This window comes from Nicotiana tomentosiformis, chromosome 12 (genome assembly GCF_000390325.3).
Source record: "Nicotiana tomentosiformis chromosome 12, ASM39032v3, whole genome shotgun sequence".
NCBI classification, from domain to species: Eukaryota; Viridiplantae; Streptophyta; class Magnoliopsida; order Solanales; family Solanaceae; genus Nicotiana; species Nicotiana tomentosiformis.
In genome coordinates this window covers 13266477-13338565 of record NC_090823.1, presented here as the reverse complement: position 1 = coordinate 13338565, position 72089 = coordinate 13266477, and the positions used below count along the sequence as shown (strand labels likewise).

Below are 72089 nucleotides of genomic sequence, written 5' to 3'. Positions count from 1 at the left end.
GTGATTGTATCGAATTATTTTGGCTAGATTCGAGCCAGACAGAGTTGGATAATCGTGGAAAAGGCCTTATAGTGGATTAAATTAGAGCAAAACGAGAAAAGTTTGTTGTCTAATCTTGTGAGGGGGAAATTACCCCATAGGGATTAAATTGAATAATTGTTGCTAATTGCGGGGGCTACGTACGCACGAGGTGATGAGAGTCCGTGCGTAGCTACTATTAATGCTAAAGTCCGGGTAGTTTAGGACTCAAAGCATGAATTACTTGTATAAATTGTATTCTTTATTAATTAAAATATTTGATGTATATATTGTGAATTGTTATGAAAAGTAGAAAAATATGAAATTTTTATATGCTTAATTTTTGTTTAGATTAATTAATTGTTGAAATAAATTGTTATCCTTTCGAATAAATTTTACAATAAATACTCTTATTCCGGAGGTACATAAGAAAATGTCCTCCTTTCTTGTGGATCGGGCCGAACGCCTCAGCAGGATAGATGCATCTATGGATCGTGCCGCACGTCGCTCGACAGTGTACACGAAACTCTGGATCGGGCCGTACGACCTCGGCAGAAATCGTGCTTAATAATAATAATAATTACACGATACTTAGACAGTTTATTACAGCTTGTTAAGCTATTTGATAAATTGAAAATTTATTTAAATTGAATTGCAGCTTGTAAAGCTATTTGATAAATTGGAATTTTTATTGAAATTGAAGAAATTTAATTAATATGTTGAGAATTATTGGAATTGAAGGAATTTAATTACTTCTGTTGGTTCAATAAAATTATTGTTAACTCTGTGAATCACGTTGATGTAAATATTTATATTTTCATGATTATTTAATATTATTGACCTATAATGAGTGTCATAGTCGGCCATCTCGTCTCTACCTCTTCGAGATTAGACTTGATACTTACTGGGTACACGTTATTTTCGTACTCATACTGCACTTGCTGCACATTTTATTGTGTAGGTATATATATGTATAGCGGCCTTGTGGGCGCAGAGGTGTGGTTAATAATTGTGGGGACATAGGTGAGCTGCATTCTATATTACGATCCGCAGCTAACAGAGTCTCTTTCAGATTTGTTATATTTTCCTGTTTGATTGGTATTCTTGACAGATGCTGTAGTTTATTTTAATTCCCTAGTAAATGCTCATGCACTAGTGACACCGAGTTTTGGGAATGATTGTGAATTGTTTAGAAATTTAGCTGCAAAAATATTTATCATTTACTCTATGAGTTTTATCTCTATAATTTTATTAAATAAATTTTTATTTCAAAAAAACTAAAATGGGTATTAAGTTAATTGATTATGGTTGGCTTGCCTGACAGTGGTGTCTGGCGCCATCACGGCCTTTTTGGATTTTGGGTCGTGACAACATGGTATCAGAGCACTTGGTTCACTTAGGTCTCACGAGTCATGAGCAAGTCTAGTAGAGTCTTGCGGATAGGTACAGAGACGTCTGTGCTTATCTTCGAGAGCCTACATTACTGTTAGGAATACTTCCCTTTTTGATTCCTCATCATGCGATTTGATTTCTTTGAGGCTTATGCCTTCATTTTCTTCCTACTCAATCTTATACGACGTGAAGCGCTTGTTATAAATTGGGGATTGAGGAAATTGTTAATGGTACTACAGATGTAGTACATCATACTTCTCCTTGTGTAATTAGTTGGGCTATTGTCATCACCTTGCGAAAGGCCGCTCTATCATTTCAAATTAAGTATCAGTACTACCTAAAGTTTTGAGATTTGGCATTGATTGTTATGACGATTCGTGCGTTGTTATCGCACAGTGTTTATGAAATGGAAAAAAATGTCCGTCTATGTGCCAGGGCAGTAAACGACTTGAAAGAAGGTTTTCTCAGTACATGATTAAGAGGTTCCATGTTTTAATTCCAGCGGAGAAAAGGCAATCGGACTATGAATGTTCAGGTTTGGGGTTGATGAAGTAACAAAGCTTGATATTTTCGAGTGTGGTAGAGTTCTCAATTTTTATGTGGTGTCATCGCCTTGTCAAATGCGTTAAGGTTCGCCAATGTTATGGTTTTCTTCAACTCGCCTTCACGACGGGGTGTTAGGAATTGGAATAGGGGAAGCAGTCGTTAGAGATCGCGGTGTGCAGTAATTCAGGATTGAAGCAGCGTTTCTAGTATTGATGTCTCGAGAAGGATGATCGACATAAAGGTTTAAAGCTGGTAACGAACTATTGGTTCAAGTGCTACAGAGACGGATTTTGAGTTAAGGCAACAACTGGGCAACGAATGATGAGGAAGGACATGTGGAAGGTGCCTTGCGGTGGTTAGGTTCCGAAAAGGCCAAGTGTAAGAAAACATAAGCAGAGTAGTTGTTAACGGAGATTGTTGACCTAAGTGGGAGAGTGGCAATGTAGCACATGGGTTACGTGGTAGGATGATTACATGTCTTGAGGAATGTTTGGAGTGATTTGGGATGTAAAATGGACAGTGACTAGGTCTATGGACTTAAGTTGTAATATTAGCTGATATATTGAGGAAGATTGGATACAACAGGAGGGAGTTGCTTGATATAAAGAACGATACAACATGACTTTGGATTGTAATGTATTGTCGCACCTCTAGTTGATGTCCATGAGGAGTGAACGAACTGGTGCAGCTGGTGAATGAGCTCGGATTCAGGGTGATCTACTGATTTCCTAGTAATTGCACCCAATGCTGCGGCGTTGGAATATGTCGGCATGTAATTTTCACATGTGGTTTATCTCATATGAGTAGGTTAGCGGTCGCGTGGTGTTGGCGAAGCTTCTATGAAGAATTTTACTGGCTACCCGGTAAGAGATTTAATATGTAAATATGGCTAGTGGTTCAGAGTGTTTATTAAAAGTTAATAGAAGAATTTTGAGAAATTTGGCAAGTTGCGCGTGCAGGATCATGCCGACGATGAAGAAAGAAGCTCGGTGGATTCCAGAATTTTGTAATTTGTAGCTTCAAGCTAAGTGGGAGAGACCCACTGTCTATGGTTGGATTGTGTAGTGTCAACTTGTGCAGTTTCTGGTTATCAGTGTATTGGTGGGTCATTACGACTAAGGAAAGAAAACATCGGTGGTAATTTGAACAAAGGATTTGGGGAATGTGTGCCATATTTGGCCTTATCAATTCATATTCAGGTTTGTGGGAAGACTCAGAGTTTATGCTTCGTGTAGATGTAATGCACAAGGAGAGTGAGACAGTCGGGTGTTTCCTTGAGAAAGTGTCCATGTGCTAGAAAGGCCTTGGAGTTGATCATGTATGGGAACAAGTCAGAGCAAGTGACTCTCAATAACGGTCCTAGTGGATTTAAAAATTTAAAGTGTGGTGTCTAAGGATCTCAAGTCTATAGTATAGTTGGGTATCGAGCTTTTGTAGCAGATTATTAAACGGGGCTTGGAGTACTCTACGTTATCTTCAGGTTGTGGGGTAGCATTGGAAGATCGGAAGAAAATAACTTCGGATTCATAAAAGAAGTATTAGAATGGGTGTACCAGTTGAAGATGTAAAAAGTGCGCACAAGAAGGGATATGAAATAATTAGTGAGTTTTGAAATAAAGTGGTCTCGTGAAATAAGGTCACTTGGGATGAGTGCGGATTTGAGTTCGTGATGTAATGAATGAAGCTATTATTATTTCTAAGGCAAGTTGAGAGTAAATTGAGAAAAAAAAAGGATCGGCTAACAATGGTTGAATCGGCACGATGGTGGCAATGATCAGTTCCTTCATCGCATTGAATTATGCATGTGATTGTGGTGGTACGTGTGAGGCTTGATGACAGCCATAATTGATTTTATTTTAGAGAAATTCAGGTATTATGACATGTTATGTGTAGAGGGATCCCAGAAGAGTTATGGTAGTTTAGACCACTACCTGAGGCCGGTATTTTCTACGGATATGGAAATTCAGTCACGTGTTGCAATGGTTCTCTTGAAATGAGTTAAGAAGAAGGTTTCTATATGATGAAGTGTTTACCCTATTAGTGGTTCGGGAGTTATGATGGAATTCTTATACTCCTGCGCATTGGCGTGGTTAAGTGCACTAAGTAGCATGGGATTCGAAAGTTGAGGATTTAAGATTTCGGTTCGGTGTTGACAAGGAGGTCATGAGCTCGGATGAGCAGGAAAGGGATTTAAATGTTTAAAGTAAGATGGTATTGTTTTTGGCATCATCTAAGGTCGATGTCAGGTGTAAGAGACCTTGTGTATTGATTTGTGGATACTTGATATGCTTTACAACATTTGTGTAACATATAGCATGGATGTGCAGACTTGTTACCTGGTGCGGAAGGTCGTGGGAGCGTGTCTCACGGAAAGATTGTGTAAGAGTGACATGTAGTCACTTGATTGAGTGAATATTGAAACCAAGTATGAAGATTGTGGTAATATCGTTGATTCGAGAATTTATGCCTGGAGAGCACTTGGTTTATTTGGTTGTTGACTGTGGAAGTATTGTTCCGGTTATGATGGCTAATCTTGTATGTTATGGGAAAAATGGTTATTTTGGATACTTGAAATGTTATTAGCCTAGTATAATGCGATCAGAATCGGCTTGAGGTCTCTGGATGGATTTGAATATGAATATGGGCTCTATATTAGGCCGAATGTGTTCATTTCAGCATAACTGCTCCCTGTGGAGGAGTATTCAGACGTTGGATGTCGTTTCATCGTCGGTTATTTCATGTAATACTATATTGTGCCGTGTGAGTTGCGAAACGGCTTGATAATTTTCTTATGTGTTGAGGTTCCGCATAGCAATGGTGTTATGTGAGCAGGATGACTCTCGAGATTCAGTTGTGCTTGAGTTTTGTAGCGTATGGCGCTGTCGGTCCTTCCAGGGATGATATTATGCACTGAGCGTACTTGTGTCCGATATTCAGATATTTTTTAGTAATGAGCATTTTAGCTCGGTAAGTATTTTCTTATAGATTCTTTTTGTGTGGATCGGGTGGCACGCCGCCACGGGTATGTTGTTTGGATCAGGTTGCACGCCGCAACGGTATCATGTGTAGATCGGGTTGCACGCCGCAACAGTGTGATGTTGAGTAGAGTCCCCTATATTCTATTTTGTGTGTTTGTGTCCCATTTTCTGAGGAAGGTTCATGACACCTTTTCAGTTGTCTAATTAGTCACGTGGGTTGACAAATCCTTTCCAGAGTTTGTTTTTCTTATGTATCGCAATCGAGTCCGTAGCTTATTAGCTCATTGTGGCGTCATATGAGGCTTTTTGATCGTGTCTGAGGTGGTTTATTGCCTAAGAAGCTTATACTTGGTGAGACGAGATTATTGGATTCGGGATCAGTGCGATCGGATTATATGAAGTGTAATAAAGAGCAAATACCATTATTTGGTTATAATGAGGCAATGATTCTTGTTAGAAGGAGAAACTCAATAATTGTTGACTCGGCAGTTGGTTATGAATTTCTACACATTTCTTCCATCGTGGAAGCATTTCAAGAGTTGGAATAGGACTTATATGTATCATGAGGTGTGTTGTGAACATCAGATTCGTGGAATTTTGGCTATTGTTATAGGAGGATGTTATTATAGTCATGTGAATGATGCAGTGCATGGTCTAAATTCAACAAAGGTATACAAACCTGTATTGGTGCATCGTGTAGTGATTGATACGACATTCATAGGTTGGAAACAGGCATGGTGGAGAAGTCTGGATGTTAGAATTGGGCTCTAAGGCTTATTTGCCTATATAAAGAGGAGAATTTTCAGATTGGCTCGAGTTAATGTACTCAACTGGGTGTGGTAGCACGGGTAGGTGCACAGGGTGTTAAACAATGATTTTGGATAACTCCGGAACACTCCTAAGCACGTTCGAGGACGAACGTATATTTAAGTGGGAGAGAATGTAATGACCCAACCAGTCGTTTTGACTTTTAGAACCCCATTACCCTAAATAAAACTTCCCGTATGTGCTTTAAATGATTTATGACTTGTGGTATGGTTGGTTCGGGATTTGGAAGTGTTTGGGTTGAAATCGGAACACTTGGTTCCTTAAGTTGGCTTTAAAAGGCCAAGTTTGACTTTAGTCAACATTATGAGCAAATAGACTCGGATCAGTGTTTTGACAGTTTCGATAGGTCCGTATCGTGATTTGGGACTTAGGCGTATGCTCGGAATCAAATTCCGAGGTCCCTAGTCTAAGATATGGATTTTTGATGAAAAATTAAAATGTTTAAGTTCAAATAGTGTCCAGATGTCTAATTATGTGAAAACGACTCCGGAATAGAATTTTGATGATTCCAACAGCTCCGTATGGTGATTTTGGACTTAGGAGCGTGTTCGGAATTTAATTTGGAAGTTCGTAATTAAATTAGGCTTGAAATTGCTAAAAACAAGAATTTAAGTTTGGAAGTTTGACCGAGGAGTTGAATTTTTGATACCGGAGTCGGAATCCAGTTCCAAAAATTTTCATAGCTCCGTTATAACATTTATGACTTGTGTGTAAAATTTGAGGTCAATCGGAGTTGATTTGATAGGTTTCGACGTCGAATGTAGAAGTTAGAAATTTTAAGTTTCATTAAACTTGAATGGGAGCATAATTCGTGGTTTTAGCGTCGTTTTATGTGATTTGAGGTTTCAAATAAGTTCGTATGATGTTTTAGGACTTGTTGGTATATTTGGTTGAGGTCCCGAGGGCCTCGGGTGAGTTTCGGATAGTTAACGGATCAAAAGTTGGACTTAAAACAGTTGGTGCAATTTTTCCTTTAAGCTGGAAATTCTGGCCCAAAATCGAGGCCCAAGACTGAGGCCCAAAATCGAGCTCCCAAGATCGAGGCCGAGGATCGAGGGCTGCCTGGGCAGAATTATAAAAGAGGGCATTCGTTCCATTCGTCATATTTAACAAATTGGAGTTTGAAGAGAGGCGATTTTTGATAGATTTTCAAGGAAAAGACATTGGGGTAAGTGATTCTAACTTGAATTTGGTCTATAAACATAAATCATTGTTTTCACCATTTAATTAGTGTTTTGAGATTGAGATTTGAATTTTTTTAAAAATTTCATAGAAACAAATTTTTGAGATTTCGGTATAGATTCGGAGTCGGATTTGAGTGAAACTGGTATGGTTGGACTCGTAATTGAATGGGTTATCGAATTTTTAATTAATTTCGGGATTTTTTTAAATTAAAAATGTAGTATTTTCTTATAGAATTGATTCCTATAATTTTTAGTGATTGTATCGAATTATTTTGGCTAGATTCGAGCCAGACAGAGTTGGATAATCGTGGAAAAGGCCTTATAGTGGATTAAATATGAGCAAAACGAGGTAAGTCTCTTGTCTAATCTTGTGAGGGAAAAATTACCCCATAGGGATTAAATTGAATAATTGTTGCTAATTGCGGGGGCTACGTACGCACGAGGTGATGAGAGTCTGTGCGTAGCTACTATTAATGCTAAAGTCCCGGTAGTTTAGGACTCAAAGCATGAATTATTTGTGTAAATTGTATTCTTTATTAATTAAAATATTTGATGTATATATTGTGAATTGTTATGAAAAGTAGAAAAATATGAAATTTTCATATGCTTAATTTTTGTTTAGATTAATTAATTGTTGAAATAAATTGTTATTCTTTCGAATAAATTTTACAATAAATACTCTTATTCCGGAGGTACATAAGAAAATATCCTCCTTTCTTGTGGATCGGGCCAAACGCCTCGGCAGGATAGATGCATCTATGGATCGTGCTGCACGTCGCTCGGCAGTGTACACGAAACTCTGGATCGGGCCGTACGACCTCGGCAGAAATCGTGCTTAATAATAATAATAATTACACGATACTTGGACTGTTTATTACAGCTTGTAAAGCTATTTGATAAATTGAAAATTTATTTAAATTGAATTGCAACTTGTAAAGCTATTTGATAAATTAGAATTTTTATTGAAATTGAAGAAAATTAATTAATATATTGAGAATTATTGGAATTGAAGGAATTTAATTACTTCTGTTGGTTCAATAAAATTATTGTTAACTTTGTGAATCACGTTGATGTAAATATTTCTATTTTCATGATTAATTAATATTATTGACCCATAGTGAGTGTCATAGTCAGCCATCTCGTCTCTACCTCTTTGAGATTAGGCTTGATACTTACTGGGTACACGTTATTTTCGTACTCATACTGCACTTGCTGCACATTTTATTATGTAGGTATATATATGTATAGCGGCCTTGTGGGCGCAGATGTGTGGTTAATAGTTGTGGGGACATAGGTGAGCTGTATTCTATATTACGATCCGCAGCTAACAGTCTTCTTCAGAGTTATTATATTTTCCTGTCTGATTGGTATTCTGGACAGATGCTGTATTTTATTTTAATTCCCTAGTAAATGATCATGCACTTATGACACCGAGTTTTGGGAATGGTTATGAATTGTTTAGAAATTTAGCTGCAAAAATATTTATCATTTACACTGTGAGTTTTATCTCTACAATTTTATTACAGAAATTTTTATTTTAAAAATACTAAAATAGGTATTAAGTTAATTGATTATGGTTGGCTTGACTGACAGTGGTGTCCGGCGCCATCACAGCCTTTTTGGATTTTGGGTCGTGACAACATGGTATCAGAGCTTGAACTTGAACATAAAGCTTATTAGGCAATCAAAAAGCTAAATATGGATATGGACTCAGCTGGTGAGAATAGGTTGCTGCAACTCAACGAGCTTGATGAGTTTCGATTGCACGCATATGAAAATGCCAAATTATATAAAGAAAAGATGAAGAGGTGGCATGATAAGCACATTCAACATCGAGAGTTTGAGCCGGGTCAAGAAGTTCTCTTGTTCAATTCAAGGTTGAAGCTATTCCCTGGAAATCTTAAGTCTCGTTGGGCAGGTCCTTTTGTTGTGGTAAGTGTGAGGCCTCACGGAGCGGTGGAACTGCGTGATACGAGCTCAAGTGGTACCTTCTTGGTAAATGGCCAGAGAATAAAATATTATTGGGGTGATGACATTGCACGTCACAAGACCTCAGTGGACTTGGCAGATGCCTAAACACTTGTTGAGTCATGCAACAACGTTAAATTAGGCGCTCGTTGGGAGGCAACTCAATTTTTACCCCTTTCGAAGCATAGTTTTTTCTTTTGTAGGCCATAATTTTTTATTTGTAGGTTGAAATGGTGTGAAATGTGTGTAATGTATATATTGAGTGCTCGGATAGTCGGGATTGTTTAAAAAAAAAACAGCGAATTGAGCGCCCAAGCCAGCACCCCACGCTGCCTGGGGCGCACTTTGCAGTAGCTCTGAAGCTTTAACGCCAGCCCCAGCGTGGGGCGCTGGGCTGGGGGTTCAAGTAAGTAATTTTTTTTTTTGTTTTCTTTGTTTAATTAAAAATACCCTACCCAATTGCCCATATACACTCATAACCCAACCCATACCCAATTACCCAAACCCATCCCCCACCTAAATTAAAATAGCTAAAACCCAAACCCCCCCATTTTCTCCAAAAACACATGGTTTGGTCTTCTTCTCCCCCTTTCTCTCAAGTTCTCACAATATTCCTTGCTCAATTCCATCTCAAGACTCTAAGGTATGTTCTTCTTCTTATCTTTTTTCTTGTATTTTGGAAGTTCTTAGGGTATTTGTAGCCTTCTTTCTCCCCCAATCCTCAAACCCCCTAGGTCTCTTAAACATATTTGGATGTTATTGTGGGTGGAATGATTATACACGAAATTGGTGCAAAAATTTTGTTGTGCAGTTGTGTTTGAAGTAGTAAACTATAATTTCCTCTACTTCATGTAAATTTGGGAGGCCCACCTTCTCCCACCATTGTTGAAATAGAAGAGCAAATTGATGCCCACAAGGTATTTGCTAAAATTCTTAAGAGAGTAAATTTGAACACCGGTGAAGTCTAAGTAGGCGAGTATAGTTGTATATGAGTTTGGGTGAAGTGTGGGGGTATTGTAGCTTGTTGTAAACTTTTGTAAGTTGTAGTTAGTGTACTAAAATAGTGTAGTAATGTAGACTTTATCTTTGTTAGGCTTGCACCATAGTTAAGTTACGGCCATGTTAGACTAATTGAATTTTATGGCATAGGGAAGTCTAAGTACCTATAGCCTTGTGATGACACATTGGTGCACATTGAATCAATATTATGATTCGATTATACATAACCTTAGGTTTTAAGTGTGGTGTCATCTTGCCTCTCACGATGACCTTAGGCAATATCTCTTGATTCATTCTCATCTTTGTGTTTATCATGTGTAGGTTGCTATGGCTCGTGACGATACCGCTATAGGAAAAGGGGTGGGGAAGTCCTCCACTACTGCTCCCCCTCCAAAGAAACGCAAGCAAGGCGAGAGCTCTTCCCGACAAGTCAAGGGAAAGCAACAGGCTATCGGGTCTACGAGGCCACCACGGCCTCGAGTGGAACTTGTTCGGGATGACGTCATTAAACAACATGATACTTTTGTTCCATATGGGAGATATGTGTTTGAAATGGGGATAAATGTGAAGGCTTTAGCACGGAACTTCCCATATGTACTTGCTACATTGATTGAAAAGAAGATGGAAAAGCTCCTTGAATGTCCGGGCCCGGCAAATCTCAGCATGGTAAGAGAGTTATATGCCAACTGGAACGAGAAAAATGACGAGTCGTGGGTCAGAGGAAAGGAAATTCCAATGGATAGGGAAGCCTTGTGTCATTTTTTGGGAGTTGATAGTCCTAACCCACGAAGGCTTCGAAAGTTCGTCAAAAGTCCAAGCTACCAAGCAATATGTCACACACTTTGTGGCGTTGATTCTAATGCAAAATGGACGCGAACTAAGGGAAATATTCACCTTGAAATGCTTCGGTTCGACTTCAACAAAGCGGCCAAGGTTTGGCAAAACTTTGTGCAAGCTAGATTAATGCCCGTTGAACATAATAGTGAGTGCACTCGAGCTCGAGTGTGCGTGATCTACTTTTTGATGACCGGGCGCCCCATAAATGTGGGTGAACTCATGCTTGGGGAGATGACCCGCACCCGTTTTGGAGGAAGGATCAAAAGGTTTTTTATGGCAAAATCCTGACACAATACATGCTCTCTCATGGGGTACCGGAGTACCCTGGCTATGATGAGGTAGTGGAGGCACCCACATCATTGTTAGACATCACATCCATGCTAGAGTCCACATCCAAGCTGCTAGGAATGAGAGGGACGAAAATTTCAACAGGTATCTTTACAAATCCCTCAATGTTATTATGAGCAGGCTTGGGGTGTCAGATTAGGAGCGCACACAATTGCGAAGTGATCTCTCCAGTTCTTCCAAGGAGATGTTGGGCATAGCACCAGGCAGTCCCGTTCATCTGTCTGAGGATGAAAACACTGACAAGGAATCTGATAATGAGGATGTGGATGATGATGAAGTTATGGGACCAATAGCTTCGGTACCCTTAGGAGATGATGATGTGCCAATTGCCGCAGCTGGTTGGCATCCTGATGAGGCAGACTCCGACTAACAGGGAGTTCTTTCTTTTCACCTTACTTTATTTTTGAATTTATTAAGCATCGGGGACTATGCATTATTTAAGTGTGGGGTGGAGGGAATTCTCCTTGAATTGTATAAATTTTTTTAGTGTTATTATTATTTTTTCTTTTATCACCTTTTAGCTTAGTTTAAGACTAACATAGTCTAATTAGCTAGATTACATAAAAAAAAAGAGGAAAATATTTGCAAGAAAAAGCAAACACAATTGTACAATTTCACCAATCCATCATGAGATCAAGTACCCTCACCACAAGCAAAAGAGTGAATATCAAAGTAGTCCACAAATTTAAATATGGCATTGAACATAAATTAAGGACATCACACAATTGAACAACATTCACTCACTCTCACAAAGAATTCATGTGCATCCCGTGGTCGTATCATAAGCTTGACCGTAGTATACATCTCTACTAATCTAAGCTATCTAAATCTAGGATCAATTAGGACTTTAAGGTTGTAATGTAGGCTAAGGGATGGGTAGGATACATTTAGGAATAGTGACTAACCCTCCTAAGCACTTTAATACACTACACTCACAATTCAAGCGCAATATCTTCTCAACCCATTCACTTGTCATACACCATAACTAACATAGCCCTCTTTTTCATCAAGCACCTCTATGGATTCACTAGCACAAGTGAGAAAGATTAGGAGGTGTGTATCTTTCTACATTATTTGAACTTTTGTTTACTTTTTCTTGCAAAAATTATCCTCTTTTTTTATTTTTAATTTTTTTAATTTTTGTAATCTAGCTAATTAGACTATGTTAGTCTTAAACTAAGCTAAAAGGTGATAAAAGAAAAAAAAATAATAATAACACTAAAATTTTTTATACAATTCAAGGAGTATTCCCTCCACCCCACACTTAAACAATGCATAGTCCCCGATGCTTAATAAATTCAAAAATAAAGTAAGGTGGAAAGAAAGAAGTCCCTGTTAGTCGGAGTTTGCCTCATTAGGATGCCAACCAGCTGCGACAAGAGGCTCATCATCATCTCCTAAGGGTACCAAATCCATTGGTCCTATAACTTCATCATCATTCGCATCCTCATTATCAGATTCCTTGTCAGTGTTTTCATCCTCAGACGGATGAACGAGACTGCCTGGTGCTATGCCCAACATCTCCTTGGAAGAACTGGAGAGATCACTTCGCAATTGCGTGCGCTCCTCATCTGACACCCCAAGCCTGCTCATAATAACATTGAGGGATTTGTAAAGATACCTGTTGAAAGTTTCGTCCCTCTCATTCCTAGCAGCTTGGGTGAGCTTGGATGTGGACTCTAGCATGGATGTGATGTCTAACAATGCTGTGGGTGCCTCCACTACCTTATCATAGCCAGGGTACTCTGGTACCCCACGAGAGAGCATGTATTGTGTCAGGATGTTGCAAAAAAAAATCTTTTGATCCTTCCTCCAAAACGGGTGCGGGTCATCTCCCTAAGCATGAGCTCACCCACATTTATGGGATGCCCGGTCATCAAAATGTAGATCACGCACACTCGAGATTGAGTGCACTCACTATTATGTTCAACGGGCATTAATCTAGCTTGCACAAAGTTTTGCCAAACCTTGGCCGTTTTGTTGAAGTCGAACCAGAGCATTTCAAGGTGAATATTTCCCTTAGTTCGCGTCCATTTTGCATTAGAATCAACACCACAAAGTGTGTGACGTATTGCTTGGTAGCATGGACTTTTGACGAACTTTCGAAGCCTTCTTGGGTTAGCTCTATCAACTCCCAAAAAATGACACAATGCTTCCCTATCCATTGGAATTTCCTTTCCTCTGACCCACGACTCGTCATTGTTCTCGTTCCAGTTGGCATATAACTCTCTTACCATGCTGAGATTTGCCGGGCCCGGACATTCGAGGAGCTTATCCATCTTCTTTTCAATCAATGTAGCAAGTACATCTGGGAAGTTCCGTTCTAAAGCCTTCACATTTATCCCCATTTCAGACACATATCTCCCATATGGAACAAAAGTATCATGCCATTTGATGGCGTCATCCCAAACAAGTTCCACTCGAGGCCGTGGTGGCCTCGTAGACTCGCTAGCCTGTTGCTTTCCCTTGGCTTGTGGGGAAGAGCACTCGCCTTGCTTGCGTTTCTTTAGAGGGGGAGCAGTAGTGGAGGACTTCCCCACCCCTTTTCCTTTAGCGGTATCGTCACGAGCCATAGCAACCTACACATGATAAACACAAAGATGAGAATGAATCAAGAGATGTTGCCTAAGGTCATCGTGAGGGGCAAGATGACCCCACACTTAAAACCTAAGGCTATGTATAATCGAATCATAATATTGATTCAATGTGCACTAGTCATGAAATGGGTATTAAGTTAATTGATTATGAGTATTAAGTTAATTGAGTTAATTGATTACGGTTGGCTTGCCTGACAGTGGTGTCCGGCGCCATCATAGCCTTTTTGAATTTTGGGTCATGACATACATGTAATTTTTTACTGCTTCAAACAATGGCATCTACAACAGTATTAGCTCCCTCTTCTCTTCTCATAATAACAATATTAGTTGTATTTATTCTACAAACTTCCGCTTCCACAGCCCTTTCTACCCGAAAACTACTCCGATCATCAACAAATAATAATATAAATATTACTATCAATTGTTGCTGCAATGAACATGGCAGGGATCCTCGTCCAACCTCCGAGAACACAATTTCAGAGCATACAAGTGGATCAGAAATGGCTGGATCACAAGATGCTTTAATATTTGTTGTCCTTTTTATTCTGGTTTTTATGCTTTCTGGGCAATCCATGTTAGGGAAATCTTTCTCATGAAATTACCCATCAAGTGCTCCTTTTTTTTTTTTTAATTTTTATCAAAACTAAAGTTTTATTATACTTTGGTCTTTCTCTGTTTCTTGTTCTTTTTATCCTAATTGGTTATATATATATATTCGATGATCTACTTGTAAAATACATACTATCAATTTAACAAGGAATCCACATGTTCTGAAACTTCCCTGTAAAATTGAATGATTACTATTTGTGATTTAGGGATCATTCCTCGATCTTGAGAATATTATCTTCCTGTTGCAACAAGAATTGGTTACATCACGTATATATTTTGTTTCACTAGGATTTGTTAGCTTTTTCTTATAAAGTTATAATCAGAAAACACGGGAATATATACTATATCAAAAGCACGGATATTGATAATCGGTTTAATGTATGCATATTTTGATATATACCGCCTCACATTTTGCTCATGTCTCGACGATTTGAGATGTTTAATATGATTATTTGTGCTAAATTTTGGTATTTCTATGTGTAGGGATCATTCAGATGCAATTTGGGACGAAAGGGCGTGAATTGGAGCTAAATCGGGATAAAATCGCAAAAAGTGAGATTTGAGGGCCACAGCCAGCGTGGGGTGCTGGCTGTGGCGCAATTTACAGCAGCCAAAATATTTGAGCGCCAGGGCCAGCGCCCCACGCTGCCCTGGACGCTCAAGAAGGGAAAGTGTCCTTTTTCGACTAGGATTATGTTATTTTGACCCCTAGACGCCCCCAACTCATATAAAAGCCAACCTAAACCTATTTTTGAAGGGAGGACGTGATATAGAGAGAAGTGGGAGGCGCCAAACACTCGGAAGCAAGGATTTGATCAATTCTTCCATCCCTTTCCTAGTACTCATTGGTTTTATGTTTAAAAATATTATTTTTGATGATTGTATGAACATGAGTGGCTAAGAACCCTATTGTTCTAGGGTCATGGGTATACATGAATGTTGATGTTTGAAGTTTAATTTGACGAAGTTGAGTTTATCATATTGGGTTGTTTATTTAATTCTGTTTTTAATTATTTTGCTGAGTAGCTAACAGTGAAATACTATCTACGAATCTAGAGTTGAACTCGAAAGTGGGAACTCTAGATTGCATATAGAATTAAATAGAGCAAGTTCTTAAACCTGGGCATCGGGGAACAGATTCGCAATTAGGATAGACATATACCTAATTGCCTTGCTCGGTTGCAATACAGGAATTGTAAATGCGTTCTTGTTAATCTTAATTCCATAGACATATAGGTATTAAGTTAGCTTAAATAGGCGAGTAAGGACTCGATAGATTCTTATAAGTAATATCAACCCTGTCAATCAACAATCCAGATAAATTAATTAGTTATTTTAAGCTAAGAATGTAACATGATTGTTAGATAACCCGTGACCCTGGAATATTATCTCCTATTGATTATTATTCGAAACTATTTAAGTGTTGTGGTTGATTTCTAGTATTTCATTACTTGATAGTTTTTAAGTAGTATAAGAAAATCATCTATTTTGTAAGAAATAGCTTGAATCGATAAGTTATTTGAGTTTGAATTAGTCAAAAGTTAATCATAAGTCTTCGTGGGAATGATACTTTACTCACTACTCTATTACTTGACGACCATGTATACTTGCGTGAGTGTGTTTGGTCGCAACAAGTTTTTGGCGCCATTGCGAGGGACTTAGAAATTAGCTACTTGACTGAGTTAAGCTTTTATTAGTTATTTGTTCAAGCTTTAATTTTTAGTTTGCCTTGTTTGTGTTAACGCAGGATCTTCTCTTGAATGCGGAGGAGTAGAAGTGCAAACAACCTTCTTCCTTTTGATCCAGAAATTGAACGAACACTTCATAGAGTGAGGAGGGAAGTCGAAACAAGAACTAAAATAGAGGGAGAGTTGGACATTGTAGTTTAACCATAGCCAATAGAGATGGCAGGTAATAAAGAACGTGCGGTGATAGAAGCCGCAAGGCCCAATCTTGCGAATATGACTCAGGCTATTATGAAGCCTGATATCACGGGGCATTTTGAACTCAAACAGTACATGGTACAACTGATTCAGTCCACGGGGCAATATGTGGGTATATCTCATGAAGACCCGCAGAGGCACATTCAGAACTTCTTGGAAATTATGAACACTTACAATTATCCGAACGTTTCCAAGGACTATGTCAGGCTGACACTATTTTCCTTTTCACTGTTCGGAGAAGCTAAGGAATGGTTGCAAAAGGAGCCCGCGAACTCAATCCACACTTGGGATGATCTAGCAAGGAAATTCTTAATCAAGTTTTTCCCCACTAAGAAGCCAAAGTCGTTGAGGAGCCAAATTCTTGACGGACACAAGCAAAGTGTAGAGCAACAACGCCGCCTAAATCCAATCATGAAAGAGGTGGTAAGAAAAGAAGTGATTAAGTGGCTTGATGCAGGTATTGTATTCCCAATCTCTGATAGCAAATGGGTAAGCCCCGTTCAATGTGTGCCTAAGAAAGGGGGGATGACTGTAGTGGTTAATGAAAATAATGACTTAATTCCTACAAGAACTATCACTGGGTGGAGAATTTGCATAGATTATAGAAAATTGAACAATGCCACCCGAAAGAACCACTTTCCCCTCCCTTTCATTGACCAAATGCTTGATAGGTTAGCTGGCCAGGAATACTACTGTTTCCTAGATGGTTATTCGGGGTATAATCAGATTGCTGTAGCCCTAGAGGACCAAGAGAAAACCACATTTACGTGTCCCTATGGTACGTATGCGTTCAAGAGAATGCCCTTTGGTCTCTGTAATGCACCTTCGACTTTTCAAAGGTGTATGATGGCTATTTTTACTGACATGGTTGAAAGATTTTTGGAAGTGTTCATGGATGATTTTTCTGTGTTTGGGTGTTCTTTTGATAATTGTTTAATGAACCTTGATAAAGTGCTTGATAGGTGTGAAGAGACAAACTTGGTACTAAACTGGAAAAAGTGTCATTTCATGGTACGTGAAGGTAGAGTCTTGGGGCACAAGGTGTCAAAAGATGGTCTATAAGTGGATAAAGCAAAGGTGGAAGCGATTGAAAAATTGCCCCCACCGACATCCGTCAAAGGCATTCGTAGTTTCTTGGGCTATGCAGGTTTTTATCGTCGATTCATTAAAGATTTTTCGAAAATTTCTTCTCCGTTATGCAGGCTTCTAGAGAAAGATGTCACCTTCAAGTTTGATGATGCATGTCTGAAAGCATTTGAGGAGCTGGAGGGAAGGTTGGTGACTGCAGCAATTATCATCGCCCCAGATTGGGGACTTCCATATGAGTTGATGTGCGATGCAAGTGACATAGCAATCGGAGCTGTTTTGGGGCAAAGAAGGGATAAAATATTTCACTCCATTTATTATGCGAGCAAAACTATGAATCCAGCTCAGATGAATTATACAGTTACTGAAAAAGAGTTGCTTGCAGTGGTGTGGGCGTTTGACAAGTTCAGATCTTATCTAGTGGGAACCAAAGTTATCGTCTACACAGATCATTCAGCTATCAGATACTTGTTTGAAAAGAAAGATACCAAGCCGAGGCTGATTCGTTGGGTCCTCCTCCTGCAAGAATTTGAATTAGAGATCCGAGATCGAAAAGGGACAGAAAATCAAGTGGCTGATCACTTGTCTAGATTAGAAAGTCGGAACCATGTAGCTGAAGGAGGGTCAATAAAAGAAATATTTCCTGATGAGCAGTTATTAGCAGTCACCTCAGGTGAAGCTCCATGGTATGCGGATTATGTGAATTTTACTGCAAGTGGGGTGACACCACTAGAATTAACACCTGATAATAGAAGAAGATTCTTACATGATGTGAGGCTCTACATGTGGGATGAGCCATTCTTATATAGGCAATGCGCAGATCAGTTGGTGCGAAGGTGTATTTCTGAGGAAGAGATGAATGCAATATTGCATGGCTATCATGCTTCGCCATATGGAGGTCATCACGGTGGGGATAGAACCGCCCAAAAAGTGCTACAATCAGGTTTTTATTGGCCAAAATTATTTAAGGATGCACATGCCTTTGTTAAAAAGTGTGACAGATGCCAAAGAACCGGAACTATCACGAGGAAGCACGAAATGCCTTTGCAAAATATTCTGGCAGTAGAGCTTTTTGATGTTTGGGGGATTGATTTCATGGGACCGTTCCCATATTCTAATGGTCACAGGTACATCTTGGTGGCGGTCGACTATATTTCTAAGTGGGTGGAGGCCATTGCTCTTCCTACTAATGACGCAAAGGTAGTGGTAAGCATTGTAAAGAAGCACATCTTCACGTGCTTTGGGACTCCAAGAGTGTCAATAAGCGACGGAGGAACTCACTTTTGTAACAAATTGCTGAATAATGTTCTTGCAAAGTATGGAGTTAAGCACAAAGTTTCCACTGCCTATCATCCCCAAATGAGCGGTCAAGTAGAAGTTTCAAACAGAGAGGTAAAGCAGATTCTGGAGAAAATAGTAAGTGGAAATAGAAAAGATTGGGCAGGGAAGCTGGATGATGCATTATGGGCATATCGAACTACATACAAGACTCCCATAGGTACTTCTCTGTACAGGTTGGTTTATGGGAAGGTATGCCACTTGCCCGTCGAGCTTGAACATAAAGCTTATTGGGCGATCAAAAAGCTAAATATGGATATAGACTCAGCTGGTGAGAATAGGTTGCTGCAACTCAACGAGCTTGATGAGTTTCGATTGCACGCATATGAAAATGCCAAATTATATAAAGAAAAGACGAAGAGGTGGCATGACAAGCACATTCAACATCGAGAGTTTGAGCCGGGTCAAGAAGTTCTCTTGTTCAATTCAAAGTTGAAGCTATTCCCTGGAAAGCTTAAGTCTCGTTGGGCAGGTCCTTTTGTTGTGGTAAGTGTGAGGCCTCACGGAGCGGTGGAACTGCGTGATACGAGCTCAAGTGGTACCTTCTTGGTAAATGGCCAGAGAATAAAACATTATTGGGGTGATGACATTGCACGTCACAAGACCTCAGTGGACTTGGCAGATGCCTAAACACGTGTTGAGTCATGCCACAACGTTAAATTAGGCGCCCGTTGGGAGGCAACCCAATTTTTACCCCTTTCGAAGCATAGTTTTTTCTTTTATAGGCCATAATTTTTTCTTTGTAGGTTGAAATGGTGTGGAATGTGTGTAATGTATATATTGAGTGCTCGGGTAGTCGGAATTGTTAAAAAAAAAAAAAATAGTGAATTGAGCGCCCAGGCCAACACCCCACGCTGCCTGGGGCGCACTTTGCAGTAGTTCTGAAGCTTCAACGCCAGCCCCAGCGTGGGGCGCTGGGCAGGGGGTTCAAGTAAGTAATTTTTTTTTTTCGTTTTCTTTGTTTAATTAAAAATACCCTACCCAATTACCCATATACACTCACAACCCAACCCATACCCAATTACCCAAACCCATCCCCCACCTAAATTAAAATAGCTAAAACCCAAAAACCCCCATTTTCTCCAAAAACACACGGTTTGGTCTTCTTCTCCCCCTTTCTCTCAAGTTCTCACAATATTCCTTGCTCAATTCCATCTCAAGACTCTAAGGTATGTTCTTCTTCTTATCTTTTTTCTTGTATTTTGGAAGTTCTTAGGGTATTTATAGTCTTCTTTCTCCCCCAATGCTCAAACCCCCTAGGTCTCTTAAACATATTTGGATGTTATTGTGGGTGGAATGATTATATACGAAATTGGTGCAAAAATTTGGTTCTGCAGTTGTGTTTGAAGTAGTAAACTATAATTCCCTCTACTTCATGTAAATTTGGGAGGCCCACCTTCTCCCACCATTGTTGAAATAGAAGAGCAAATTGATGCCCACAAGGTGTTTGCTAAAATGCTTAAGAGAGTAAATTTGAACACCGGTGAAGTCTAAGTAGCCGAGTGTAGTTGTATATGAGTTTGGGCGAAGTGTGGGGTATTTTGGGGGTATTGTATCTTGTTGTAAACTTTTATAAGTTGTAGTTAGTATACTAAAATAGTGTAGTAATATAGACTTTAGCTTTGTTATGCTTGCACCATAGTTAAGTTACGACCATGTTAAACTAATTGAATTTTATGGCATAGGGAAGTCTAAGTACCTATAGCCTTGTGATGACACATTGGTGCACATTGAATCAATATTATGATTCGATTATACATAACCTTAGGTTTTAACGGGCATTAATCTAGCTTGCACGAAGTTTTGCCAAATCTTGGCCGTTTTGTTGAAGTCGAACCGGAGCATTTCAAGGTGAATATTTCCCTTAGTTCGCGTCCATTTTGCATTAGAATCAACGCCACAAAGTGTGTGACGTATTGCTTGGTAGCTTGGACTTTTGACGAACTTTCGAAGCATTCGTGGGTTAGGACTTTCAACTCCCAAAAAATGACACAAGGCTTCCCTATCCATTGGAATTTCCTTTCCTCTGACCCACAACTCATCATTTTTCTCGTTCCAGTTGGCATATAACTCTTTTACCATACTGAGATTTGCGGGGCCCGGACATTCGAGGAGCTTATCCATCTTCTTTTCAATCAATGTAGCAAGTACATCTGGGAAGTTCCGTTCTAAAGCCTTCACATTTATCCCCATTTCAGACACATATCTCCCATATGGAACAAAAGTATCATGCCGTTTGATGGAGCCATCCCGAACAAGTTCTACTCGAGGCCGTGGTGTCCTCGTAGACCCGTTAGCCTGTTGCTTTCCCTTGACTTGTCGGGAAGAGCTCTCGCCTTGCTTGCATTTCTTTGGAGGGGGAGCAGTAGTGGAGGACTTCCCCACCCCTTTTCCTTTAGCGGTATCGTCATGAGCCATAGCAACCTACACAAGATAAACACAATGATGAGAATGAATCAAGAGATGTTGCCTAAGGTCATCGTGAGGGGCAAGATGACCCCACACTTAAAACCTAAGGCTATGTATAATCGAATCATAATATTGATTTAATGAGCACTAGTCATGAAATGGGTATTAAGTTAATTGATTATGGGTATTAAGTTAATTGAGTTAATTGATTATGGTTGGCTTGCCTGATAGTGGTGTCCGGCGCCATCATGGCCTTTTTGAATTTTGGGTCGTGACCTACATGTAATTTTTTACTGCTTCAAACAATGGCAGCTACAACAGTATTAGCTCCCTCTTCTCTTCTCATAATAACAATATTAGTTGTATTTATTCTACAAACTTCCGCTTCCACCGCCCTTTCCACCCGAAAACTACTCCGATCATCAACAAATAATAATATAAATATTACTATCAATTGTTGCTGCAATGAACATGGCAGGGATCCTCGTCCAACCTCCGAGAACACAACTTCAGAGCATACAAGTGGATCAGAAATGGCTGGATCACAAGAGGCTTTAATATTTGTTGTCCTTTTTATTCTGGTTTTTATGCTTTCTGGGCAATCCATGTTAGGGAAATCTTTCTCATGAAATTACCCATCAAGTGCTCCTTTTTTTTTTTTTTTTAATCAAAACTAAAGTTTTATTATACTTTGGTCTTTCTCAGTTTCTTGTTCTTTTTATCCTAATTGGTTATATATATATCTTCGATGATCTACTTGTAAAATACATACTATCAATTTAACAAGGAATCCACATGTTCTGAAACTTCCCTGTAAAATTGAATGATTACTATTTGTGATTTAGGGATCATTCCTCGATCTTGAGAATATTATCTTCCTGTTGCAACAAGAATTGGTTACATCACGTATATATTTTGTTTCATTAGGATTTGTTAGCTTTTTCTTATAAAGTTATAATCAGAAAACACGGGAATATATACTATATCAAAAGCACGGATATTGATAATCGGTTTAATGTATGCATATTTTGATATATACCGCCTCACATTTTGCTCATGTCTCGACGATTTGAAATGTTTAATATGATTATTTGTGCTAAATTTTGGTATTTCTATGTGTAGGGATCATTCGGATGCAATTTGGGACGAAAGGGCGTGAATTGGAGCTAAATCGGGATAAAATCGCAAAAAGTGAGATTTGAGGGCCACAGCCAGTGGCGCAATTTACAGCAGCCAAAATATTTGAGCGCCAGGGCCAGCGCCCCACGCTGCCCTGGACGCTCAAGACGGGAAAGTGTCCTTTTTCGACTAGGATTCTGTTATTTCGACCCCTAGACGCCCCCAACTCATATAAAAGCCAACCTAAACTTATTTTTGAAGGGAGGACGTGATTTAGAGAGAAGTGGGAGGCGCCAAACACTCGGAAGCAAGGATTTGATCAATTCTTCCATCCCTTTCCTAGTACTCATTGGTTTTATGTTTAAAAATATTATTTTTGATGATTGTATGAACATGAGTGGCTAAGAACCCTATTGTTCTAGGGTCATGGGTATACATGAATGTTGATGTTTGAAGTTTAATTTGACGAAGTTGAGTTTATCATATTGGGTTATTTATTTAATTCTGTTTTTAATTATTTTGCTGAGTAGCTAACAGTGAAATACTATCTACGAATCTAGAGTTGAACTCGAAAGTGGGAACTCTAGATTGCATATAGAATTAAATAGAGCAAGTTCTTAAACCTGGGCATCGGGGAACAGATTCGCAATTAGGATAGACATATACCTAATTGCCTTGCTCGGTTGCAATACAGGAATTATAAATGCGTTCTTGTTAATCTTAATTCCATAGACATATAGGTATTAAGTTAGCTTAAATAGGCGAGTAAGGACTCGATAGATTCTTATAAGTAATATCAACCCTGTCAATCAACAATCCAGATAAATTAATTAGTTATTTTAAGCTAAGAATGTAACATGATTGTTAGATAACCCGTGACCCTGGAATATTATCTCCTATTGATTGTTATTCGAAACTATTTAAGTGTTGTGGTTGATTTCTCGTATTTCATTACTTGATAGTTTTTAAGTAGTAAATAAGAAAATCATCTATTTTGTAAGAAATAGCTTGAATCGATAAGTTATTTGAGTTTGAATTAGTCAAAAGTTAATCATAAGTCTTCGTGGGAATGATACTTTACTCACTACTCTATTACTTGACGACCATGTATACTTGCGTGAGTGTGTTTGGTCGCAACAAGTTTTTGGCGCCGTTGCGAGGGACTTAGAAATTAGCTACTTGACTGAGTTAAGCTTTTATTAGTTATTTGTTCAAGCTTTAATTTTTAGTTTGCCTTGTTTGTGTTAACGCAGGATCTTCTCTTGAATGCGGAGGAGTAGAAGTGCAAACAACCTTCTTCCTTTTGATCCAGAAATTGAACGAACACTTCATAGAGTGAGGAGGGAAGTCGAAACAAGAACTAAAATAGAGGGAGAGTTGGACATTGTAGTTTAATCATAGCCAATAGAGATGGCAGGTAATAAAGAACGTGCGGTGATAGAAGTCGCAAGGCCCAATCTTGCGAATATGACTCAGGCTATTATGAAGCCTGATATCACGGGGCATTTTGAACTCAAACTGTACATGGTACAACTGATTCAGTCCACGGGGCAATATGTGGGTATATCTCATGAAGACCCGCAGAGGCACATTCAGAACTTCTTGGAAATTACGAACACTTACAATTATCCGAACGTTTCCAAGGACTATGTCAGGCTGACACTATTTTCCTTTTCACTATTGGGAGAAGCTAAGGAATGGTTGCAAAAGGAGCCCGCGAACTCAATCCACACTTGGGATGATCTAGCAAGGAAATTCTTAATCAAGGTTTTCCCCACTAAGAAGCCAAAGTCGTTGAGGAGCCAAATTCTTGACGGACACAAGCAAAGTGTAGAGCAACAACGCCGCCTAAATCCAATCATGAAAGAGGTGGTAAGAAAAGAAGTGATTAAGTGGCTTGATGCAGGTATTGTATTCCCAATCTCTGATAGCAAATGGGTAAGCCCCGTTCAATGTGTGCCTAAGAAAGGGGGGATGACTGTAGTGGTTAATGAAAATAATGACTTAATTCCTACAAGAACTGTCACTGGGTGGAGAATTTGCATAGATTATAGAAAATTGAACAATGCCACCCGAAAGAACCACTTTCCCCTCCCTTTCATTGACCAAATGCTTGATAGGTTAGCTGGCCAGAAATACTACTGTTTCCTAGATGGTTATTCGGGGTATAATCAGATTGCTATAGCCCCAGAGGACCAAGAGAAAACCACATTTACGTGTCCCTATGGTACGTATGCGTTCAAGAGAATGCCCTTTGGTCTCTGTAATGCACCTTCGACTTTTCAAAGGTGTATGATGGCTATTTTTACTGACATGGTTGAAAGATTTTTGGAAGTGTTCATGGATGATTTTTCTGTGTTTGGGTGTTCTTTTGATAATTGTTTAATGAACCTTGATAAAGTGCTTGCTAGGTGTGAAGAGACAAACTTGGTACTAAACTGGGAAAAGTGCCATTTCATGGTACGTGAAGGTATAGTCTTGGGGCACAAGGTGTCAAAAGATGGTCTACAGGTGGATAAAGCAAAGGTGGAGGCGATTGAAAAATTGCCCCCACCGACATCCGTCAAAGGCATTCGTAGTTTCTTGGGATATGCAGGTTTTTATCGTCGATTCATTAAAGATTTTTCGAAAATTTCTTCTCCGTTATGCAGGCTTCTAGAGAAAGATGTCACCTTCAAGTTTGATGATGCATGTCTGAAAGCATTTGAGGAGCTGGAGGGAAGGTTGGTGACTGCAGCAATTATCATCGCCCCAGATTGGGGACTTCCATATGAGTTGATGTGTGATGCAAGTGACATAGCAATTGGAGCTGTTTTGGGGCAAAGAAGGGATAAAATATTTCACTCCATTTATTATGCGAGCAAAACTATGAATCCAGCTCAGATGAATTATACAGTTACTGAAAAAGAGTTGCTTGCAGTGGTGTGGGTATTTGACAAGTTCAGATCTTATCTAGTGGGAACCAAAGTTATCGTCTACACAGATCATTCAGCTATCAGATACTTGTTTGAAAAGAAAGATGCCAAGTCGAGGCTGATTCGTTGGGTCCTCCTCCTGCAAGAATTTGAATTAGAGATCCGAGATCGAAAAGGGACAGAAAATCAAGTGGCTGATCACTTGTCCAGATTAGAAAGTCGGAACCATGTAGCTGAAGGAGGGTCAATAAAAGAAATATTTCCTGATGAGCAGTTATTAGCAGTCACCTCAGGTGAAGCTCCATGGTATGCGGATTATGTGAATTTTATTGCAAGTGGGGTGACACCACTAGAATTAACACCTGATAATAGAAGAAGATTCTTACATGATGTGAGGCTCTACATGTGGGATGAGCCATTCTTATATAGGCAATGCGCAGATCAGTTGGTGTGAAGGTGTGTTTCTGAGGAAGAGATGAATGCAATATTGCATGGCTATCATGCTTCGCCATATGGAGGTCATCACGGTGGGGATAGAACCGCCCAAAAAGTGCTACAATCAGGTTTTTATTGGCCAAAATTATTTAAGGATGCACATGCCTTTGTTAAAAAGTGTGACAGATGCCAAAGAACCGGAACTATCACGAGGAAGCACGAAATGCCTTTGCAAAATATTCTGGCAGTAGAGCTTTTTGATGTTTGGGGGATTGATTTCATGGGACCGTTCCCATATTCTAATGGTCACAGGTACATCTTGGTGGCGGTCGACTATGTTTCTAAGTGGGTGGAGGCCATTGCTCTTCCTACTAATGACGCAAAGGTAGTGGTAAGCATTATAAAGAAGCACATCTTCACGCGCTTTGGGACTCCAAGAGTTTCAATAAGCGACGGAGAAACTCACTTTTGTAACAAATTGCTGAATAATGTTCTTGCAAAGTATGGAGTTAAGCACAAAGTTTCTACTGCCTATCATCCCCAAACGAGCGGTCAAGTAGAAGTTTCAAACAGAGAGGTAAAGCAGATTCTGGAGAAAATAGTAAGTGAAAATAGAAAAGATTGGGCAGGGAAGCTGGATGATGCATTATGGGCATATCGAACTACATACAAGACTCCCATAGGTACTTCTCCGTACAGGTTGGTTTATGGGAAGGCATGCCACTTGCCCGTCGAGCTTGAACATAAAGCTTATTGGGCGATCAAAAAGCTAAATATGGATATGGACTCAGCTGGTGAGAATAGGTTGCTGCAACTCAACGAGCTTGATGAGTTTCGATTGCACGCATATGAAAATGCCAAATTATATAAAGAAAAGACGAAGAGGTGGCATGACAAGCACATTCAACATCGAGAGTTTGAGCCGGGTCAAGAAGTTCTCTTGTTCAATTCAAAGTTGAAGCTATTCCCTGGAAAGCTTAAGTCTCGTTAGGCAGGTCCTTTTGTTGTGGTAAGTGTGAGGCCTCACGGAGCGGTGGAACTACGTGATACGAGCTCAAGTGGTACCTTCTTGGTAAATGGCCAGAGAATAAAACATTATTGGGGTGATGACATTGCACGTCACAAGACCTCAGTGGACTTGGCAGATGCCTAAACACGTGTTGAGTCATGCCGCAACGTTAAATTAGGCTCCCGTTGGGAGGCAACCCAATTTTTACCCCTTTCGAAGCATAGTTTTTTCTTTTATAGGCCATAATTTTTTCTTTGTAGGTTGAAATGGTGTGGAATGTGTGTAATGTATATATTGAGTGCTCGGGTAGTCGGGATTGTTAAAAAAAAAAAAAAAGTGAATTGAGCGCCCAGGCCAACACCCCACGCTGCCTGGGGCGCACTTTGCAGTAGTTCTGAAGCTTCAACGCCAGCCCCAGCGTGGGGCGTTGGGCAGGGGGTTCAAGTAAGTAATTTTTTTTTTCGTTTTCTTTGTTTAATTAAAAATACCTTACCCAATTACCCATATACACTCAAAACCCAACCCATACCCAATTACCCAAACCCATCCCCCACTTAAATTAAAATAGCTAAAACCCAAAAACCGCCATTTTCTCCAAAAACACACGGTTTGGTCTTCTTCTCCCCCTTTCTCTCAAGTTCTCACAATATTCCTTGCTCAATTCCATCTCAAGACTCTAAGGTATGTTCTTCTTCTTATCTTTTTTCTTGTATTTTGGAAGTTCTTAGGGTATTTGTAGTCTTCTTTCTCCCCCAATCCTCAAACCCCCTAGGTCTCTTAAATATATTTGGATGTTATTATGGGTGGAATGATTATACACGAAATTGGTGCAAAAATTTGGTTGTGCAGTTGTGTTTGAAGTAGTAAACTATAATTCTCTCTACTTCATGTAAATTTGGGAGGCCCACCTTCTCCCACCATTGTTTAAATAAAAGAGCAAATTGATGCCCACAAGGTGTTTGCTAAAATGCTTAAGAGAGTAAATTTGAACACCGGTGAAGTCTAAGTACCCGAGTGTAGTTGTATATGAGTTTGGGCGAAGTGTGGGGTATTTTGGGGGTATTGTATCTTGTTGTAAACTTTTGTAAGTTGTAGTTAGTGTACTAAAATAGTGTAGTAATATAGACTTTAGCTTTGTTATGCTTGCACCATAGTTAAGTTACGACCATGTTAGACTAATTGAATTTTATGGCATAGGGAAGTCTAAGTACCTATAGCCTTGTGATGACATATTGGTGCACATTGAATCAATATTATGATTCGATTATACATAGCCTTAGGTTTTAACAGGCATTAATCTAGCTTGCACGAAGTTTTGCCAAATCTTGGCCGTTTTGTTGAAGTCGAACCGGAGCATTTCAAGGTGAATATTTCCCTTAGTTCGCGTCCATTTTGCGTTAGAATCAACGCCACAAAGTGTGTGACGTATTGCTTGGTAGCTTGGACTTTTGACGAACTTTCGAAGCCTTCGTGGGTTAGGACTATCAACTCCCAAAAAATGACACAAGGCTTCCCTATCCATCGGAATTTCCTTTCCTCTGACCCACGACTCGTCATTTTTCTCGTTCCAGTTGGCATATAATTCTTTTACCATACTGAGATTTGCCGGGCCCGGACATTCGAGGAGCTTATCCATCTTCTTTTCAATCAATGTAGTAAGTACATCTGGGAAGTTCCGTTCTAAAACCTTCACATTTATCCCCATTTCAGACACATATCTCCCATATGGAATAAAAGTATCATGCTGTTTGATGGAGCTATCCCGAACAAGTTCTACTCGAGGCCGTGGTGTCCTCGTAGACCCGTTAGCCTGTTGCTTTCCCTTGACTTGTCGGGAAGAGCTCTCGCCTTGCTTGCGTTTCTTTGGAGGGGGAGCAGTAGTGGAGGACTTCCCCACCCCTTTTCCTTTAGCGGTATCGTCATGAGCCATAGCAACCTACACAAAATAAACACAATGATGAGAATGAATCAAGAGATGTTGCCTAAGGTCATCGTGAGGGGCAAGATGACCCCACACTTAAAACCTAAGGCTATGTATAATCGAATCATAATATTGATTCAATGAGCACTAGTCATGAAATGGGTATTAAGTTAATTGATTATGGGTATTAAGTTAATTGATTATGGTTGGCTTGCCTGATAGTGGTGTCCGGCGCCATCATGGCCTTTTTGAATTTTGGGTCGTGACCTACATGTAATTTTTTACTGCTTCAAACAATGGCAGCTACAACAGTATTAGCTCCCTCTTCTCTTCTCATAATAACAATATTAGTTGTATTTATTCTACAAACTTCCGCTTCCACCGCCCTTTCCACCCGAAAACTACTCCGATCATCAACAAATAATAATATAAATATTACTATCAATTGTTGCTGCAATGAACATGGCAGGGATCCTCGTCCAACCTCCGAGAACACAACTTCAGAGCATACAGGTGGATCAGAAATGGCTGGATCACAAGAGGCTTTAATATTTGTTGTCCTTTTTATTCTGGTTTTTATGCTTTCTGGGCAATCCATGTTAGGGAAATCTTTCTCATGTAATTACCCATCAAGTGCTCCTTTTTTTTAATTTTTATTTTTATCAAAACTAAAGTTTTATTATACTTTGGTCTTTCTCTGTTTCTTGTTCTTTTTATCCTAATTGGTTATATATATATCTTCGGTGATCTACTTGTAAAATACATACTATCAATTTAACAAGGAATCCACATCTGCTTGTAATATTTGTGATTTAGGGAGCATTCCTCGATCTTGAGAATATAATCTTCCTGTTGCAACAAGAATTGGTTACATCACGTATATATTTTGTTTCACTAGGATTTGTTAGATTTGTTAGCTTTTTCTTATAAAGTTGTAGAAGGAAAGTAACAGCCGAAAGAATTAAAGTAGGAATTGAAGTTAAGTAAGTATATATTGAAGACTTAAAATTTATATGGAATAAAAGAAGAACATAGTTGTCACGATCCAAAATCCTAACCTGTCGTGATGGAGCCTAACACTCGTACTAGGCAAGACGACAATCACATAACGGCTAAACATTTGAATAAAACATGTTTAATAAACTCAATAACGAAAAGTCATAAATATCTGATAAACGAAACTGAAACTCTACTACAATCATCCTAGCACCTGGTGTCAACGAGTACATGAGCACTACAAAATTTCAATATAAAACAAACTCTAATACAATTGTCTGAATGGTAGAATACTATTGAAGAAAATAAAAGGAATGAGAATCAAGGTCTGCGGGCGTTATAGCAACTACCTCAAAGTCTCCGAGCAGTGTTGAAGAAAGGTTTTATTTTAAGCACTGGAACAGGTCTAACAAACTAAGCCTAATATTTATGCGAATGAATGTTGTGGGCAACATTAAGACTACTCTTCCCAAAACCGAAAGCGTGAAAGAACTTCTGGAACTTATGGAAGAATGCTCCCAAACTGTTGATAAGTCTCGTGCTGGGACACTAATGGGTACTTTAACCACCAAGTAATTTTATGGTTCGCCTACCATGCATGAGCATGTCATTTAAATGATAAAAAATATAGCAGCAAGACTTAAAACTTTGGGAATGGAAGTGGATGAGAATTTCATTGTTCAATTCATCATTAACTCATTACCATCTGAGTATGGCCCTTTTCAAATGAACTACAACACCATGAAAGACAAACGGAACGTGCATGAACTACACGGAATGCTGGTTTAAGAGGAAACAAGGCTGAAGAACCAGGGAACCCACTCCATTAACCTTGTAGGTCATCAAGGAGCTGGAAAGAAAGGAAAGAAATTTGGAAAAGTTAAACAACGAAAACATAATGCCAATGAGTCCTATTCTCAATTATTTAAGAAGGAACACAAGAATGATAAGTGTCGTTTCTGTGGAACATTTGGACACTTTTAGAAAGATTGCCTGAAATGTAAGACATGGTTCAAGAAGAAGGGTAAGCCTTGTGATTTTACATGTCCCGAATCAAATTTAACTGAAGTTTCTTATAATACTTGGTGTATTGACTCTGGTTCTACTGTTCACGTTTCAAATACGATGCAGGGATTCCTTACAACCCGGACAATAAATCAGAATGGAGGATTTGTGTATATAGGAAATAGAGTGAAGTCTCATGTTGAAGCAATCGGAACTTATATTAATCCTAGATATTGGGTGTCACTTAGACTTGTTTGACACTTTTTATGTACATTCTCTTTTAAGAAATTTAATTTCCTTGTCGAAGTTAGATAAAGCTGGATATTTTTAAATTTTGGTAATGGATGTTTCAATTTGCTTAAGCATAATCATCTTATTGGTTCTGGTATTTTCTGTGAGGGTTTATACAAATTGAATCTTGATAATCTATTTGCCGACCCTATTAACTTTTCATAACTCCAATATGACACAAGTAATTCATGCTTTGAGTCCTAAACTAATCGGACTTTAGCATTAATAGTAGCTACGCACGGACTCTCGTCACCTCGTGCATACGTAGCCCCCGCAATTAGCAACAATTATTCAATTTAATCCCTATGGGTAATTTTCCCCTCACAAGATTAGACAAGAGACTTACCTCGTCTCAAAGTCCACTTTTCGATTATCGCATCGCGTAAAATTCTCGATTCGATGCCGAAAAATCTGAAACTATCCAAAAGTTATATAAAATAATTAATATGTTCAATAATTCGAAATTCATCTATTAAATAAATTACGCTATCCAAAATGGTAAAATTTCTAAAATTCACCCCGGGCCCGCATGCTCGGATTCTGGAAATTTTCGGATGAAAATGCTACCCATAATCTCAAGAACTTGAATATATAATTTCTACCCAATTCCATAACTATTTTCGTGGTTAAAATCTCACTTTTATAAAAATCTAGGTTTTTCATCTAAATATTTGATTTCTAAGATTACTAGTTATAATCTACTTATAATATATATATATATTTAACTCAAGGTGTGTAGAATTAACTTACCTCCAAGTTGTTAGTTGAAATCTCCTCTAAAAAAGCTCCAAAATCACCCAAGAATGGAAGAAAATGGGCAAAATTGGTGAATTCCCGTTCTTTTAAGCTTTCTGCCAAACAGGTCTTTCGCACTTGCGGAAGTTGGAACGCATCTGCGGCTCCGCACCTGCAGAAAAATCCTCGCAGGTGCGAGTTCCACTTGCCTGGCCAATTCTCACATTTGCGCACACGGCTTCGCACCTGCACGTTCGCAGGTGCGCAAATCATCCGCATTTGCGGTCGATTGCCCCCTTCCCTTTTCCGCTTCTGCGCACAAAAACCCGCATCTGCAAGGTTCGCTCCTGCGAGCTACTGCCGCACCTGCGAGTGTCGCACCTACGGCTGGCCAAGCGCAGGTGCGATTCTGACAGTAGCTCGGAGCTTCAGTTTTGGTTCCCAACTTCCAACTTGGTCCGAGCCTCGTCCGGTTGACACTCGGGGCCCCCGGGACCCCGCCCGAACATACCAACAACTTTGAAATCATAAAACGGACTCGCTCGAACTCACGAAATGTGTAAAATAATATCAAATCTATGAATCACACCTCAACCCAAATTGATTCAAACTTAAGAATTTCAAGTTCTTCAATTTATTTCTAATGCGCCGAAATATACTTAAACTACTCGGAATGACATGAAATTTTGCATGCAAGTCTTAAATCACTATACAGAACTATTCCCAAACTCGGAATTCCAAATGGACTTCAATTACTCAAAAACCTACCCCAAACCAAATTTAAAGAATTTTAAACCTTCAAATAGTTGATTTTTACCATTAAGCGTCAAAACGCTCCCAGGTTATCCAAAACCCGATTCGGACATACGCCCAAGTCCAAAATCATCATACGAACCTATTGGAACCGTCAAATCCCGATTCCGGGGTCGTTTTCTCAAAATGTTGACCGAAGTCAAGGAACCAAGTGTTCCAATTTCAACCCACGCACTTCCAAATCCCGAACCAACCATTCCCGCGAGTTATAAATTAATAAAAGCATGTTCGGGGAGTTTTATTTTAGGGAATAGATTTCTAACAGTTAAAATGACCGGTTGGGTCATTACATTTTTAAACGTCAAGTCTCTCCTCAATGAACTGACCCCAAACCAAGGGTTGCTGAAAGATTGTCTTTCCAATTTCAATTTACGTGTTCTGGATCACCCAAAATTCATTACATATTTCCATTGAGCTGTCCCTTATGAACTGTTTAGCCCCTTGTACACCAAGTCCCTTTTTCATCCCCATACTCGTCTGAAGTTAACCTTCTCCTTTCTGCTGTCACTTACAATACCAAAGCAAAATTTTGTCAAAGTCCACTTTGCTGATTGATTAATCTCTTCTGCTTACTGTGGCTGGCGTCTTAAAAGAGATATGTTATATATGAGGGAAGATTAGAAAGTGTACCTCATTTTTGTAATCGCTGCGATTTTGAAGTTGTTATTTCATGGAAATACCTCCATTGTTAAGTTATTGAAGTTGTAGTTGTAGAAAACTATTAACACGATTGTGGTTGAAATTGTTGGTTGTTGGAATATCTTACCTTGTTCAGTTGTTTCTCATTCATTTTCTTATTATTTTTTAATGACTTTACAAACACTGTCTATTTTTAATTGCAGTCTGAAAACTGGCTAGTCCGTGCTATTTTCATAAGTTTTTCCTTTCTTCTTCTTTTAAATAGTTAGCGAGGATAACTTTTAGGGGTGGTTTGATTTGAAAATAAGTTATCTCGTGATCTATTATCCCGAGATTATTACCTTACCGGATAAAAATAATCCAAATTTTCGGGATAACTAATTTCGGAATTACTTATATCGTAATTTTATCCCAACCAAACATGGGATAAACTTATCTCAAATTTAATATCGGGATTAAGTATCCCTTATCCGTCGTATCAAACGAGCCCTTATAAACAATAACAACTCCGTACTATACCTCATCTTAAATAAGTAAGGATAATTATGTGAATACACAAAGTTATACTTGACGGAATGAAGTAGCATAGACATTGAAGATTAATATAGCTAATGGAAACTTTGTTTGAAATTGAAGCATAATAATAATAATAGTTATTGTTGTGGTTAACAAGTCGATGCCAAAATATATAGTTAAAAATATTTAAATATGTAAGAAAAACTATCAAAGAATAAACTATTTGATTCTGCAACTACTATTAACAAATTTATCGTATCACTAATTAAAATGTTAAATTACTGATATGAGCTAAAAGGTATTTGGTCCAGTTTGAATTTAGTGATTGAAGTTCGTAGGTTTGTGGTATTAAGATTACCATATTAGTACTAATTGGGTTCAGCTCTGCTCCAGTGAGCTTTTCTCCGGTAAATATCAATGGTTGTTTAGATTATCGACATGTGTCCTTTTTCATTCTAAAGGTTAAGATTTGTTCAGAGTTAGTCAACATTAATGGCAATAACTGAAAGATAAAATAAAAATTCCAGCAGTTATACTATTTTCTCTCATACCAGGAAAGACTTCCAAAGTGAGTCTTCTTCCTTTTCATTTACAATAATATAACTATCATTTCTTGTTTTTGAGCTTAAATTTGGATTTGAATATAAAGGTGATAAAAATATAGTTGATTTTTATAGCAGATATGCAAGAAGAAATAATTTTAATTTTGTCTTGTAATACTGGTTCTATATATACCTTTGAGCTCACTTTTCGATGTAACAATTACGTGTCACACATTATTGTTATAATAAAATCCTCGATAAAAGTCAGACAGAAAAGGGGGAAAAATTAAAAAGATTGTTGTTTAAAGAAACAGAAAATAATCATGTTCTAGTATGTTTAACAATTGATAAAGACATTCAAATGAGAATAAATTGGCGGGTTTCCGATGCTGCTCAGTAACTAAAAGTAGATTTTTTAAAATATCTTTTCCAATTATTGTCATTAATACTCTAAACAAATCTTAACCTTAGAAATTGTGAAGGACACGCTGGAGCATAGCCAAAACCGTACTACTTTTAATGCCTTTAGGGAATAGGAAGCCGAAGCCGAAATTGGAAGGAAAACGAAGAGAACAAGTCCTAATCCAACACAAACAATAAAAAATAAAGAAGGAAGCCTATTGTTGTCTCCTCTATATAATACGATTCTAATGAACTGCAAAGCTACATGTAATTTTTTACTGCTTCAAACAATGGCAGCTACAACAGTATTAGCTCCCTCTTCTCTTCTCATAATAACAATATTAGTTGTATTTATTCTACAAACTTCCGCTTCCACCGCCCTTTCCACCCGAAAACTACTCCGATCATCAACAAATAATAATATAAATATTACTATCAATTGTTGCTGCAATGAACATGACAGGGATCCTCGTCCAACCTCCGAGAACACAACTTCAGAGCATACAAGTGGATTAGAAATGGCTGGATCACAAGAGGCTTTAATATTTGTTGTCCTTTTTATTCTGGTTTTTGCGTTTTTATGCTTTCTGGTCAATCCATGTTAGGGAAATCTTTCTCATGCAATTACCCATCAAGTGCTCCTTTTTTTAATTTTTTTTTTAAAATCAAAACTAAAGTTTTATTATACTTTGGTCTTTCTCTGTTTCTTGTTCTTTTTATCCTAATTGGTTATATATCTTCGGTCATCTACTTGTAAAATGCATACTATCAATTTAACAAGGAATCCACATCTACTTGTAATATTTGTGATTTAGGGAGCATTCCTCGATCTTGAGAATATAATCTTCCTGTTGCAACAAGAATTGGTTACATCACGTATATATTTTGTTTCACTAGGATTTGTTAGCTTTTTCTTATAAAGTTGTAGAAGGAAAGTAACAGCCGAAAGAATTAAAGTAGGAATTGAAGTTTCGCCTACTTATAACTCTTTTTAGGTTATTCTTTGTAGTGATGTATAACCAATTATAGTTTATAATTTTTTTATTTTAGTAAAAATAATTTAATCGACAGGGAATAAATAGAAAACTACAAATAAAGTTTCGTGAACATAGAACTCCTTCTAAGTTTTTCTTCTAATGTGATCCATTAGTACTCTTTTAATGTGAATATTTCAAAGGGTATTTACAATCCAACTTCCAACAAACATCCTTAAAGAATTAAAGGCTAAAAATATCCTTACAACTTAAAGTGTACACGTACATTTGAAATGTACTAATTAAGATTATGTTGTAATTTTAAATCTAAAAATATTGAAGTTAGTATATATCTGCCACTAAGTATACAAAAGTATTTTTTTTTACAGATATCTATAATTATTTATGAGTAAAACAAATATCTGTAGATAAGTTATAACTGACAGGACTATATTTTAAACTATAATTTGCATTTATAATAAATAATATAATGTTTTTTAAATTTTTGTTGTAAACATATACATATTAAAGCACAAACCAAATTTGATAGGTGAAACATAGACAAGATATTAAAATTTATGTATCAAAATAAATAGTAATTAATTGCCATATTTCTTATAAGAAATTTAAGGTAATTATAAGTTTTTATTCTATAAACTTAAGTAGTGCAAGCATGTCGATCGTCTTTTTTACCCTTTTCAAATAGAGTTCACACTAGACAAATAGTCATTTAATTATTTCTTAATATTTAATACTTTGAAGTTTTTAACTTTAGTTATTAAATTTTTCTTTATTTGAAGGACTACACAGTAAATCTTAATATTTAGGACATCAAAATCAATTAAGTTTACCTTATACAATTCAAATAATTTCATTATAAACTTTGTTCCTTATGATCTACGTACATAGAAATTAGCAGTGTATGTTTATAAGAAGCATTTTAAAGCTCCATTCAATTTAGTATACTTTTTCACAAAATTATTTAAACTATTATATACATCAGTTTATATAATTATTTATTTTAAAATATACTTATGTGATTAAGTATAGTTTATGTTTTTTGCTACCTATAACATTAACCCATTCTAACTATTTTAAAGCCGTGAGTACTATGAAAAATATAAAACCCAAGTTTTAAAATAATACGGGACAACTATATGGAAAAATAATAAAAAACATCAATATACAGCTCACTCAAAATTATAACTTAGTTATTTATTTAATATTTGAAATAATTAAATTAACTAAATTTTAGTTATTAAATAAATCATTATTTGAATTATGTGTGAAATCCTAATATTTAAAATTTATCAATCAAGATTTTACCTAAAATAAATTATTTACTTATTTGAAGTGTGTACCATAACTGTAATACATTTTATGTTAATTCTTTTTAATATTTAGAGTTTTGAAATAAACTAAAATTTATTTAATAAACTTTTGTATAATATTCGAAACTACACTCAATAATTATTTCGACTGCAAACATCATCTATTCAAAATGTGTAGTATTTATCAATAATTAGAAAACACTTTAGTATAATTCAAAGACATTATTTAATACTACTTATGTTTTAAAAAAAAGTTATTTACTTATAGACAAGGGAAACACGCGCAAAACGCGTAACCTAAGACTAATCTATATCTATCTATCTATCTATCTATCTATCTATCTAGCTAGCTAGCTATTTCTCTATACTATATTAAAATCACGAAACTCCTTAACGAAATGTCATTCGTCTTTTTTACCCTTTAAAATAGGTTTCACATTAGATAAAAGTGTAATTTTACTGTTTCTCTATTATTCAAGACTAAATATTTAGTTATTTTCCTAAATTTAGGAGTTCTTTTCATTCTTTTTCCTAGAATAATAATTAGGAATTTGAATTCAACTATAATTCATTCAAAACGTGTAAGAAGGAAACCGTATATATCTTTGCTTAGAGAATATTTTGAAAACTTTGTTGCAGCTTATCAAACTGAAATAAATAAATAAATTACACACTTAATTCCTCTTCCTTTTTGGAACCAAACTGTACGCCTTAGGATTCTTATATTTTGCGCGTGTACACCAACTTGAGAATATAATTCAACCGGTCGTTCAATTTTCTCAAATTGTCCTCCAAATGTTTAGCAATTTATAATTTAAATAAAAATAAATATACGAAGTGCAGTTATAATTGTCTAATATAAATATACTTACGAAGAATAAAAAGTGATCTACATGCTAAAACATCTAACACAAATTAAAAAAAAGGTTATTTCTTCTAATATGTCCAAGCTTTGATAGACAAATTTACTTGATACAGGTTACGTAAATAACAGGCATCCCATAAAATTAATCGAGATATGCACAAACTCACTTTGACACTTACACAAAAGTAAAAAAAAAAATCCTAAAATTCCTATCATAAAAAAAAATGGGAAAACAACTTTTTCAAGAAGGAATCAAAGATTCTTCAATTGCTAAAATTCTAAACTAAATAAAAGAGAAAAGATAACTTTTCAAGAAGCAGTGAAAGTTGTTTACACCTCCAAATTTTCTTTAAACATCAAATCCTCCCCTCAACTTTAACAATAGACATTATATTTATTAATTTATTGTTTAAACTTTTTATTTTATGCACAAAACATAGTTTTTAATTTATCACTAATTGAGAACGGGATATATGCGCATCTGCGCTTACTCTAACACAAGTAATTAAAAAAAAACTCTAAGAACAAATATTCGACAAGGAAGAAAAGTGGGAAATTTAAACGACCTTCTCAATTTTCTCGGCTAGAAATTCATTTATTAAACTTAACTTTTGACTAATCGATTAATGAATCTTTGGTAAAAAATTGCTCCACTTAGCATTTAAATCAAATCAATAGATGCACGATGAGAGGTGGACCCCAGACTTGAAGTCCATGTTTGCATTCAATCAAAAATTGCTTTATATATATATATGGAATTATTACTAATATAACACTATTTTCTAAAAATATATACATATATACATAAAATTTTTGTTGAACTTTACATGTGCCGGCTATCCCTTTCTTTATAATATAGGTCTACCTCTGTGCATGATAAGTTGATGTAAACACCAAGTAGGAATAAGTTTTTAGATGAATCTTTTCTCTTACTTAAAGATGATGGGATAATACATATTGGGAAGATTATTTTTAGCACTAAAACCAGAAAAAAGAAATAAGAAGAGAAGATATAAGGACTTTGGTTTCTTAATAACTCTGCCGACACTCCCTTCAGATCCTTTTTCTTTTTCCTGCCCACTAATATCAAAATTTTTAAGTATTTGATTCCATTGCATCGCATATATGATTTTTCTTGTTTCTTTTTCCATTCTACTTTTCTGTTGAAAGGTTTATGCATCCTTCATATGAAACTTTTTCACATGGTCTCAAGTCTGAACATTTTGTGCGACTGCTAGCAGATGCCTCTTGTATACTATATGTATAATAAATGGATATGTGTTGAGGTTGTAACAGACTCATTCTTATATATGCAGGAAATATTTGTTGTCTATTCATCGTATTCCATTAAAATCATTCAAGATATAGGATATGAGCTGGTTTCTCAGTTATAAAAGAAAAAAAAAGAAACTTACACTAGAAGCTGCAATGCTTCAGCAATTTCTCCAACTTCGAATTCGATTCGTTGACCTTCCGAAATCAACCCGAGGCCATTGGGACCTCAACCAAATATACCAACAAGTCCTAAAAAACCATACGGAGTTAGTCGAGTCCTCAAATCACATCAAACAACAACAAAAAGATGAGTCACGTTACAATTCAAACTTAATGAACTTTGAAACATCAAACTTCTACAACCGATGCCGAAACCTATCAAATCACGTTCGATTGACCTCAAATTTTGCACACAAATCATAATTGACATTACGGACCTACTCCAACTTCCGGAATCAGAATCCGACCCCGATATCAAAAAGTTCACTTTCGGTCAAATTTCCCAAAAATTCAACTTTCGCCATTTCAAGCCTAAATCAGCTACGGACCGCCAATTTACAATCCGTACACGCTCGTAAGTCCAAATCACCCAACAGAGCTAACATAATTGATGAAAATACATTCTGTAGCCGTCTTCACACAGTTCCAACTATGGTAAAAATCCTAGAACTTATGCTTCTGTTTTAGGGACTAAGTGTCCCAAATCACTCCGAAACCAAAAACAAAACCTCCCGGCAAGTCACATAAGCAGAAAAAGATACGGGGAAAGCAGTAATTAGGGGATCGGGGCTAATGCTCTCAAAATGATCGGCCGGGTCTTTACATCCCCCCTCTTAAAACAATCGTTCGCCCTCGAACAAGCATACAAACATACCTGAAGTGGTGAAAAGATGAGGATAACGGCTGCGCATATCATGCTCGGTCTCCCAAGTTACCTCCTTGAACGACTGGCCCCTCCACTAAACTTTCACATAAGCAATGTTCTTTGACCTCAGCTTTCGAACCTGCTTGTCCAAAATAGCCACCGGCTCCTCAACATAAGATAAATCCTTATCCAACTGGACTGAGATGAAATCCAACACATGAGATGGATCTCTATGATACTTCCGAAACATAGAAACATGAAATACCGGATGGACTCCTGCCAGGCTGGGAGGCAAGACAAGCTCATAAGCAACCTCCCCAACATGCCATAACACCTCGAACGGGCCAATAAACCTTGGGCTAAGCTTGACCTTCTTCCCGAATCGCATAAAACCCTTCATTGGTGACACCCGGAGCATGACCCATTCTCCGGCCATGAATGCAACATCGCCAACCTTCTGATCCGCATAAATCTTCTGTCTGGACTGAGCTGTGCGAAGTCGATCCTGAATCACCTTAACCTTCTCCAAAGCATCCTGAACTAAGTCTATACCCAATAACCTAGCCTCGCCCGGCTCGAACCAACCCACTGGAGACCGACATCGCCTACCATACAGAGCCTCATACGGTTCCATGTGAATGCTCTACTGATAATTGTTGTTGTGGGAAAACTCCGCAAGTGGCAAGAACGGATCCCAAGAACATCCTGTGTGGGGTTCCTGGCAGGGGTCGCTCCTTGTTTGAGAAAATGCTTCTTGGATATCCCAAGAGAACCAACTTGTGGAGTGTTTATCTTGATCAACTACCGTCTTAAATTGAACTTTGATACGAATACATAGATATATATGTATATCATATTTTAACTTCAATACCACACAAGATGGGGTTGATTTGTGTGGTGTCCAATATTTTGCCTAAACTGATTATGGAAGAACCTGGTTCTTCTATGTGTTCCTTAACCTACTATTTAATAAATAGTAAATGCGGAAAGTATAAAAATATTTTACGTGAAAAACACTTGGCTCAAAAGGTAAAAAAACCACGACCTACTTCCCAGTAGGATTTTTCTAAACTCTCCACTAAATCACTGAGCCAAAAACTGCATTTACAAAAACGCTTTTGTAAACCTAGGACTAACTCTAATCCCTTGTAGCAAACAACCTCTAACTGTTGCGACAACTTCAAGTTAGCTCTAATCAATTATGCAACCATTTCGATCAGAAGATATCAATTATACCGAGTTAAGTTTATCTCCTTCACGTGTATCCCACCTGCTATAATGTGCTCGTGTCTATGCACACAAGGGATGGACCTGGTTAATGCCTGAGCTTCCTTTGTCAATATTCAAAACTAACCTTCACTTGGGCTAACAAATTCCCCATTTTTGATGACGACAACCTCATATTTCAACTTAGCCAAACACAATGTTAGAATATTTTTCACTTATCATCAAGGACCAGGTTCATTAGGTTATAAACATCACTGTTCAAAGCTAAACATCACTGTTTAAAGCACAACCTTTTCCCCCCTTTTGGCATTATCAAAAAGTTACATAAAAATATGAGATACCCAGATTTTAAAACTTACTCATGGCCAATGGGGCTACTTCAATTGCAATCATGGAGTAATCATTATAGATCAAGCTAAGAATTTAAATATCAAAGAAATATAAACAAACAGTTAGAGCAAAAACCAGCGAATTTCATTGATACTTGATACGATTCTTCCACAAAGCATAAAAAGAAATAAAAATACTGAAAACATGAGAAAACAATAACATCCCAAACTGGGTCACTAGAGGATCTACACTAGGATAGGAGCTTAAGGTTGGGAAGAACTAGATGCTTGGTTTTTGGCTTGGAGGAGTTTCATCATATATTGAAGAATGCCATCATTCTTCTCCTTTTCTCTTGCTAGCTCAGTTCCGAGAGCATCTCTCTCAGTCTCCACCTCAGCCAACCTTTTTTTTAGCCTTTCAATCTCAGCATCCTTTGACCACTCTCATGCACCAAGGCTCTGACCTTGCTATTCACTGGTACCTTCTTGGAAGAACCAGGTCCATTAGGAGTGGCATGGACTTCATAGCCACAAGCAATCAGAGTATTTGCCCCAAAATGATCTTTGCTTGTAGCCAGCTCCCACCTTTCCATAGGCACCTTGAAATGTGCAAGCACAACTGTGAGAATGAAGCCATAGGGAATGGCATGAGTCTTGGAACCATTTATAACCATATGAAGGAGCTGGATTATAAATGCAGGCCAGTTGATTTGCCTCCCACTATCCAAACACTCCATCAGAACCAAATCCATGAAGTGTGCAATGTGCCTCTTTTCCTTCGTAGGCAGAACACACTTATTGGCGAATTCGAACAACACCTTGTGAGATGGCTTCATCTCACTCTTGTACACAACCTTGGGCTCAAGTTCCTCCTCATTGTCACTGAATTTTATGTTAATGGACATGGCAGTAGGAAGGTTTTCTAGGCTTGGCTGTTTAAGCTTTGTGTAGTCATTGTACCCCTCAACAGGTACACATAGAATTTCACCCAACTCCTTCACATTGAAAGAGATTTGCACCCATTTCACCAAGCTGGTAACCCGTCCATCCTTCACTTCAGCATTTTCCATAAACTCAACAATTTCACTCATGGACAATCTGCCATCCATCTGAAAGACCATGTCCTTCCAGCCCAGCAATTCAAATTTCTCCAAAAGCAGCACCATTCCTTCCTCCTCCAAATCCCCCAAACCAACCAACCCGATATGATATAATACACTTGTAAGGCACAAGAGAAGCAGAAATAGGGGAAACAGGGCTATAACTCTCGAAATGACCGGTCGGGTCATTATATCCTCCCTCTCTTAAACAAACATTCGCCTTCAAACGGGTCTATAAACATACTCAGAGTCTCAAATAGGTATGGATATCTGCTTCGTATCTCCCGCTCGGTCTCCCAAGTGGCCTCCTCCACCGGCCGACCTCTCCACTGCACCTTCACTGAAGCTATATCCTTTGACCTCAACTTCCGAACCTACCGATACAAAATGGCCACCGACTCCACATCATAGGTCATATCACTATCCAGCTGAACCGTGCTGAAGTCCAAAACATGGGACGGATCGCCAATATACTTCCGGAACATAGAAACATGGAATACTGGATGCACACTCGACAAGCTAGGTGGCAAGGAAAGCTTATAATCCACCTCCCCTATCCTCTGAAGCACCTCAAAAGGCCCAATGAACCAGGGGCTCAACTTTTCCCTCTTCCCAAACCTCATTACACTCTTCATGGGTGATACCTTCAGCAAAACTTTCTCCCCGACCATGAAAGACACATCATAGACCTTCCTGTACGCATAGCTCTTCTGCCTAGACTGCACCGTGGAAGCCGCTCCTGAATCAATTTCACCTTGTCTAATGGGTTGGTTTGATTCAGGAGCGGCTCCTGAATCAAACTAACCCACTGGAAGCCGCTCCTGAATACAACTCACCCGGCTCAAACCAACCCACTAGAGATCTACATCGCCTCCCATATAAAGCCTCATACAGATCCATCTGAATACTCGGCTGATAACTGTTGTTATATTCAAACTCTGCGAGCGGCAGAAACTGGTCCCATGAACCCCCAAAATCAATGACACAAGCGCGTAACATGTTCTTCAATATCTGGATAGTGCGCTCGGACTGCCCGTCCGTCTGAGGGTGAAAGGTTATGCTCAACTCAACCTGAGTGCCCAACTCTCGATGCACGACCCTCCAAAACTGCGATGTAAACTGAGTACCCCTATCTGAGATGATGGAAACCGGGACACCATGCAAGCGAACAATCTCTCGGATATAAATCTCAACCAACCGCTCTAAAGAGTAAGTAGTACCAAATGAAGTGCGCAGAATTGGTCAACCGATCCACAATCACCCAAATAGCATCGAACTTCCTCGAAGTCCGTGGGAGCCCAACTATGAAGTCCATGGTGATCGGCTCCCACTTCCACTCTGGGATCTCTAGCCTCTGAAGCAAACCCCCCGGCCTCTGATACTCATACTTAACCTGATGACAGTTGAGACACCGAGCCATAAACCCAACTATGTTCTTCTTCATCCACCTCCACCAATAGTGCTGTCTCAAATCCTGGTACATCTTCGCGGCACCTGGATAAATGGAATACCGTGAGCTGTGGGCCTCCTCAAGAATCAACTCCCGAAGTCCATCCATATTGGGCACACATATCCGTCCCTGCATCCTCAACACGCCATCATCATCAATAGTCACATCTCTATCATCACCTCGCTGAACTGTCACGCCCCGAACCTAGGAGCGAGACAAGCACCCGGTGCCTCACCTAACCTGGCGTACCAAATTGCGACTAAGGGACTCTGAACACATAATGTCATACTTTGGCCATGGGGCCACCTTGCAAGACAATTTGCGAAACAAAATATAAAATTGAATGGAAACTAGCGCTAACTAAACATCAATATAAAGCTAGGCTGAAAAGGCCGTCATAGCTACTACAGCTGACAAACCACCAAATTATACATACCAGGCCTACAAACCCAACATACTGCACTAAACAACAGGATATGTCTACAAGCCTCTACTGATAGATATATTGTGATCGGAACAGGGCCCTGACCTACCCATATTATATATATAAATACATACATAAGATGCACACAAAAACCTAGACCCGATAACTCTGAAGGTTGTGGAGCTTACCGATCAGGCTAAACTCTGGAAACACCTACTGAGGAGGTCTACTCGTCTGTCTATCTGAACCTGCATGCATGAAATGCAACGTCCCCGGAAAAGGGACGTCAGTACGAAATAATGTACCGAGTATGTAAGGTAATAACATAACTGAAAATCGAAACTGAACTGATAATATAATAACTGGAAGTAACTGGGAGTCAAAGATGATCTGGAGATATACTTACCTGCTGATACTGACTCAACTCCTTCAATATAGTAAGTAAAATAATTGTACGGCCTTATAAGGCTCGGTATATATAACTGCTCTGCCATAGTAGGCTCGCTCATAGGCGCTCGGCCATACTAGGCTATGTATCTCGACCATGCTGGGCTCGCTCATAGGCGCTCGGCCACAGTAGGCTCGGTATATAACTTTCCATCTGATCAGAGGTTGCCCAATAGGGGCCTGCCCATCGATTATAGCTCGATGGTAATGAAAATACTATAATACTGTATATATAGGCTTGCTGCTCTCTTGACTGGAAGAAGACAATAATAAAATTGAATATAGAGTCTTGATAAGGAATAATATTGTAACTTATGAGACTAGAATAGTGTGAATAAATTCATGAATATGAACTTCTCTTTTTGTCTCATTACTAACACATGTAGCTACGAGATCATGCCAAAATGAAGGAAGGCTTAGCCTTAACATACCTTATCACAATCTTTCCAATCACACTCACCTCTTCGCACCTTAATCTACAAGAATGATAATAATACTATCGTTAAGTTACGAAAGGTACAACTATCGCACAACGAACGACAAACTTATTTTGTATTAAAACGGGCAGCATCTCCCCTATAATCCTTACTTCCTCCAAATTCAAGATAACACCAACAATACAAAAACAGAACAATAACAATATATATACATCATTTTCCAGCCCTATATACACCATCAAATACTACAAAACAGCCCAACACACCCCAATCTCTTCGTACACAAAACGACTACCGTAGTAGTGTCAAACGACCCGAAAATGTTATGACGAATGACCAGCCAACCACCCTAAATTTATATGGTGTTTATAAACCTCCTTCCTCCTCCAAAACTCCAAAAAACATTAGTAAAACACGCAGCCCAACAGCAACACAAAACAGTCCACAAAACAGTCCGCTACAAGTGAATAACTCAAACTCACGGCTTCCGATCACCGTCCCGTGAGTTCTTACAAGTATAGAACGACTTACCATGAATTTACAGAAGAAAAATTGGATGAAAGAGAGCAGTAAACTCACCTTATTTGTTGGATAACTCAGCTCTTATCTTGGTTCTTCAAACTCTAGGTTTTACCTCCAATTGGAACTTGAAAGGGAGAGAAAATCAATTAGGGTTTGTGGAAAATTTTTTGGGAGGATTCTTTGCAGAGCTTATGTCTGGTTATTATGCTCTATTTTAAGTCTAATATATGAAGAAAATAGGCCCTTAAAAGGCCTCTTTGGACGACCCTAAATGGCCCATTTTTGGGCTTTCATTTAAGCAAGTAGGTGACACACCTACTTGTCACCTAGCAGCTTGTGCAGTATCCCACAAATGCCCATATCTTTCTACTCCAATGTCGTATTGACAAACGGTTTAATGCGTTGGAAAATAAACTCATAGATCTTTAATTTGATGGGTGGAACACCCCATAAATCTAAGTATATTGGGAGAAAATCGCAGTTATATTTGACCCAAAGTTTCAGTAAAACTTATGAATATAACTTGTGATGACTTTCATCGACTTTTGTGCCACAACTCGCTTGACTTCAAAACATAACACACGGATGTCATACGACTAATATAAATCATAACATAATCTCCTTATCATATTAATCACCCTAGTCTCACCCCAAAGGTACATGTTATAACATTTCCAACTTGTCGACTTTCGACGAAACATTGTTTTATTTAATTGCTTTAGCTTTTGAACTGTCCAACCCTCTTTGTACTTGTTGTTCATGATCTTCAATATTTGTAACCTCAGAGGTAACATGATTAACTTACTTTATATACTTTTAAATATTATCTCATTTTTGGTCCTACATTAGTTTGCTTACGACGCATTTTTACGTACGAAAATATAGGGTGTAACATCACTCCCCCCTTGGGAACATTCGTCCTCGAATGTTTACTCTTAGAGACTTTGGAAAATTTTGCCAAAGTATCCTTCGTACACTAGGTTAAAACCAACCTGCACGTAGCCAGAAACATACTATGCATGCCACATATGGCCAATCTTTATAAATAGCAGCAATTTGCCTCACCGACCGTAAATCATAAATATTGAAAGTGAAAAATAAAAGCTTACCTGATGACCTGCTAGCCTACATAGAGCTATGTTGTAGCGTCCCATCTCGAACCATATCTTCAGTTTGAAATAGGTGGGGGTATTTAGACTTCATTTCTTCCTCCGATTCCCACGTCATCTCTTCTACATTCTTGCTCCTCCATAAAACCTTTACGGAAGCTACCTCCTTATTTCGTAGATTGCGGATTTGTCGGTCTAGGATGGCAACTGGAATTTCCTCGTATGACAAGTCCTCTGTAATCTGTACATCATCCGTGGGCACCACTCGGGTAGGATCGCCAATGCACTTCCGTAGCATAGATACGTGAAAAACCGAATGGACAGACTCCAATTCTGAGGGCAACTCTAACTCATAAGCTACTTGGCCCACTCTCCGAATGATCCTATAAGGCCCAATATACCGTGGGCTAAGCTTGCCTTTCTTGCCAAACCTCATCACGCCCTTCATAGGTGATACCTTTAAGAATACCCAGTCATTAATCCTGAACTCTAAGTCTCGTCGCCGCACGTCAGAATATGACTTCTGATGACTCTGAGCTGTCAACAGTCGCTCCCGGATAAGCTTTACTTTCTCTATGGCTTGCTGAACCAGGTCTGGCCCATGTAACCCAGATTCTCCAACATCAAACCACCCTATATAAGATCTGCACTTACGCCCATACAAAGCCTCGTACGGAGCCATCTGGATACTGGAGTGGTAACTGTTATTATATGCAAACTCGATAAGAGGTAGATGTTCATCCCAACTTCTTTTAAAATCAAACACACATACTCGTAACATATCCTCGAGCGTCTGAATTGTGCGCTCAGCTTGTCCATTAGTCTGTGGATGAAAAGCTGTGCTGAGATTCACCTGAGTCCCTAGACCTCTCTGAAATGACCTCCAAAAATATGCTGTAAACTGAGCCCCACGGTAAGATATAATAGAAACCGGTACTCCGTGTAGCCGCACTATCTCCTTAATATATAACTTTGCATAATCTTCTGTTGTATATGTAGATCTGACCGGTAGGAAGTGAGCTGATTTTGTGAGCCTATCGACTATCACCCATATGGAATTGAACTTACGATTAGAACGAGGTAAACCCATGATAAAGTCCATGTTTATCGCCTCCCATTTCCATGTCGGGATCTCTATAGTCTGCATTAGCCCTCCGGGCTTCTGGTGCTCTACCTTCACTTGCTGGCAACTAGTACATTGGGCGACAAACTCAGCAATGTTCTTCTTCATATCGTTCCACCAGTACACATCCTTAATGTCATGATACATCTTCGTCGATCCAGCATGGATGGAATACCATGAATAATGTGCCTCTGACATAATCCTGTCTCGTAGCCCTGCTACATCTGGAACACACAAACGACCCCTATATCTGAGAACCCCATCTCCCTTTAGCTCTAACAGTGGCTTCTTCTGCTGCGGAACTCGCTCTCTCAGCTCGACCAACTCTGGGTCCTCGTACTGCCTTTCCTTGACTTCCGCTATGAGGGATGATTTTGTAGTGTTTTGGAGTACAACTCCACCATCCTCAGAATCTACTAACCGAACCCCCAACAAAGACAATTGATGAATCTCTCTAGCTAATTGTCTTTTCTTGGGCTCTACATGTGCTAAGCTACCCATAGATCGGCGACTTAAGGCATCTGCTACAACATTAGCTTTCCCTGGATGGTAGAGAATGTTAACATCGTAATCTTTCAATAACTCAAGCCATCGCCTCTGTCGCAAATTCAACTCTTTCTGCTTGAAGATATATTGTAGGCTTTTATGATCAGTAAATACATCAACATGAACACCATATAAATAATGCCGCCATATCTTAAGTGCATGGACAACCGCAGCTAACTCGAGGTCGTGGGTCGGATAATTCCTCTCGTGCTTCCTCAACTGCCTTGAAGCATACGCAATTACCTTCCCATGTTGCATCAGGACACATCCTAACCCGACACCTGATGCATCACAATACACGGCATAACCCTCTAGACCCTCTGGAAGTGTTAGAACTGGAGCTGAGGTCAACCTGTTCTTAAGCTCTTGGAAACTCCGCTCGCAAGCCTCTGTCCATTGAAACTTAGTTTCTTTCTGTGTCAACTTCGTCAATGGTGCCGAAAGGGAAGAAAAACCCTCTACGAACCTCCGATAGTATCCTGCTAAGCCTAGAAAGCTACGAACCTCTGTCGGAATGGTAGGTCTAGGCCAAGATTTCACGGCCTCAATCTTCTGAGTGTCCACCTTTATCCCTTCATCTGATACAATATGCCCCAAGAATGCTATAGACTTCAATCAGAACTCACATTTAGAAAACTTAGCATACAACTTACGATCACGGAGGGTTTGGAGTACCGCTCGCAGGTGGTCCACATGCTCATCCTCTGAACGGGAATAAACCAGAATATCATCAATAAATACTATCACGAACAGATCTAAAAATGGCCGGAATAGGCTATTCATCAAGTCCATAAATACAGCGGGTGCATTAGTCAACCCGAAGGACATGACAAGGAACTCAAAGTGGCCATATTGGGTCCTGAAGGAAGTCTTCGGAATATCTTTTTCCCAAACTCTGACTTGGTGGTACCCCGACCTCAAATCTATCTTTGAAAAGCATCTAGCCCCTGCAACTGATCAAACAAGTCATCGATCCTTGGAAGTGGATACTTATTCTTAATAGTTACCTTGTTCAACTGCCTATAATCGATACACATCCTCAGCGAGCCGTCTTTCTTTCGCACAAATAGTACTGGTGCACCCCAAGGTGAGGTACTGGGCCTGATGTAACCTTTCTTCAGCAAATCTTTTAACTGCTCCTTCAACTCCTTCAATTTGCCAGGTGCCATTCTATACGGAGGGACGGATATTGGTTGAGTTCCTGGAAGCAAATCGATGCTAAAATCAATCTCTCGCTCTGGAAGAATACCTGGAAGCTCATCTGGAAACACATCTGCATACTCTTTGACTACGGGAATAGACTAAAGTGTAGGTATCTCAGCATCTGCATCTCTAACTCGCACAATATGATAAATGCACCCTTTTGCGATCATTTTCCTCGCCTTCAGATAGGAAATAAACCTACCTCTGGGTGTTGGTGTATTACCTACCCATTCAAGGACTGGCTCACCCGGAAAATGAAATCTGGCTGCCTTTGCTCGGCAATCAACTGTGGCATAGCAAGCTGCCAACCAGTCCATGCCCATGATAGCATCAAAATCCATCATCTCTAGCTCAACTAGGTCAGCTGAGGTCTGACGACTACAAATTGTCACCGTACAACCTCGGTAAACCCGTCTAGCAATAATCGATTCTCCGACCAGTGTAGATACCGCAAAAGGATCACTTAGTATTTCAAGCACTATACCAAACTTCCTCGCGACAAATGGGGTAATATACGATAAAGTAGATCCTGGGTCTATCAAAGCATAAGCATCATGAGAGCAAATGGTTAATATACCTATCACAACGTCTGGTGAAGACTCCTGGTCCTGTCGACCCGCTAAAGCATAGATACGGTTCTGATTACCACTTGAACTGGAACCTCTACCTCTGCCCCGACCTCTACCAGCCGAAGACTGAAACTCGCGCCCTGAAGGATGCACGGACATAGATGATCCTGTTGCTGAACTCGCTGGTTGTGCCATTCCCCCGAATCTCTATTTGGGCAATCCCACATCATATGCCCTGGACGCCCACATGTATAACAAGCATCAGAACCTACTCGGCATTGGCCCAAGTGTCCTCTACCACAGATGTCACACCGTGGAGGAAATGACCATGTCTGCGCAGATCCTCGCTGTCGCTGCAAACCCGACGCCCGTGAGCTCTCACCTGGTCCTGACTGAGTATAGCGGTCATACCTGTAACCCTGTAACTGAGGTGGCAGAGGCCTAGGTGGCCGTCCGAAGTACTGGGTCCTATAACTACCCTGATATTTCTCCTGAGACCTGGGAAATCTCATCCTCTTACGTTGCCCTTGCTCAGCCCTCTCTGTACCCTGCTGCCGACGCCTACCCCTTTCTATATTCTGGGCGAATGCCTGAATCCGGGAGATATCCATACTATCCTACAATGCAGCGGTGGAACATGCCTCGGTTAACTCTGGGGCTAACCCTGCTATAAACCTGTGAATCCAGTCCCGCATAGTAGCAACTATGGATGGTGCATATCTGGCCAATGAGTCAAAACGGAGACTATACTCTCGAACACTCATATTACCCTACTTGAGGGCTAGAAACTGATCGACTCAAGCCTGTCGGATCTCCCGTGGTAAGAACTGGTCAAGGAAGGCATCTGAAAAATTCTCCCAAATAGCTGGAGGTGCATCACGTCCCCTGGACCTCTCCCATCCCTCGTACCAAAGGATGGCTATATCTCGGAGTCGAAAAGCTGCTAGCTCAACTACCTCTTTCTCCGTGGCATGCATAACACGAAAGATCCTGTGAAGCTGATCTATGAAATCCTATGGGTCCTCCCTCTGATCTGTCCTCGTGAACTCTGGGGGACTCAAAGCAATAAACTCTCGGACCCTTGAACTCCCAGACCCCTCAGAAGTTCCTGCACTAGCTGATGCCCTAGCCTGTTGCTGGGTAGCTACCAACTGTGTCAACAAATGCACCGCACTCCTCAAGTCCTGATCTGATGGAAGTGGAGGGGGAACTGGATGTGCGGTTTCCCTAGGAATCTCCGTAGTTGGTGGAGGAGCCGGTAATGGCTGAGTAGGGGTCTCACCTTGAGCCTCAGACTGGGCCCCATCTACTGGGGGTACCCTGCTGGTCCCCTCACCTACTGTTGTATCTCTCCTCTGGCTAGCCGTAGTCTTCCTAGTCACCGTCATCTGTGCATGCAAACACCTACACATAAGTTTAATTCAAATTTCCTATAACTCAGTTCTGTAGCACGATTTAGATTTCAAAGAAGGGTAACTAACTCCTAAATGCCCTGTAGTGCCCTGCTTATATAATGTGGTGCACAACACATCTATAAACAAGACTCTACTAGACACGGCTTGTAGACTCCCTAGGATAGAACTGCTCTGATACCAAGTTTGTCACGTCCCGAACCTAGGAGCGAGACAAGCACCCGGTGCCTCACCTAACCTGGCGTACCAAATTGCGACTAAGGGACTCTGAACACATAATGTCATACTTTGGCCATGGGGCCACCTTGCAAGACAATTTGTGAAGCAAAATATAAAACTGAATGGAAACTAGCGCTTACTAAACATCAATATAAAGCTAGGCTGAAAAGGCCGTCATAGCTACTACAGTTGACAAACCACCAAATTATACATACCAGGCCTACAAACCCAACATACTGCACTAACCAACAGGATATGTCTACAAGCCTCTACTGATAGATATATTGTGATCGGAACAGGGCCCCGACCTACCCATAATATATAAATACATACATAAGATGCACACAAAAACCTAGACCCGATAACTCCGAAGGTTGTGGAGCTTACCGATCAGGCTAAACTCTGGAAACACCTACTGAGGAGGTCTACTCGTCTGTCTATCTGAACCTGCATGCATGAAATGCAGCGTCCCCGGAAAAGGGACGTCAGTACGAAATAATGTACCGAGTATGTAAGGCAATAACATAACTGAAAATCGAAACTGAACTGATAATATAATAACTGGAAGTAACTGGGAGTCAAAGATGATCTGGAGATATACTTACCTGCTGATACTGACTCAACTCCTTCAATATAGTAAGTAAAATAATTGTACGGCCTTATAAGGCTCGGTATATATAACTGCTCTGCCATAGTAGGCTCGCTCATAGGCGCTCGGCCATACTAGGCTATGTATCTCGACCATGCTGGGCTCGCTCATAGGCGCTCGGCCACAGTAGGCTCGGTATATAACTTTCCATCTGATCAGAGGTTGCCCAATAGGGGCCTGCCCATCGATTATAGCTCGATGGTAATGAAAATACTGTAATACTGTATATATAGGCTTGCTGCTCTCTTGACTGGAAGAAGACAATACTAAAATTGAATATAGAGTCTTGATAAGGAATAATATTGTAACTTATGAGACTAGAATAGTGTGAATAAATTCATGAATATGAACTTCTCTTTTGTCTCATTACTAACACATGTAGCTACGAGATCATGCCAAAATGAAGGAAGGCTTAGCCTTAACATACCTTATCACAATCTTTCCAATCACACTCACCTCTTCGCACCTTAATCTACAAGAATGATAATAATACTATCGTTAAGTTACGAAAGGTACAACTATCGCACAACGAACGACAAACTTATTTTGTATTAAAACGGGCAGCATCTCCCCTATAATCCTTACTTCCTCCAAATTCAAGATAACACCAACAATACAAAAACAGAACAATAACAATATATATACATCATTTTCCAGCCCTATATACACCATCAAATACTACAAAACAGCCCAACACACCCCAATCTCTTCGTACATAAAACGAATACCGTAGTAGTGTCAAACGACCCGAAAATGTTATGACGAATGACCAGCCAACCACCCTAAATTTATATGGTGTTTATAAACCCCCTTCCTCCTCCAAAACTCCACAAAACATTAGTAAAACACGCAGCCCAACAGCAACACAAAATAGTCCGCTACAAGTGAATAACTCGAACTCACGGCTTCCGATCACCGTCCCGTGAGTTCTTACAAGTATAGAACGACTTACCATGAATTTACAGAAGAAAAATTGGATGAAAGAGAGCAGTAAACTCACCTTATTTGTTGGATAACTCAGCTCTTATCTTGGTTCTTCAAACTCTAGGTTTTACCTCCAATTGGAACTTGAAAGGGAGAGAAAATCAATTAGGGTTTGTGGGAAATTTTTTGGGAGGATTCTTTGCAGAGCTTATGTCTGGTTATTATGCTCTATTTTAAGTCTAATATATGAAGAAAATAGGCCCTTAAAAGGCCTCTTTGGACGACCCTAAATGGCCCATTTTTGGGCTTTCATTTAAGCAAGTAGGTGACACACCTACTTGTCACCTAGCAGCTTGTGCAGTATCCCACAAATGCCCATATCTCATTACTCCGATGTCATATTGACAAACGGTTTAATGCATTGGAAAATAGACTCATAGATCTTTAATTTGATGGGTGGAACACCCCATAACTCTAAGTATATTGGGAGAAAATCGCAGTTACATTTGACCCAAAGTTTCAGTAAAACTTATGAATGTAACTTGTGATGACTTTCATCGACTTTTGTTCCACAACTCGCTTGACTTCAAAACATAACACACGGATGTCATACGACTAATATAAATCATAACATAATCTCCTTATCATGTTAATCACCCTAGTCTCACCCCAAAGGTACATGTTATAACATTTCCAACTTGTCGACTTTCGACGAAACATTGTTTTATTTAATTGCTTTAGCTTCTGAACTGTCCAACCCTCTTTGTACTTGTTGTTCATGATCTTCAATATTTGTAACCTCAGAGGTAACATGATTAACTTACTTTATATACTTTTAAATATTATCTCATTTTTGGTCCTACATTAGTTTGCTTACGACGCATTTTTACGTACGAAAATATAGGGTGTAACATCACTCCCCCCTTGGGAACATTCGTCCTCGAATGTTTACTCTTAGAGACTTTGGAAAATAGAAGACTTCGAGACCATACAAGCCAATACCCGACTTGGCTCCGAAATATCCAATCTGACAAGCTGGCTTGCTAATGCCTGAACATCCAATGCCAAGGGTCTCTCTGTTGCTGGAAGATATGCTAAACTCCCCAAACTCTCTGCCCGGCGACTCAAGGCATTGGCTACCACATTGGCCTTCCCGGGATGGTACAAAATAGTGATATCACAGTCCTTAAGAAGCTCCAACCATCTCCGCTGATGCAAAATAAGATCCTTCTGCTTGAACAGATGCTGCAAACTCCGGTGATCAGTATAGATCTCACAATAAACCCCGTACAAATAGTGCCGCCAAATCTTTAAGGCATGAACAATAGCTACTAACTCAAGATCATAGACATGATAGTTCTTCTCATGAGTCTTCAACTAGCGTGAGGCATAGGCAATCACCCAACCCTCATGCATAAGAACAAAGCCAATACCTATCCTCGAGGCATCATAATACACAGTGTAAGAACCTGAAGGTGACGTAAGAACTAAAACTGGCACCGTGGTCAAAGCAATTTTGAGCTTCTGAAAGCTCTCCTCGCACTCATTCGACCACCTGAATGGAGCACCCTTTTGGGTCAATTTGGTCAAGGGCGATGCAATAGATGAAAATCCCTCTACAAAGTGACGGTAATAGCCCGCCAAACCAAGAAAGCTCATAATCTCTGTGGCTGAGGATGGTCTAGGCCAACTCTCCAACGCCTTTATCTTTTTCGGATCCACCTGAATACCCTCACTGGAAACCACGTGCCCCAAGAACGCCACTGAACCGAGCCAAAACTCACACTTAGAGAACTTTTCATAAAACTTCTCCTCCCTCAATCTCTATAATACAATCCTCAGATGCTGAGCATGCTCCTCCTGGCTATGAGAGTACACCAAGATGTCATCAATGAATACATAACGAATGAGTCCAAATAGGGCTGAAATAAACTGTTTATCAAATTCATGAACGCTGCTGGGGCATTGTTCAACCCAAAAGACATCACTAAGAACTCATAATGGCCATATTGGGTCCTGAAAGCTGTCTTAAGAATATCCAAATCCTGAATCTTCAGCTGGTGATACCCGAACCTCAAATAAATCTTAGAGAACACCCTCGCTCCCTGAAGCTGGTCAAATAGATCATCAATACGAGGCAAACAATACTTTTTCTTGACTGTGACCTTGTTCAACTGCCTGTAATCAATGCACATCCTCATGGAACCATCCTTCTTCTTCACAAATAGAACTGGTGCACCCCAAGGTGACACACTAGGTCGAATAAGCCCCTTATCAAGGAGTTCCTGAAGCTGTTCTTTCAACTCCTTCAACTCCGTGGGTGCCATACGATATGGTGGGATAGAAATGGACTGAGTGCCCGACACAAAATCAATACCAAAATCAATATCCCTATCAGACGGCATGCCCGACAGGTCTGCAGGAAACACATCTGGAAAATCATGTACCACTGGAACGAAATCAATGGAAGAAGTCTCTGAACTAACATCCCTCACAAAAGCCAAATAGGATAGACAACCCTTCTCAACCATGTGCTGAGCCTTCAAATATGAAATCACCCTACTAGGTCCATAATCTATCGAACCTCTCCACTCAACTCTCGGCAACCTCGGCATCGCCAACGTCACAGTCTTTGTGTGACAATCTAGAACAATATGACATGGAGACAACCAGTCCATGCCCAATATCACATCAAAATCAACCATACTGAACAGCAAAAGGTCCACTCGGGTCTCCAAACCCCCAATAGTCACCACACATGACCGATATACGTGGTCCACAACAATAGTATCGCCCACAGGAGTAGATACATGAACAGATGAGACTAAAGACTCACAAGGCATATCCAGAAAATAAGCGAAATACGAGAAAACATATGAATAAATGGAACCAGGGTAAAATAGTACCGAGGATTCTCAGTGGCAAACTGAGACAATACCTGTAATCACAGCATCTGAAGCAATGGTATCTGGCCTAGCAGGGAGGGCATAGAAATGGGCCTGGCCACCCCTGATCTGCCTCTCCCTCTCGGGCGACCCCTAGATGACTGGGCTCCACCCCTAGCTGGCTGAGCTCCACCCCTAGCTGGCTGGGTGGGTGGTGGAGGACTTGGTGCTGGTGCCATCGGCCGAATACTCCGCTGGTAGTGCACTGAATGATAACTGGCCCTGCTGATGACTGTGGGAAAAATGGCCAGATGATGCACCATGGTGAAATAGGTGAGCTGTCTAAGCCTTTATGAAATGACGACCTCTACCGTGCTGGAACTGACCCCCAGAAGGAGCACCGCTGAATCCACCCTGACCACGAGGCCTCTTGGCCTCCCTTTCAATTCTCTCATGACCGCGAACCATCTCAATCTGCTGAGCAATGTCGACAACCTCATCAAAGGTAGCACCATACACTCTCTCTGGTCATAAGCAACCGTAGCTAAAAAGTGAGACCATCTATAAACCTCATGATCCTCTCCCTGTCCGTGAAAACCAACCAGATAGCATGACGAGCCAACTCCGAGAATCGCATCGCATACTGCGTCACAGACATATCACCCTGGCAAAGCTACTCAAACTGTCTGCGCAGCTCCTCTCTGCGGGACTAAGGTACGAACTTCTCTAGAAAGACCAAGGAGAACTGCTGCTAGGTAAAGGGTGCTACGCCGACCAGCCTACACCTCTCGTAAGTCTCCCACCATCTAAGTGCAGCCCCAGAGAACTGAAAAAGTAGTGAATGAGACACCAAAAGTCTCCAGAATACCTGTTGTATGGAGTATCCTCTGACACCTGTCCAAAACATCCTGGGTATCCTCTCTCTCTATGCCACTAAAAGGTGGAGGCTGGAGTCTCCCAAACCTCTCTAACCTACACTGATCATCCTCAGGCATAGCAGGAAACACATACTCCTGAGCAGCTACAACCGGTTGGGCTGGTGGTGCCCCTAGTGTCTGGAGTCCCTGAACAACCTGCCCGGGTGTGCGGGCAGGGGGAGTCTGAGTGCTTCCCCCGACCCGAGAAGTGGTTGCAGCCGTCGAAACAGAGATCTCCTGAGCAAGGCCAGTACACACTGTTAGAATCTAAGCTAGGGCCTCTTGAAGGCCACAAATCATGATGGGCACAGGTGGTGCCTGAGCTGTTCCGCTAAAGCATCCATAACTGGGACCTGGTCCTGATCTGGGGCAACTGGTGGATCTGCAGGTACTGTTCCAGCTGCTGTACAGGCTGCACCTCTATCCCTACCACGGCCTCTACTGCGACCTCGTACTCTCGCGTCCCCGGCTGGTGGTAGTGGTGGCTGGCCCTCCTGACCGGTAGTACGAGTCCTCACTATCTATGAGAAAATGAAACAACATATGTTTAGTTACCAGAATAAACAGATTCGCACGATAAGAATCCAAGAATGGGAAGTTTTTCCTAAGGGTTATGTAACCTCTCGAAGATAAATACAGACGTCTCCGTACCGATCTGCAAGACTCTACCCACCCCATTCATGACTCTTGAGACCTATGTAATCTAGGCTCTGATACCAACCTGTCACGACCCAAAACCTAACATGTCGTGATGGTGCCTATCGATGTTACTAGTCAAGCCGACATTCCCACAAATATTTTAGAAATCAAAATAAAAGTAATGTAAAACTTTCTATATCCGGAATCTTTCATAAAAATCAAAGTTAAACTCAAAATAGAAACAACGTGTGGAAAAACTAGCCCCAAACATCGGGGTGTCACCAAGTCATGAGAGTCTAAGTATCAAAACTAATACAACCAATGTCTAAATATCAGTACAAAGTAGAAAGAACTATAGAAGGAGTAACAAGGTTCTGCGGATGCTGGCAACTACCTTGCAGTCTCCGAAACTCAAACATGCCTAACTCAACGGTCTCCGTGCTCAGACACACCTAGATTTACATATGAAGTACATGGTGTAGTATGAGTACAACCTACTCAGCATGTAACAGAAATAAATAAGGAATTGAGAAGCAGTGACGAGCTATACAGGACAATTTAGTTGATAATTTTCACAGTTAAGAGTAAACACGAGTAAAATCAGTTGCATAATTACCAAGTTCAAATAAATCAAATATCAGCTAAATGCAACAACAAGGGGAAAGCATATGCAACCCCATAGGTTCGGTCACTCAAGCCTTCAATAACTCAACACTCGACTCTCAACCCACAATGCACACACTCAATAGGTACCTGCACTCACTAGGGGTGTTCAGACTCCAGAGAGGCTCCTACAGCCCAAGCGCTATAATTTGCACGGACAACTCATGTGCTGCATGGATAACTCACGTGCTATAACATCATATCAGAATTCGCATGGACAACTCACGCGTCGCACGGACAACTCACATGCTAAGGTATAATACCTCACACGCAGGCCCTCAGCCTCACTTAGTCATGAACCTCTCTAGTCTCAGAACTCTCAATAAAGAAAGGGAAAACAACCCAAATCAAAGTGTTACAATGTATCAGCAGGGAAATAACAGAGACTGAGGTAAACATGTACAAGAATAACTATGACTAAGTATAAGTGAGCAGGTATATAGCCTAAGCATGATTTCTAACATGAAAGGCAGCCAAATTTCTAGTAGACAGAAATGAATATAGACACAAATAAAGGCTATTAGACTTCATAGTCTCACGGGATGGACCATGTCTCAATCCCTCACGGCGTACACCCACACGTCCATCACCTAGCATGGGTGCCACCTCCAACAATCACATTATACCAAACTTCGGGTTTCATACCTTTGAGACCAGATTTAAAACTGTTACTTACCTCAATAATGTAGAAATCCTACTACGGAATGTCCGTTCCCCTCGAACCGGCCTCCAAATGTCCCGAATCTAGCCACAAGCAATAAAATACGATCAATATGGGCTAAAGGAATCAATTCCACAAGAAAATTACCAATTTATAGCCAAAAACCCGAAATCGGCTCAACCCGGCCTCCTGGCCCACGTCTCGAAATCCGACCAAAGTCACAAAACCTAAAAGACCATTCACTCACGAGTCTAGCCATACCAATTTTACCAAAATATGACCTTAATTGCCCCTCCAAAACCCCAAAATTCACTCTCCAAATTCCCAAACCCTAATTCCCAATTTTCACTTCAAAACCCCACTAATTAAGTGAGAAATCAACAAGAAAACGCCATTGTTAAGGATAATTAGGCTCAAGGAACTTATCTCAATGATAACCCTCGAATTCCCTTCAAACATCTCCTCAAAATCTCCAAAGTCCATGTTCAAAAATGTGAAAATGAGAAGAATTCCCGAAGTCCTCTTTTTAACTTTCTGCCCAGCAAAACCGCACCTGTGGTACAAATTATGCATCTGTAGGACCGCATCTGCGGACCAAGCTCCGCTTCTGCAGAAAACACTTAAAGCACTGTGACCGCTTCTGCGACCAGAGACCACATCTGCGATCATTGCGGGTGCGGAAACCACCTCGCACCTGCGGCTCCCTCTCTCACTTGCGCCTAGCTGCCCGCATTTGCGACTCTCGCAGGTGTGGGAAAATCTTCGCACCTGCGTACTCTGCCCAACTCCTTCTTGGCCGCATCTGCGGCTTTTCAGTCGCTCCTGCGGGCTCGCACCTGCGGCTCCCACTCTGCAGGTGCAGGTAACACCAGTAGCAGCAGCTTCAGCTGTATTTTCCAAACTCCCAACACTTCGATAGCCACCCGGAATCACACCGAGGCCCTCGGGACCTCAACCAAAATTACCAATAAGTCATATTACCCAATACGAACTTATTCAAACCTTTGAATCACCCAAAACAATATCAAAACATCAAAGTACACTCGGATTCAAGCCTAAGAACTTTTAAACTTCCAAATTTTGCAAAGGACACCGAAACCCATCAAACCACGTCCGAATAACCTCAAATGTTATACACATATCAAAAATGACATCATGAACCTACTCCAACTTCCGGAAATCCATTCCGACCCCGATATTAAATTTTTCACTGCAGACCAAAATCGCCAAATTTCCAACTTTTGCCAATTCAAACCTAATTCTACTACAGACCTCCGAATCACCTTTCGGACGTGCTCCTAAGTCCAAAATTACCTAAAGAAGCTAACGGAGCCATAAAAGTTCAAATCCTAGGTCGCTTGCACATAAGTCAACATCCGGTTGACTTCTCCAACTTAAGCTTCTAACAAAGAGACTAAGTGTCTCAATTCCTCTCCGAAACCACTCCGGGTCCGAACCAACCAACCCGATTCGATATAATACACTTGTAAAGCATAGGAGAAGCAGAAATGGGGAAAACATGGCTATAACTCTCGAAACGACCGGACGGGTCATTACACATGTAAAGGTAATTAGCAAGAAAGTTATGAGACAAGTATTTACGATGTCGAGTAAGTCACCTAAGGATAAGTTAATGATGATGAAGATAACATGTTATGACAATTCAATTACAGGCAAGTAAAGAATCTATGCAACTCTAACTGGTCAATTATAACATTTATCCTGTGTACCCACTAGTCACCTTGCGTACATGGCCTTTATATACCATAATTAACACCAAAACAACGTCAATCCTAAGGGGTAATTCCCCTAAAAAAAGTTAGGCAAGACACTTAGGTGCAGCCCGCACTTGCAGCTCCGCACCTACGGAATTTCCATCGTAGGTACGACCCTCAATAAGGCCAAGCTCCCTTCGCTTATGCAGATGGCTGATCGCTTCTGCGAGCCCGCTCATGTGGAGATTTGACCGCCCTTGTGGTCCTTCAGAATTCCCTCCGAGGTCCGCTTCTGCTGAAAGAATGTCACGCCTGCGGATGCGCATCTGTGCCTAGGTGTCCGCACCAGCGACCCTCCTTGGGCTGTCCCTCTTTGCTTCTATGATGAGCCACCACACACCTACGTGTCTGCACCTGCAGCCAAACCCTCCGCATGTGCGATGACACCAGAACAACAGCAGCCTCAGCAATTCAACAATGTCCAAAATGATTCGATCTTAATCTGATTCACCCCCGGGGCTCCCGTGAACCTGTCCGAATATAACAATAAGTTCCAAAACACATAATGGACCTACTAGAGGCCTAAAATCATATCAAATAACATCGATTATACGGATCAAAATCCAATTCAAGCCTATTGTGACTATGAACATCCGACTTGCAAACTAATGCTGATTGATACCAGTACAACTCCGATTGACCTTAAATTTTGCACACAAGTTATAATGCCTTAATAGACCTATTACAACTTATGAAATTGGAATCCGACCCCGATATCAATAAGGTCAACTCCCGGTAAAACTTCTCAATCTTCCAAACCTTCAACTTTCAAACTTTCGCCATTTCAAGCCGAAATAACGTACAGACTTCCAAATCAATATCCAGACACGCTCTTAAATCCAAAATCACCATACAGAAATATCAGAACCGTCCAAACTCCATTCCGGAGTCGTCTAGACAAAAGTCAAAATCCGCTAAACTCTTTCATCTTATGCGTCCAACTTAGGGACCAAGTGTCCCATTTCACTCTGAAACTCACCCAAAACCAAAACCAACCCCCTGGCAAGTCACATAACCACAATAACATAGAGGAGGAAATATAGAGGGAACAAGGCTAAAATACTCAAAACGACTGGCCAGGTCGTTACATGACCCAACCATAGTGTGCAAACTTTAAGGGTTATTTACTTTAGTATTTGTTTATGATTTGGTATTTATTATTTAGCCTTGTTTATGCTTTATTTTTAGAATTAATGGTTGCAAATATTGATTCATGCCTATTTGACTTGGTTCTTACTTGAGAAAAATGGACTTAGTCTAGGAAAACTTGACTAACAAGGAATAGAGCTAGTAAAGCTTTTGGCTAGTCTAATTAAAAGGGTTGAACTAGAGATAGGGAAACCTGACTTGAGCTCAAATCAATTGTTTGAATTGATACCCAATTGGTCTTGAGAAAGGCAATTTGGACATAGCCACTCTATAACAGAGAGGTATTGAGTGGGTAATTGAGAATTGAGAGTTATAATACACCCCGATCAACATAACAAGCATTAACGTGATTTACCCATTAGCTTAGCACCTAGGCAATGATTATATCCCTAGGCTTTTCCCCATTTGATTAAAAACATCAAAAATAATTACTCGCTTTCTAGTTTCTTCTAATTAGTTTGACTTTGTTAGTGTTAATTTTGGAATTGGAAAGCACCCATGCAAGAGGTACACTAGACAGTGGCAGTGCATAATGAGCAACCAGAGGCCTATAAGTAGCCGGAGCAATACTAGAAGTTGGAAGTAATGAATGAACCAGACGGTTCATATAGCCTCTACCTTGACGGGCTGCAACTGGGGTGCGGACACCACTATATCTGCCAGAATCGTGAGGCCTCTTGGCCTCCCTGTACTCCATCTCCCAGCCCCGCATACCCTGCAACCTCCGTGCGATCTCTAACACATGCTGTTATGGAGTATCTGTATCTATGTCTTGAGCCATGGTGAATCTTATGCCATAGTTGAGCCCCTCAATAAATCGATAGACTAGCTCTCTGACTGTGGAAAACAAGGCAGGTGTATGTCTGGACAATTCACTGAATCTAGCAGCATACTTTGACATAAACATAGCACCCTGGTGCAACTACTCAAACTCCGCGTGCCATGCATCCCCAAGGCTCTAGGAAACAAACTCTCTTAGGAACATCTCTGAAAACTGAGACCATATGAGTGAAGTAGCCTCGGCTGGGCTACCCTTCTTGTAAGACCGCCACTATTGGTATGCTGGTCCCGATAACTGGAAAGTAGTGAAAGCAATCACGCTCATCTCCTCTATACCCATGGTATGGAGAATACGATGGCATTTCTCCAAAAAACCCTGCGCGTCTTATGTAGCTAGGCTGCTAAAAGTAGGAGTATGGTACTTCTTGTACCTCTAGAGTCTGAGCTGCTCGTCCTCAGATGCTGCTTCCTTAACCTCAGGCTGAATTGGGACAACCGGCTCCATTGGTATAACCTCTAGGACCAGGTCAACATGGACCCACTGCTCTAGGGTATGGGCCGCGTGAGTCCGTGCTCCTCCCCCAGCTTGAGATATGGCTGGTGAAAGTGGAATCAACCCCGCCTGAGCTAGAGTGCCAAACATGCTCAAGAAATGGGCTAGGGCATGCTGAAGTGCAGGGGTAGCAACAGGGGCCTCAGGTGCCTGCCCCCCAATTGGAGCTACTGGTGGCTTCTCTGTCGCAGCTCGCGAAGGTGCTCTGGCTGTCCCACGTGACCCTCTTCAGATTCACCCCAGCTCCTGACTCTCACGACCCTAGTAGGAGGCACAGGTTTCTGATCGTCAGATCCAGCAGTGCGTGCCCTCACCATCTGTGAGTGAATAGAAAGACAGATTCAGAATTTTGAAGTCAACAAATTTGCACAATGTGGAATCAAAGAAGTGATGTTTTCCTAAAAGGTCCATAGCATCTCAAGGATAAGTACAAACATCTCCGTACCGATCCGCAAGACTCTACTGAACCTTCTTTTGACCCGTAACACCTATGAACCTTGGGCTCTGATACAAACTTGTCACAACCCCAATTTCTCTCTATAAGATTTCGTGATGGCATCTAGTCTCTAAGACTACGTAAGACTAGCATACATGAAAAATGTAACTGAAATAGTAATAAAGCTTTCATTTTAACCAATAGCTATCGTAAAAAGGACTCCGCAACACAACTGAACATAACTCCCAAAATTCGGTGATACCGTGTCATAAGCTCTACATGAGAATACTGAACATCCCTATACAACAATATCTATAAAAGAAAGGAGAATGAAATAGAAACTAGCTAGAGGATGACTCCGAGGCCTACAAACACCGACAAGTAATATGGTCTAAGTGCAACTCTCTAATGCCTACGCTAGTATGAAATACCTGAATCTGCATAAAAAGATGTGCAGAAGCGTTGTACAAGTACACAACAATGGTACCTAGTAAGTATAAAGCCTCACCTCAGTAGAGTAGTGACGAAGTCATGTCGAGACAGATACTAGATTAATTAATGAAAGCCAAACAATTATAGCATGGTATGATAGCGAAAACAAGGGAAATGATACTGTATGGCCCCGAAAAACAAGGGAAATGATACTGTATGGCCCCGAAAAATTTCGCTAAGTAATTTAGGATTTTGTGGTGCCAGATAGGCTAATTATAATAATTTATGTGCTATTAAAATGATGTATATCAATTGGATATGGTAAATAAGTGTATAAGTCATATAATAAGTAATGTGGGGTCTAAAGAGAGGCCTAAGTCTATATATATATGGTGTTATGTGATGAAATGAGTTTGCACATGTCCAAACTTTGGACGAGCATATCTATATATATATGGTGTTATGTGATGAAAAACATATCAAATGAAATATATTCGAGTCTAGTTTCTAACGCTTCAAACCGTTTGTCATTTGAACATTCCTACACAAAGTTATGATCCAATTACCAAAGGCTGGATTTGCAATGAATTTTACGACCGCAAAACGGTTCCGCGGACCGCATAAACATCGCAAAGTGGAGCAGAGACGGGAAAACTATTATGATGTCGCATATTGATTACGATGTCGCATAATTGATTATGCTATCACATATTGATTATGATGTCGCATAATGATTATGCTACAATTCTGCTGCCTACAAAACGATTAAGCTATAGCATAATTGTACCACATAATTGACTTCCGGGGTCATTTTTAAAAATTTTCATATCCGACCCCATTTTGATAAATAAGGTTTGGAGCTTTATTTGGGGCTAATTTCTACTGAATCTAGAAAGACGTGAGAGCATTTTAGAGAGGGAATGAGGAACCTAACATCTTATCATCCAATATTGCACAAATTCTCAAGTATCAAGGAAGCTAATCTCTATCTCACTATCCTTTCGGGTAAGTCCTACTTCTAAGATTTCATATAAGAGATTATGAGTTCAAAAATATATTGTGTGGTTAGAAATAAGTCATGCATGTGACACTAAGCTATAGTATGTGGAATTAAAGAGCTATTTTGGGTTGTTCTTGTTTAAATTGGTTGAGGGAAGAAGGAATTTCCATTGTAGAACCTTATAGTTTATTTCACATATTAGGTGTTTGATGAAATTCCTAAGAGAGTTACACCATGGGAAATCTTTCTAATTATTAATCGATTTTCGCTATCTTCCTATAGATTATTATTGTTAGAAGTGTTGGTGCGTTGTAGTAACTTAAGAAAAGCTCAAATAAGGTATGTTGCCTAAACTTTCTCTCTCAAAATTAAATTCCATAATGTTTCCGTAAGTTTAAGTATGACCGGCTCAAAATCCCTAATTTCTACGTTCTGGGTTATCCCCTATAAAGTCATAAACTTGATCATTCTGAACGAGCCTTATAGTGAACAATAGATGTTTAAAGTATGGGTTGCTTATTAAAATAGTGTGGATATGAGTTGTGGTTTAAATGAAAACTAGTATACCGATTAGGTAAGGAAAACTCGAAATACTTAATACTCCTAACCGCTTGTATGTGTACTAAATGTCTTGATTGAGTGTGTCTAGTGGTTGATAAACTATAAAGATGTTTGATAATGAATTAAATGAACTGGGGAAATAGAGTGTGGACAACGTTTATAATTGTGTCTAGTGATGCCTATGAAATGAGGAAATATATGACACAAATTACGAAATGGGCCTCAACTCAACTGTCTTAAAATGACTTCTAAAAGTAAAATTTGCTTAAACGCTCTATTGAGGTATGTATGGCTAAACTCTCTTCTTCTTAGAATCGAACCCCTGGTGTTCGAGTGTTTGGTGTAAGTTCCTGACTCAATCATGCTAGAATTGGTTGCCTTAATGTGTTGTGTTGAAAGATTTATGTTCAATAATTGTTCTAAATGTTTATCATGTCATCATGCTACTTGAGGATGTGTTTGAAATGAGGAGTATGAGTTAATAAAGGTTAAGAATTCGTGTCAAGAGTCTAATAAAGCTTGCTAACCTAATTTGTATGAAAGGCCTCAGTGTGATTAACATTTTCCAGCTCCTTCCCTTATGTGTACAATGCCTTATATGATAGGACTTATTGACATGGATGATACTGTTATTTGAACGTAGAAAAAGGGAAAGATTTGAAATGTAAAGTACGGCCAAGAGCTAAGAACGATTTAATAAATAAAGCCCTCGTGGCAATGTATCAAAAGTTGGGATGGAAATATAAAGTGACATGACTGATTGAATATGGTTGATGTCTCAAATGAGATGGCTTAGCTGATCGGGCCGAGATCGGACTCCGTGTAAGAACACGGTGGTATTGTGGATGAAATTGTTAATATGGTTGATGTCTCAAATAAGATGGCTTAGCCGATCGGGCCGAGATCGGACTCCGTGTAAGAATACAATGGTATTGTGGATTGTGGCACATGGCACTAAGATTACCAACATAATAAGATGAAAAGTTAACCGAGATCTTATGTGGTCATCTACTTGATGTTATAGTGTTTGTTTGAAGCTTTTATTGTACAATATGATTGTTTCCCTTTTTTGTGTGTTTCCTTGTTCCTTCCATTAAGGTTAGTGTTTAGCTCTTCATACTAGTACTATTCGATTGTACTAACGTCCCTTTTGCCGGGGGCGCTACATCTTTAAATAGATGTAGGTGGTTACATAGCTGTCAGTGTTGGTCGCAGTTAGTGGAGCATCCTCTTTTCAGTCGACTTGGTGAGCCTCACTTCCTTTCGGGGTCATGTATCATTTGTTTATCATGTAATTTGTTTTTTTAGGTATATCCAGAGCCTTGTTGAGGGTATTTTCATATTACTCTTCAGTTGTATTTAGAGGCTCCGTAGACAGGTTGTGGGTGGTGTTTGATATTGGAAATTAAATTAGAAATATTGGTATTTGGCAAATATGTTTTTCATCATATCTATAAAAATTGTAATATTTTTGATATTTTGGTTGAAACTGCTACTGGAAACAAAATGGAAGTTGTTAATGAAATATTTACCAAGTATGTTTAATGGACTTCATCTCCTCTTTATTCATGAATTAGTTTGGCTAGAATGAAACCTAACAGGCTTGCTCAGTCGGGTTTACTCGGTTGAGCGCCGATCGCGCTCCTCGGTTTTTGAGGCGTGACAAACTTGGTATCAGAGCCTAAGGTTTTAAAGTGTCCTAGGATGTCTCGGAGCCGTATCTAGTAGATTATTTATCGGTGTGTTGTCGACCGCATCTATAAGTTGGAGGCTATTCGGACATTTGGGAATTTCACCCTTCTTTGATACTCCAGATTGTGCTGTAGAGCCCAAGATAGGGAGATAATTTGCTCGCTATGTCTTATTCTCAAGATGAGTAATCTTGATACCATAATCCACGAGTTTGAAGCAGTAAGGAGGGAATAACCCCACCATTGAATCTGAGGGAGATTGCCCAAGATTTTGTTAGGAAAATGTATCGAGCCATGGGGGGATTGGTAGAACTTGTTACTAAGGGAGTACCCTTGTTCCTATTAATGTCACTGCACCACCAGATCATGTAGTATATAAGTATATTACCAACGTACGTTAGGGATGTGGAGTCGAGGGGCATCGATTAAGTTATTGCCCTATCAACCTAAAGTCACCAAGTAAGTCACTCCTTAGTTCATCATTATGAACAACACAAAAAGTTTACTTGTTGATGAGTTCTTATAAACATGGTCTTAACAAGATGTTGAATCACAAAACATTGCATGCACCTACTCTTTGAACGAGACATATTATTCGTGAATCCACTCTATCACAAATTCTCTTATTTACATCCTCTTGCAGAATTAAGTTCTATAATTATTTCCTATAAATTAAGTTTTAAATCTAGGATTAATACTTCCCACTTGCTTTCCTAAATTCTCAACACGGGACTATCCTCGATGAATTTCTTATAGAATCATTTTTTTACTTAAATGGACAACATCTGCTCAATTGTGCCGATGCATGCACCGTCGTAAAGTTTACCTATGTGGTGTCAAGTTCCAAGTAAAGCATCCCAGTGTTTCGATCCTTCTCGAGTCACTCTTTTTCTCACTGGTGCATATGAATTCTATGGTTTGAACAGTCACTCTAGTCTCTTGCGAGTATAATCATGAAACCTTTTCACTGTCTGATAACATGAGAGCATATCTCAGCTCCTATCATAGGTTTACATATCGATTGAAGTGGTCGCTTGTCCATATAAAATTTTTGAGAAATTTGAGGTTTTTACTAATACGTCACATGAAGATCTTTTGTTTGCCCATCTTAGTATGACTTCATGTCCACGTAGATCATTCCACAGTAAGCAGCTCACTTTGTTCCTAGTATTGTGGTTGCCCGTGACGTGGTCCTGTATTGCAGTTTGGGAGTCAATATAGCAGAAGCATGTCCAACTCATAACAAATATTTATTTTCTCTTTACACCTCCACAACATGTGTTAATTGTGTTCCTTAGTTAGCGAATTCACTGTGCTAGTTTCCCTACACTTGTTCGTCAAGACCATACACCTTTGGGGGTTATCATAGCACAACACCTACTTCTCATGCTAGCATCTGGGTACTTCTCAAGTCCAAATCCATAGAGAACTCATTATGAACATCTGCAAACCTTCTATGATTGTTCTATACTGTCTCATTAGGTTCCGTTGCCTTTGTACACTCGATTTCTAGAATCATTGACTATGTCATTATCATGTGCGGGGAGTTTTGCTATCCTTGGCATTCCACCTCCCTGGGTGGATAGGAGTTGTATTTGTCTTTCTCCCCGGAGCATTATGTTAACCATTAGAACCCCTCTAATAAATACATGATTTCATCCCAATACTAAGATGTCCTAGCTATGTGGTTTCACTCATGAAAGATTGAGATTAGATGCTTTTAGAGTTTTGCACATATCATGAGCATATTGATTTTGAAGACAAGTTGTCGTATCTTTAGTTATCTTATATAGGATCAATTATCGGGAAGGGTTAAGCTGTTTGAATTATGATAATCTCATAAGTGTTTAACTTTTTTTTTTCATCCTCATGGGCTTGTGGCATAGATTTCTTGTGTCAGTTAATGTTAGGAGTGTAATTCAACTTAATGTATTTCTTCTTGAAATCACTATCACATCCATGTTGCAAGAATCTTCCCATTTTGAGCTAAAACTGATTTTTCCTTACACTCAAGGAGGCAACCAGTGTAACATACTTGACCACTTCTCTTTAGAGTTTACTATTATCGGGCAAGGCATATATGGAGAGGAACAATTGTTACTATCCCTTGCATAACTCGTCGCCTCCCAAGGATAACTGATGCTAGCGTCTTCATCCTCCCGATCATGCCTCCCATATATCTCATGTCTAGAAAGACCCACTTTTTTTAGATCTCAGGATCACGTACATGGTTCCCAACTTATCAATGCGTGCTAGTTACCTCTATGCTTCATTTGTCTAATAATTGATGTCATCACAATGATTAACCATGCCAACATTATTAGTAGTGATCCTCATGTCTCTCAGCATATAACCTCATGAAATACTCTGCTCAGCACATTAATGGATTCCTAAATAATTCCAGCCCAATCTTGAACTCTGTTGTTCCTCATTGTATTAAATCTATTGGGGATTGAAGGTTCAAACATGTCAAAGAGGAAGCATCACCCTATGGTCACATATATTCGATAGGTAATTTTATGGTCAATTTATGATAGCATATCTTAAAGTGATTGTTGAAGGTCATCAAAGGTTTAGTATGGGTGTTCGCGTAGAGATTTAGAGTTGAGGAGGGTGAGCGGGTTATTATCAATATTCTCTCCCTGAAGATGTTATGTGAATTGATAATGAAGGTGACATAAGTGTATTTCACATTAAGCCGCACTATGAGTATAATGTTTCCCCATCGTTCTTCTCCATGTATTATGTGTTTTCATATGTCTATGTCTAAGAAGGTAGTTGGAAATCCTTTGTTCATCATTCCAGTGGAAATTATTGAAGGCGAATTTAATGGATAGTTAGCTTGTGCGAGGTATCTTGTTGTCATCCTTGTTAGATAAGTTTGGGAATTGAGATTGTTTCCATGAATGTGTTATGGCAAAGTCTGTAAGTCGAGGAGGCCACCTTGAAGGCCGAAAGTGTCGTGGAAAGAAAATATTTTCTCTTGATTGTATAACAATTGGTTTTGATTTGAAAGGTACTTTCTAGGTGTTATGATTTAAAAATGTGCAGTCCATGTCCATGTATCATTATGATAATGTAGTTCTTGTAATGATGAGATTCGTGTTATTGATATATACATTGTGGTGCTTTGTCGAGTTGTCGATGTGTTGTTAGGATGGTTTTGGTGGTTTTCGGGTAGGTGGATAGGCCTAGTTACAAAGGAGATACTGCCGAAATTTTTGAAAAATTTGGGAGTTAGTCAAAATTTAGGGAATTGAGGTAGGTGAGAAAAGAGATATATTATGTTAAGCGTTTGGGTCGGACTCTACTTCTCATTCAAGGACGGATGATCCTAAGCGGGGGAGAATGTAAGGCCCCTAAAAGTTTCGCTAAGTAATTTAGGATTTTGTGGTGACAGGTAGGCTAATTATAATATTTATGTGCTATTAAAATAATGTATATCAATTGGATATGGTAAATAAGTGTATAAGTCATATAATAAGTAATGTGGGATCTGATGAGAAGCCTAAGTCTAAGTCAAGTTAGAAAATTACATAATAGGCCAAAATTCCAAATGAGTTTGCACAAGTTCAAACTTTGGACAAACATATATATATATATATATATATATATATATATAAAGATTTATGTGATGAACAACCTATCAAATGAAAGATCTTCGAGTCTAGTTTCTAACGCTTTAAACCGTTTGTCATTTGGACATTCCTACACAAAGTTATTATCAAATTACCAAAGGCTGGATTCGGGATCAATTTTGCTACCGCAAAACGGTTCCGCGAACTGCATAAGCATCGCAAAGTGGAGCAGAGATGGGCAAACTATTATGCTGTCGCATAATGGATTATGTTGTCGCATAATGATTATGCTGCAATTCTGCTGCCCACAAAACGATTATGCTATAGCATAATTGCACTACATAATTGACTTAGGGGGTCATTTTTGGATATTTTCATATACGACCCAATTTTGATAAATAAGCTTTGGGGCTAATTTCTACTGAATCTAGAGAGAGGTGAGAGCATTTTAGAGAGGTAGTGAGGAACCTAACATCGCAATCATCCAATCTTGCACAAATTCTCAAGAATCAAGGAAGCTAATCTCTATCTCACTATCCTTCTGGGTAAGTCCTACTTCTAAGATTTCATATAAGAGATTATGAGTTCAAAAATATATTGTGTGGTTAGAAATAAGTCATGCATGTGACACTAAGCTATAGTATGTGGGATTAAAGAGCTATTTTGGGTTGTTCTTGTTTAAATTGGTTAAGGGAAGAAGGAATTTCCATTGTAGAACCTTATAGTCTATTTCACATATTAGGTGTTTGATGAAATTCCTAAGAGAGTTACACCATGGGAAATCTTTCTAATTATTAATCGATTTTCGCTATCTTCCTATAGATTTTTATTGTTAGAAGTGTTGGTGAATTGTAGTAACTTAAGGAAAGCTCAAATAAGGTATGTTGGCTAAACTTTCTCTCTCGGAATTAAATTTCATAATGTTTCCTTAAGTTTAAGTATGACCGACTC

General features: G+C 39.5%; 1 protein-coding gene and 2 long non-coding RNA genes across 4 annotated transcripts; all 3 read left to right on the top strand.

Annotated features, from left to right (window-relative positions):
* Positions 1–13893: 13893 nt before the first annotated feature.
* On the top strand, positions 13894–15280 carry LOC138903538 (uncharacterized). Its single transcript, XR_011412750.1, has 2 exons — positions 13894–14225; positions 14788–15280. It is a non-coding gene; the product is annotated as an uncharacterized lncRNA (long non-coding RNA).
* Positions 15281–21339: 6059 nt separating this feature from the next.
* On the top strand, positions 21340–22679 carry LOC138903558 (uncharacterized). Of its 2 annotated transcripts, none has more exons than XR_011412823.1 (2): positions 21340–21643; positions 22203–22679. It is a non-coding gene; the product is annotated as an uncharacterized lncRNA (long non-coding RNA). The 2 variants fall into 2 exon arrangements; XR_011412822.1 differs by having other exon boundaries at positions 21340–21661.
* A 930-nt stretch (positions 22680–23609) lies between these two features.
* LOC138902260 (uncharacterized) lies at positions 23610–26540 on the top strand. Its single transcript, XM_070190104.1, has 4 exons — positions 23610–23989; positions 24851–24990; positions 25183–25562; positions 26052–26540. The coding sequence occupies exons 1-4, from the start codon at positions 23610–23612 to the stop codon at positions 26538–26540; spliced, it is 1389 nt and encodes a 462-aa protein (XP_070046205.1).
* Positions 26541–72089: the final 45549 nt, after the last annotated feature.

Coding starts and splice junctions, on each gene's coding strand:
- LOC138902260 (XM_070190104.1), top strand. CDS start 23,610: ATGGCAGGTAATAAAGAACGTGCGGTGATAGAAGTCGCAAGGCCCAAT. Junction 23,990..24,850: donor TTCCCCACTAAGAAGCCAAA/GTCGTTGAGGAG, acceptor TCCGTTATGCAG/GCTTCTAGAGAAAGATGTCA. Junction 25,563..26,051: donor GGCAATGCGCAGATCAGTTG/GTGTGAAGGTGT, acceptor GTTCTTGCAAAG/TATGGAGTTAAGCACAAAGT.